The sequence below is a fragment of the Salvia splendens genome, chromosome 9, assembly GCF_004379255.2.
Source record: "Salvia splendens isolate huo1 chromosome 9, SspV2, whole genome shotgun sequence".
NCBI classification, from domain to species: domain Eukaryota; kingdom Viridiplantae; phylum Streptophyta; class Magnoliopsida; order Lamiales; family Lamiaceae; genus Salvia; species Salvia splendens.
In genome coordinates this window covers 7,217,296-7,271,008 of record NC_056040.1, presented here as the reverse complement: position 1 = coordinate 7,271,008, position 53,713 = coordinate 7,217,296, and the positions used below count along the sequence as shown (strand labels likewise).

The window sequence follows — 53,713 nt, the reverse complement described above, 5'->3', positions numbered from 1 at the left end:
TCTAAGTAGAGCATTTTCTATTCGCCACGATATTTTCTATACATTTTTATTTTGTTTGTTGAGTGGAGAAAAATTAAAGTACAACTCATTTTTTTTCATTTTAGTACAATTTGGCATTAGAATACCGAATAAATATAGATTCATCAAGTTTTTAATTTCAATTATTTCAGTATAAATGAATTAAAACTTGCTATTGGTAATGGCGTTTTTCCTTTTCATTTCGTGCAAGTTGTTCTTGGCCAGATTGTCAAAAGTACAGTGTCATGACTTATCAATGGTATTCTTTTGTTGTTTTAAACATCAGCCATAAGACCATCAGAAGTGGGGCGCCACATCAGCATTTTTATCCTCCTCATTCTCCACCTGCAGTGGGGCGCCATAAGGCGCGCCCTATGACGCGCCACATCATCATTTTGTTGTTTTGTTTAATTAATTTAACTGTTTTCAAATAACACGTAACGAGTAAAAAAAATGACTAAATAACAAGCGGCGAAGTTTTAATAATAAAAAAATTACACCATTCAACTAAAAAAAGAAAAAAACTAAGTCGGGCCAATTCCCAACTTTCTACGCAACTCATCGAGTAATGCACGGAGATACTTGGCTTGTTCGGGGTCAGTGCACTTCTTGAGGGCCTTGTGCGTCTGCAACATCGTCCTTGCCATCGACGCTGTAGCTAACGACGCAAACGCGGTGGCCGTCTGCGTCGGGAGCTCATCCGGGTCCGGAACAGGGGTTGCAGCGGTCGACGATGACGTCGCGGTCGCCTTCCCCTTGGCCTTCGCAGCCTTGATGCCGGGAGGACGCCGGGAGGACACCGGTGTGCCGGAACTTCCTTCATCCACGTACGTCCGGTTGAGGTCAACCGGGTTAGTGCCGCTGCCGTTACTCTTGTAGTCACCAGCTTCGGTGACCTTCGTCCTCTTCGGCGCACCAGTGTGCAGAATTCCAGCTTGGAACTTCTGCTTCTCCCTCAAGAGCGCCCAGATGGCCTCGTGCTTGAACTCGCCGAACATCGACCGGTACGACAACATCGCTTTAGAGCGCACGTCGTGCACGCTCTCGCCGCTCCCCTGTGACCGCGACTTCTCGAACTCCGCCGAGTACAAGTTCATTTGCTTCTTGATTTGATCCCAGTGCTTGCGGAGTTGCTCACTCTTGCGCTTGTATGCGGTCGGCGGCTTGACCGAATTGTAGAGGTCCGCGATGCGCTCCCAGTATGCGGTCTGTCTCTGGTTGTTGGCGAATATCGGATCTTCCGATATATCTACCCAACACCGGGCCAAAGTGAGAGTTTCGTCGTCGGTGTAGTTCGTACGGCCGGGGGCGCACTCATCGCAGTCACCGGGAGGCGGCAACTTCTGCGCCCGCTGCCGGTTCCGCTTCGCCTTCCCCTTGGCGGCACCGGTCGCTGCGGGGGCGGGATCGGCCGATGCGGTTGGGCGGTGTGGCAACGGCTCTATATCAGACAACCCATACGATTCCGTACTGAAATCGGTATCGTAATGGGTGTTGTCGCCGAACGAACGATAATCGTCGGGTTCTGTACCCGGCCAATGCGCCTCTCCGCTAAACGTAGGGCTATTGGGGCTTGAATCCATTTCGTAGTAATTATGTAAATGTAAGTTTCGAAGATGAAATCGTGTGAAATGAAATGTTACAAATGAACGCTATTTATAAAAAAACGAAACCGCGTGCCATCGTCCGCGGCCTTCACAATGGGGCGGACAATGTCGCGGACGATGGCCATCGTCCGCGACCATCGTCCGCGACGTCCGCAATGGAGCGGACGATGGCCCGGACGATGGCCATCGTCCGCGGTTTAAGTCGCGCCCGAAGCATAGGCCACGACTACCGTCCGCGGCCTATGCCACACACCCACAGTGGGGGCGGACGATGAATGTCGCGGACGATGCGCGCCATCGGGCGTGCCATCGTCCGCCCATTGCGGATGGCCTAAGTATCCATTGATAGATTTCTCTTGCTCTTTTTCTTTACCGGACTGCAGTGTCACATTTCATTTCATATACGATATACTCCCTCCATCCCCAAATAGTATGAACTATTTCATTTTTTCGTTCGTCCCTAAAGAGTATGAACTTTCTAATTTTTAAAAATTCAAACAACATATTACCCTACACATCATTTTATTTACAACTTATACATTTCACATTAACACTCGTACCATTATAATAATGTGGACCCCACTCTCCACTAACATTATTTCCATTACCCTTCTCTCTCTCTCTCTCTCTCTCTCTCTCTCTCTCTTACTTTTCCCCTTATTTATTAAAACTCATGCCGAACCCAAAGTTCATACTCTTTGGGGATGGATGGAGTATAAAAGATCAAATCTTTTTTCGCAACCCAATAATATGTACATCTAGTGTATTATATTTAAAATACTAAATGTTTCTATAAATGGAAAGTCTCACTTTCATACTTTACTTACTTTTTTCCATACCACTTTTACCTTACCTACTTTTTCTCTCTCTCTCTCTTACTTTACCAAATTTCTCATTAAAATTCGCGCCGTCCACAAATGAGACTATTTTTTGTGGACGGAGGAAGTAATATTTTATTCTCAATGACTGATTCACGCAATTTCCCGCCAAAACAGGCTCAAGTAGCATTTTTGTGAATTTCTCTATAACTCTCATTATATTAATAGAATTATAGATTAATATAGCAATTTTTGAATTCAAAATTGTAGATTTTCCTCCATTTTAATTTATAAATACCCATCTATCCTCACGTACCACTATTTTTTTCAACTCACTTTCCTTTACATTTATTAAAATCCGTGCCGGGTTAAAATGGAACGCATATTTGGGACGAAGGGAATAATAGAAAGTGATTGAAAAAAGTTAGTGACATCCATAAATTAACTTGGTCTATATTTAATACTCCATCCGTCCACAGTAAGAGTCAAATTTTGTCATTTCGGTCCGTCCCACAATAAGAGTCACATTTCATTTTTACTATAAATGGTAAGTAAGTAAGTCACACATTCCACTAACTCATTTCACTCACATTCTATTATATAACCAATATGAAAAAATAGACCACATATTCTACTTACTTTTCTAACCCACTATTTTTTAATCTCTTAAAACTCGTGTCCACACTAAATTTGACTCCTATTGTGGGACAGATGGAGTAAATATAAAAAAGTGAATAAAAAATTAATAGCAGCCTACTTTTATATTATACTAATAAAATGCGAGTGAAAATGAGTTAGTATTATCTAAGGCACACTAAAATTGATAAAAATGAAGTTGGACAATTAATATAGGACGGTCAATGATGGAAAACTATGACACATAGGGGCGGATGGAGTTATAAATTCAATTGTGAGTTAAACAAATTATTGAAATACAAAGTTTATTACCAAAGGTAATAAAAAGTAAATATTCCAATACTAATGGACTAACAACATAATAAATTAGTACTCCATCCGTTCCATGTTAATAGAGTCATTTTACTATTTTTGGAAGTTCCAAGTTAATTGAGTCATTTCTATATTTGGTAAAAAATGACCCTATCTCTTATTTTATTCTTTCTACATCTCTCTTACTTTATTCATCATCCACTTAACACATTATTCTTAAACCCCATGCCGAAAAGAAATGTCTCTATTAATAAGGAACGGGGGGAGTAACAAATACTCCCTCCGTTTTTTAAAAATAGGAGGTTTGAAATAACATGAGTTTTAATGCACAATTTGGTAAAGTAAGAGAGAGGGGGAGGAAAATTGGTAAAGTAAGAGAGATAGAGATCAATTTTTTTTGGTGAAGTAAGAGAGATGGAGAGAAAAAGTAATGGAATTAATGTTAGTGAGTCATGGGGTCCACTTTAAGTTGTTAATTGTAGTGGTATAAGCGGTAAATAAATTGATGTATATGTGTGTAAAGATTTTCTAAAATAGAAAGTTTGAAAGTTGCTATTTTTAAAGAACGAACTAAAATGGAAAAAAATGCTATTTTTAAAAAATGGAGGGAGTAAAGGAATACGACTCAACTGCCTTCGGATAGAGGGAGTATGAACTTTCCAATTTTGGAATAGTTAAACAACACATTATCCATACACATCATTTTATTTACAACTTAAATCATTACACTACACTACTAATGACATGGAGCTCATTCTCCACTAACACTACTTATTACCATTTATCTCTCTTTTATTTTACCAATTATACATTAAAATTCGTACCGAACCATATGTTTATACTTTTCAGGTACAAATGAAATATTTGATAAACACCAATAATTAAAATGAATTATAGAGATAGTGATGTGGAGATTGAGATAGGCTAATGATGGAATGAATAATAAAATGTTGATTTGGCAGGAGGACATGTCCTTTTCATCATGTCGTGTTTTTTTTTTTTGCAATATCGGACGGTTGAAACTCAGCCTAGCGGCGACTATTTTGATAGAATGTCACCTAACTTATTCGTGGATTCGGCGACCCTCGGCAAACTAGGTTTTAGAAGAAATTGATGTGTTTATAGCGAGTGTTGTAATTGTTGGGATGGAAAAGAGTTGCGTTTATTCTTATCATGGTGCGCGAATGATTGAAGATAAGTTTGCAAATTACAAATTAAATATTACATCCTACACATTGGGCATCACATCTGGGCCGCACTACCCCCATCACCTCACGGTTGTCTTCCCTCCATCTCCCACCGCAAATCCAGTCCCTCAAAAGCCAACAATATCGGTGATAAAGAAAATCCAACAATCAACAAAATTCAAATTGGACACACACCATAATTATTCTTGCACCTTCCCTTTCGATCGTTGTCAACGGACACAAACACACACACCACATAAGAAAAATATTGTCAAACTAAGCAAAATACATGGCCAAATATAAGAGAAAATCGACAACAATGCAGAAGGGCTTTGGGTTGACTATGGTGTGTTGCAATGAGAGATACTAGAAGATATGACGTGTATTGTAGGTTGTAGCATGAAGATAAAGATAATCAAACAAAATGGATAAGTAGATAAGCGAGGTTTAATCATGGATTCATGGTCATCAGTGGGGAGATACTTAAGTAGTCGGGTTTGGACGGGCTTCTCCTTAAACGCCGATCAAAACTTTTTGGTATCAACAACCGGCTGAAAATTTAACCAACGCCCTTTAATTTACTTTACAAAGTACTATCAAATATCAACTGTGGCTAAATCACACCAAAGCGGTTTAACTCTTTGTGGGAAATCAAGTTTAGATGTGAATTTTATGCTATATATGTGACCACGTGAATGTCTTCGTGCAATCAATTTCAATCCATCCCTCAAAATCCATATCTCAAAACTAGATCCGGCTCGATTTTGATAATTTAGAGCGTCCACTATAAGGTGGACGCGGCTATAGCCGCGAGCGGGGCGGAAGCGGGGCGGTAGGCGCGGCTATTATAGTGGAGGGGGTGTCCGCCGCGAGGGTGGACGCGGCTGGTGGGGGGGAGGGCGGCGGACGAGGCTTCGCCGCGAGTGAGGCGAGGACGCGGCGGTGGGTGTATAGGCGCGGCTATAGCCGCGGCTATTATAGTGGCGGATATCCGCCGCGGCTATAGCCGCATTTTTTGATTTTTTTTTTCGTTTTTTCATCTATAAATACCACTCCCCCTCTTCCCCCACTCCCATTTTCACAAAATCCATACACCCACTTTCTACAAAAACACTCTCTACAAAATGCATCGAGGAGACGACGAATCACCCGACACTGAGGAATCGGGATATGACAGCAATCCATCTCAGCCGTCGGCCCATCATTCGCCGCCATCGGGTATTGGCGGATATGCTTCTCAGCCGTCGGGATTTGGCAGATATGCGGCTCCGTCACAGCTATACATGCCCACCGGTTCCGGTTCCGGCGGTTAACCGCCGAACCGGAACCGGCGGTTCCGGAACCGGAACCGGAACCGGCGCAATATTCCCGAACCGGAACCGGCGCAATTCGGTTCGCGGTCCGGTTCAGGTTCAAGATATTTCGAACCGGAACCGTCACCGAACCGGCGGTTCGGGACGGTTCGGAACCGGCGGTTAACCGTGGAACCGCCGGTTCCGGCGCTTAAATCGAGGCAGGGGGATGGGGGCCGGTGGTGATCTTCAAAAACGGTCGAAACCGCCGGTTTTTTCGGCGGTTAACCGGCGGTTAACCGGAAAAACCGGCGGTTAACCGCCGGTTTAGTGGCTTTCGAGGCGGCGCGGAGCACGAGGCGACAATGGAGCAGCTTTTGCAGACGGTTCGTTGACCGAACCGGCGGTTTTATTTCGGAAACCGGCGGTTTTGGCCCGGAAACCGGCGGTTTTCCGCCAAAACCGCCGGTTTTGTGAAAATTCAAATTTTTTTTTTTTTAAATTTCAAATTCGAATTCTTCCATTTTCCCCCTCATTTTTTTCTATAAATACCCCCCTCTATCCTCATTTACATTCACCCCACTCTTGTGTTAATAAGAGTTTCTCTCTTCAATCTCTCAATTCTCTCTCTTTGTCTCCAATTTCTCATTTGTGCTATTGTGCTTCCATTTAATTACGCAATTGCTACTCTTATTACGCATTGTTATACACTTATACAGTTATACTTGTTCCCGTAGTTCTATAAGTTGTCTTTCTTTCTCAATTACTAAAACAAAAAAAAATATATTATTCCATATTTCTACATTTCTACATACCATTCCAATATGTCTTCATCCCGAGAAGGTCGTGTTGATAAGGGAAAGGGAAAGGCCAAGAGGCCATCTCGGAGATCCGTTATTGATGAAATTTCTCAAATGAACATGGATGAGTGGCAGGTTAATATTTATTATCTACTAATTTCATTAATTTTGAATTACATTTCATTATTGTTCATAATTTTATTTTGTATTTACAATACAAATATTATTTTGTAGGCTCGAGAAGAGCAAGATGTGGCACATGCTATTGCTCTCTCTCGCTCTCAATACCAAGGCGATACTTATGTTGGTACCGGTAGTGGTGCTCCCGGTCGCGGTGCCTATTCCCAACAAAGTCCAACCCCCGTGAATGTTGATGAAGACGATGATGATGATGATGATGACGACGAGGAGGAGGGGGAGGAGGTAGAAGAGGTTCAAGAAATGCCACCCCCACCACCACCAAGGAGTCGGCGTGGTCGTGGTCGTGGACGTGGACAACCTCCTCAACCTCCTAGACCAGCTGAAAGGTCTTTAACCTCAAACATCTTCGTGAAACATTTCAAGAGGGTACAAGATAGTAACGATCCAAACACTTATAATGTGTATTGCAACTATTGCGAAAACGTATACACATTCCGAAAGGGTGGAGGGTACGGTACATTTACCCGTCACCTGGAGAAAGCGCATCCGGTCGAGTTTGGTATCGCTCCAACCCAAACTCAACTCAACTTTCAACATGGAGTCGGAAGTGGGACGACGGGTTCATCCCAAACATCAGGTATGTGTAGCAATACTCTTTTGAAATATGATCACAAAAATGCTCTTAATGTGATGTCTAGATTTGCCGTTATGAAACATTTTCCATTCAATGCTTTTGATAACGATGCTTTTGAGTCGAGTATGCGGCAAGTATATAATGCCGCTGCAAGAAAATTGAGTCGAACTTCAATGACGCGAGCCGTTGTTCGACAATGCATGGAAAAGAAGGCGCAATTAGGTACGTTTATTATTAACTTAGGGCATAAAGTTTCTATTTGTTCTGATGTGTGGACTGATTGTTTTTGTAAAAATTCGTATATGGGCATCACGGTGCATTTCGTTGATCACAGTTGGACTTTAAACAAACGTTTGATTGCATTTCGGGAATTTCCCGCACCACACACTGCACAAGCAATTGCTCAATTGATCATTCAAGTTTTGAATGAATTTCAATTGATCAATAAAATTTTTTCTATTGGTTTTGACAATGCTAGCGCTAACACTGCTAGCATAGATGATTTAATCAGTGCATGTTCTCCTGTTATTGATGGTAAATATTTCCATGTGCGATGTATTGCCCATATTTTGAATTTGTGTGTTCAAGATGCCATCGATTTGTGGCAAAAGTATGTTGATCCTATTAGAACTGCTGTGAAGTTGATTCATAACAAAGCTCCTATTGGTAGAGCTTGGAAGAGATATTGTCATGGTAAGCAATGCAGGTACACCAACTTTCGTTTGGATGTTTCAACTCGGTGGAACTCGACATATGATATGTTGGAGTCGACTTTGAACCACATTGAGTATTTATGTGATTTTTTTAGAAGTTGTCCTCATGTTCCTTCTGATTTGATTTTGATACCCGCTTGTTGGGACCACAGCATGGATTTATTTCGATTATTCCGCGCTTTCAAAAATGCCACTGTTGAGTTATCCGGTGTTTATTATCCTACTTCTGTGCGCGTTTTGGAGCATTGCATGTATGTGGCAATTGGTTTTAAAACTTGTGTGAAAAATACTCAATTCGTTGAGTTGAAGGCTATTTTGTTTTACATGGTTGAAAAATGGTTAAAATATTTTTCACGTATTCCAAATGTGTTTTTGATTGCAAAATGCTTGGATCCAAAGTGGAAGTTGCATGGTGTTTATAAAATTTTAGACATGTACTATGGTTGTTTGCACGCTTTGGATTTTTCTCAACTCCGCGAAATGGGCTTGACAAGAGGAGAATGCTTCGAACTAAGTATTCCGGATGTTGATGAAATCAAACATAGGTTAGATAGTGCACTTCGTTCTCTCTACGCGGAATATGAAATGCGGTATAACACCGCTCACCAGGTACGTGCTCCTCCTAGTCCTTCTACATTTGATTTTGGTGGAGGGGATTTTTCCAATGTCATGATCGATCCCGACGTAGTATCACAATTGCAAGATCTATACGGTACTACAACCAATAGGACTAGAGCGACTAGTGAATTAGATATATATTTGGAATCGCGCTCTATTTTTCAAGATGCAGGTCCTCCTACTCAACAAATTGACGTCCTTAATTGGTGGGGAACACATGACAAAGAATTTCCGATACTCTCCATCATGGCTAAGGAGATATTCGCCGTTCCCGCTTCCACCGTCGCCGTTGAACAAGCTTTTAGTGTCGGCGGTTGTGTCCTAGACGACAAAAGGAGCAATCTCTCCGCCAAGAACATGGAAGCCACTATGTTACTTGACGATTGGGCAAAGGCGGACATGAGAGCACAAGAGCCGGATTTCGACTTCCGTGTAGAGAGTGATGGTGAAGAATTTTCTTCCGATGGCGATGACGAGGTCAGAAGCGATAGCACTCAACATTAGCAATGAGTCGACGGGGGCGGTGAACGGCGAGCACTGCCGACCAAAAAGGTAAGCAAGGTAAGAGAACTACGTGGGCTTTGATTCCTCAATAAAATTGTGGATACGTAGGCACCTCAACTTAAATTTGAAAAGTTTAACTTCGAAAGTTTAAGTTGAGCTCAAGCCTTTTTCAATTTTTTTTTCCCCCCTATTTCATAGATCATTCAGGATGCGGCTATGTTGTACTTGAAGATCATTAAAATATATTCCCCATTTGATAAATATCAAATGCGGAATATATTTTAATGATCTTCAAGTACAACTTAGCCGCATCCTGAATGATCTATGAAATCTTACCTTGGAATCAACCTTTTTTTCTTGCAAAATGTTGCCCATTTTCTAAGCAAACACATATCAGCACGCTATATACACATTGCTGCATTTCTAATAGGGGCAATTTGATCTTCCAAAGCAATCAATGCATCTCGAACACACATAGTCAGAACATTATTCAAGCATCTAGCATGGAAAAAATCAGAACAAACTATCTATTAGTACTAATTTTTTCCATGCTAGATGCTTGAATAATATTCTGACTATGTGTGTTCGAGATGCATTGATTGCTTTGGAAGATCAAATTGCCCCTATTAGAAATGCAGCAATGTGTATATAGCGTGTTGATATGTGTTTGCTTAGAAAATGGGCAACATTTTGCAAGAAAAAAGGGTTGATCCCAAGGTAAGAGAACTACGTGGGCTTTGATTCCTCAATAAAATTGTGGATACGTAGGCAACTCAACTTAAATTTGAAAAGTTTAACTTTGAAAGTTTAAGTTGATCTCAAGCCCTTTTCAATTTTTCCTTTTTCCCCCCCATTTCATTTTTTTTTAAATTTACCTTCCGAGTCCGACGAGGCGACTAGCCGACGCCCGACGACACTTGTAAATTATATTACATTGTTGTATGTTGTTGTATTGTATACTTATGTATTGTAAATTGTAATGTATCGTTGTCCGTTACAACTCAAAATCAATAAAATTTATTTCATTTTCTCCTTATTCGTCTTATTTGTGCTTGAATTATGCATTGTCTTGTTCCGATTTGTTGTATAAAGCCAAATTTCAAATTTAAAAAAAAAAAAAAAAATAATTGAACCGGCGAAACCGCCGGTTCAAAAACCGGAACCGCCAAAACCGCCGGAAAACCGGCGGTTCCGAACCGGAACCGGAACCGCCCGGTTTTCGAACCGGAACCGGAACCGTGAAATAGCCTCACGGTCCGGTTCCGGTTCCGCTTCCGCCAAAACCGGAACCGGCGGTTCCGAACCGGAACCGCCGGTTTTCGAACCGTGGGCATCTCTGGTCACAGCCTTGGAGTTGGAATCAATCTCCACCACCGTGGGCATCGAGTCCACCCCTTCCTCCATCTCAGTCGTGGAGATCCTCACCAATGCCGCCCGGGAATACAGCAGTGGGAGCGGCTCGCACGAGTTCGAGCAGTCCGACGAGCAAGTCTAAGAGCCAGCCGCGACTCACATTAGGCGACGACGGCCCATGGGACAACAGGCCGCTATCCGCAAAGCCAGAAGGGGGTAGAAGTGCCTCACGCCAAACAGCGGCCGCGTCCGGATCGCGCATCCCCCAGTCTGCCCCAATCCCACAGCCCACGGTGCATCCTCACGAGGTATTGGCCAATAGCATAGACGTAACGTTGATGCAACAACTGCAAGACGTATGCAGGTCATACGCAGGTGAAACTGACCCGTACGTCAGGAACGTCTACAAGAGGCTCATCAATCGGCTTGAGAGTCGACTGGGGTTGGTTGATAATGCACCTGAGGATACCGAGGCCGGCAGCAGCGAGAGAGGAGGAGGAGGAGGAGAAGAAGAAGAAGAGGAAGACGAGGAAGCCGACTCCGACACCGAGTAGACGGTGCCGGAGTTTTGTAGTTGTATTTTATTTTAATTATTCGTTGTATAATTTTATCGGTTTGCAATACAACGAATATTCGAGCCTAATTACCTCGTATTCTAGTTATTTATACTGCGATTATTTAAATTACACTTGATTGAAACTAAAAAATATTTAAAAATGAAAATTGATTATAAAATTTGGGGGCTATTGGAGTTGTCTACTATAGTGGCGGAAATAGAATTTTGGGGCTATGGACAACAAAATTGGGGCTATGGACAAAAACTGGGGTGGGGCTATTGGGCGTGTCCGCCTTATAGTGGACACCCTTAGATCGACTCTAGCCGGACTTATACATGGCATGGGTCAAGTTCGGTAGAATAAATCCCATAACTAATAATCCAATTATTTCATCATTATGTGTTGGAGGAATACGAAAATTGGAGGAGATTTAGGCAAAGTACCTGCGCGGGGTGGGCTGGTATACTGCCGCGTGCCCTCCCTCTATACGTATATTGAATATATATACCTAGAGAGATAAAGAGGCGAGACTCGCGAAGCTGAAAGCGAAAACATTAAAATCCAAAACCAACCGGAATTTTCATGTCCATCTTGCCCTCTCTGAATCACGGTTCAACGTCGTCATCGTCTTCCTCAACATCTCAATCTTCTTCTTCCAATCATGGATTCATTAATCGCCAACAAAACCTCCAATTTTCTGCTTCCCCTCCGCCGCCCTCCCATCTCTCTGGTTTTCATCCTTATCTCTATGCTCTTTCAATATTCGCCTGCTTCTATTTGCTATTGAACCCTAGTTTTTCCTTCTGCCACAGTTAATTAAGGACTTGTTTGATCTGGTCAAATTTTGTTCTAGATTTGATTCGAATTAGCTCGTAAATAAAATATTGGTGCTTATGAATAGGTGTATAAATCTCAGCGGAGTATAAACTGGGCTGTTGAATTCCCTGTTGAGTTAGATATCAAATTTTTTATTGTTTTATTTTTTTAATTCAAGTTTATTGGTGCAGTGCAACTTTTGTAGCTTAATCCCTTATTTTGCTCAGCCTACTTAATGATTCATGAGAAATGTTGCAAGCTTAGTTTGGTAAAACTTTTTTAGCTTTGGGCTTGAGAGATCATATGATTCCAACCGCTTCTATCTGAATGTTGTTTAGTATCCTTGCATGTTTGTAAGTTTTTACCTCACCTCTTTAAGTTATTTCAGGAGGACAAATTTCTCCATCTGCACGCAACCGAGGTGGATCTACCGAAGAGGTACTGAAGTTCTATTGTTTCTGTCACATTAATTTTTCTAGACACAATGAGTTAGTGGTAACTAACTGCACTAATATGGCAATGCAGAACTATTTGGCCACGGAAACTAGTTTGTTTTGTGCATGCCGGTGTTAGCAAGCAATGGATTAATATAATTATGTGCCTATTGATTTAGTATATTCGTATTCATTTAGGTGAAGGTCAGGGAGAGACAGAACCATGGAAAAAGTCCAGTTCAGCAACATGATTGCACAGACTCACCTCCAAAGGATGCTGCTTATTTGCAGGTTGGATCCTCTGAACGGCCAAGCAAACCATCTGGAACTGTTGTTTCATCAAGTGTCAATCAAATTGCTGCATCTTCGACTTCACGGATGAGCTCTGGGCATTCAACTGGAAAAAAAGCACAGGCAGTTAACTACAATCACTTGTTAAATTTCCATTACGATCCTATTACTGTTTCTCGTCCGCAGTACAGGGCACCTCCGCCACGAAGACAATCAAGGAGAAAACCCTACAACAAGGACTTATTTTTTCAAGCAAACTACAAGTTTGTTGTGCTAGATACTGGGAACTATGCAACCGAGTCTATTGACCCGGATAAGATGTTATGTTGGGAGGATATCCTTTGCTTGAAATACTCTACTCCTTTTCCTGCCCAGTGTCCAATATGCTTGGATGATCCCTTATGTCCACAAATAACTTCTTGTGGTCATATCTATTGTTTCCCGTGCATTTTGCAATATTTCTCCATGGGCGAAGATGATCCTAAAGTAGAATGCTGGTGGAAGTGCCCATTGTGCTTCACAATGATTTCAACAAAAGAATTGTATACCATCCGCATCGAGAATGTTAAGCAGTATCGAGAAGGTGATGAAATAGACTTTGTGCTATTAACCCGTAAAAAAGACTCATTCAGTTCGTCAGTTAAAGATAATGAGAACATCGATATTGAAGATGAGATTGTGGATTCTTTCTCAAAGTTCACATTGACTTCTGATGTGGCACTGTCTGTAAGAGAAGCAATGTCTGACCTGGATAGTTGGATAGCTAAAGCTGACTCAGGCCTAGTTGATGACATTGAGAAACTTCCATATGTTTGTGCGGCAATGGAACAGTTGAAGCGAAGAAAGAAATATTGGAATGAGCATTGCACTTCTAACTTTGACAGGGCAAAGTATGGATCTCCTCCAACTGCAGATGCCCATGTCAATAATGGTGCTTCTGGATTTGCTACTCATGTAATCTCTCCAACTAAGAATGATAAGTCAGACAGTTTTGGTAAATCATCTCCAAGTAAGGTGCTTGATGAATTCCATGCACCGGAAGATACGGATATCAATGAATCTGTTGGAGATAAGGATATAGCTTTATCTTCTTCTTTCGATGAAAATAAGATGTATCCACAGGCACCTTCTAATGGCACGAAGAAAAGCACAGAGGGAGATTCATACAATTTCTACCAGGTATTTGATCTATCTGATACTCTTCCTACCCTCCCCCTCCCCCCTAACCCAGACGTGTGCACACACACACAGAGCTGGTAAGTGGACAAAACTTCATATCTGAATATATTAGGGACATCTAGGTGACTAGGTGTCTGGGTTATGTATGGGAAATCAACCATCTCCGGCATTCCATGAACTTCCTTCTTAAGGGATGCCAGAAAATCATTTTGATTTTTATTTCTGCATAGGCTATTGATGGTCAGCATCTTATACTTCATCCATTTAGCATGAAGTGTCTTCTACACCATTATGGTAGCTATGAGAATCTTCCTACCAGGTATACGATTACTGTTTCCTTATAGCTCCTTATACTGTTTAATTTTTTTTTCTTGAAGTCGATGTACAAGCAAGTGAATCAGGATATCAGTTTTTATTGTATAACTTCTTAGTATTTCACAAAGATAATAGGCTTCTATCTTCTCGCATGTATTTCTAAATTTCTAATATGAAGTTAAACTGCTAACTATTGGTAGCAGACTACCAGTGTACTGGATTATTCTCATTCAGTTTACAAAATTTAATTGATAATAGTTATGTTTATATTATCCTTTTCCTATGAGTTTCTTAATGAGATTACTGTAAGATTAAGAGCTATGGACATGTAACCATTCTAGTTTCTTAATGAGACTTACAAACATATTGATGCTCTGTTGACTGCTATCGTCGTCAAGTTTATTTTGATATGGGATTTGGAAATATTGCTGAATGTAAGAGCCACATTCAATGATCATTTTTAAGTGTTATATTTTGACACATCATATGATGACGGCTAAAATTGCAGAATCTCTGGGAAGATCTTACAGCTGGAGACAGTGACACAATCTGAGGCAATGAGGCGCCGCTATCGCTTCTTAAGTCATTTCTCCTTGACAACAACATTTCAGGTGATTACTATTAGATACTATTCACTCTCACAAGGGTAGGTGAGAGACTTTTGCTTGTCATTTTGTTGGTTTTCCACTGTGTCTCATTGCTGACAATCTAGCTAATATTGAATCAATCTGATGCCAATCATGCACTTCTTAACAGCTTTGTGAAATTGATGTGGGTAATATATTGCCTTCCGAGTCCCTTTCTCCTTTTATGGATGAAATAAAGAATAGGGAAAATCAAAGAAAGCGACTTGCTAGGAAGGTATGCCTAAATCCCTCAAATAAAACTATTTTACAGTTTGTCAGAAACTCTGCTTGGTGTTCGTTTGTATATTTGCACCTTTTCTGGTAAGTTGGTTAGAGTACAGAATTTAATATTTGACTTGGGGTGTGGGAGCACACGTATGAATGTGGGCTGGTTCTTTTACTTTGAGAGGATGTTGGCTAAACTTTCCAGACTTACTGATCTGCCTCTTGATATGCAACTTCATTTGCAGTGGTAACTCTTATACCGAAGAAATAATTTTCACTATTTTGCACTAGGGTAGTGCGTACTGCAGATGCTTAAAAAAATACAAACCTCTTTAAGTATTAGTGCAAGAGGTCTTATGTCATAATTTTGAAAGGTTGATTGAGTATGCTTCAGTACTTCATTGACTATACATTGGTCCTTGGGAGAGTATGTTTGGTAGCAAGACATGTCTTTTATGATTATGTTTACATCACATCTGGAATATGTTTTTTTTCTTGGCATCATGATTGCCATGTTTGGGCACTCATACTATGAAAGTTGGTATTTTGTGTATAGGAGTTGAAGGACAAAATCAAAGCTGAAGCTGCAAGCAGTCAGTTTGCACCTGTGTCTTATTATTCGCATGATGCTGCCCCTAGCTTCTCCACAGATGATTTTGAAGGTGATAATTTATTCCCTGGGTGATAAAAATGAGCAAATGACTTGGTATGGAAGTTACATTCTAATTGCTGAGCTGAAGTTCAAAATCCGGACCAACTAATATTCATTAGTTTAACGTAGATGTTTGGTTTACTTTACTGGTTTAAGCTTATAAAGTAAATGGATCCTTGGTTAAGTATTTCAATAATGAGGCTTCTAATTTTTTGATTGGTGAAAGTAGTGCTAAACTGCTAATAATTTACAGAATGAGTGGTAAACTAGATGGTTGTAATTAATTGTATCATATAGACTGATATGTTAATCACCCAAAATTTAAGCTCAAGCATATTTGGTGCTTTGGGTAGCCTTCCCCACCAATTATGCTTGAGCTTAAATTTTGTTAGTTCTCATCATTATGAATTGATGGATGTTTTTCTCCGGCCCTAAGCTTTGGGAAGTCCTCCCGTGATATCATCATCTGGCCCTTCGACTGCTGGGGAAGGGTTAACCTTTTCGAGTGTGGCAAGGCTTGGTTTTGCTGCTGCACATGATTCTCCTGTTCAAATTGCCCCAAAATTTGATCCACCTCATGACTCTGCTGCAATTGGTAATTTACTATGTCCTCGGCATCAGATCATGACCTTTAGTCAATGATTTAGTTTTTAGAGTGCTGATTGTTGTCCAACCATGCAGGGTGGAAAAATAGTGGTGCCTCATTTGCCAATGTAACGTCTAGATCAAAACACGACGAAGCCTCACGTATGGCTAATGCCAATGCGAAAGCAAATGAAGTCGGGAAGAAAGGAAAAAAGGCTAACAGAGTATTATTGTCCACATCGGGTGGACGCCGCTATTGATGATGATGTTGTTCTTGTATAAAGCTTTATGCTTCTTTGACATGGGAAAAGACCGAATGTTTATTTTTAACATATTTGTTGTACTAGGATTATCTCTTTCAGCGATTGTTACCTGACATGGTTAGAATTATTTCTGTCGAATGATATTGTGCTTATGCCTGAGATTATTATATGCTATTACGGCAATTTGGTATATTCTTAAAAAGTGAGATTGTTTTCTGAAAGTTAACCGTTTGATTTGATGTTTTTAGTTACTACTATCAAAGATATTTTAAATCAAATGCGTTTAAAACAACTAATTGGAGTACTTATTTCTTCATATCTTGGCATTTGATTAGCTGGATGGTTGATATCTTCAGAATTTTGAGGCAAGCTACGTTCAATGTTTATTTAGTACTCCATACATGACCCATTACACCATTTTGACAAGAACATAATTCTATTGAGGTTCTGAAAATATAATTTCTTCTTCTTCAAACAAATATTTCAACAAAACATGATAAAATAAATTGACAATCCATAACAAAAACACATTCTCAAAAATAAAGAAGTTACTTCTTGGTATTATTGTTGAAAACATCATCGGAGACGACCTTGAGGAGCTTGCGCTGCTTGGATTTAGCGATCTTCTTGAGCGTATTAGGGTTGGTAATCTTCTGCAACTTGGTTCCCGACTTGAGAATATTCTCCGCCTTCTTCTTCTCCCTCTCCTCGCGCAGCCGCCTCTTCTCCTGCTTATTCTGCCGTATTTCCTCCTTGAGCTCCGTCATCCTCTCTCTGTACGCCTTCTTAATCTCCTTCTCCCTCGCCCGCTGCTCCGCCGTCGTCCCCTTCTTCACCTGGACGGACGACGCGCGCCGCGTCCGCACCTCCTTCCACCTCTTCCCCGACACTTTTCCGGCGATCACTCCGTCGTAGGTCGGCTTGCCGAAGGAAGGCTTGTTCGGATCGGAGGAGGAGGCGACGGCCTGCCGCTTCGAAGGATTGGCGACGGCGGCGTCGATTTCCATGGACGAATCGTTGTCATCGAGGAGGTGTTGCTTCTCGGCTTCTTGCTCGGCTCTCTTGCGCTTGAAGGTCTTGCCGCCGAAGCCCTCGTCGAGCTTCCGGAAATCGATTGTGCACGCCATTGCAATTGCTCTGAATCCAACATCGGTATTTTGTAGGGTTTATGCAGGGGTGTGGGCCGTTGCTGTTAGTATTGAGCCTTGGGCCTCATATTTTATTTACTTTGGTGTGGGCCGTTGATACATTTATTGGGCATTCGGCCTCACACATTTTATTTACTTTCATTCGTAGCTCGAATTATAGAAAATGGAAAAGCATATCAAGAATTTTCGTGAAAATTATAATTTATTTTGAATCAAAACAAAAATAAAATATCCACTAATTTTTCCTGAGAGATGTAAATGAATGAGCCATAAACAATGAATGATACTGGTTTTCACTAGTAAATGAAACGATGTTTGTTCATCTTTATACAGAAGCCGCGCGAGCGCAATCCCCTATGTCACAAATTACAGCGTAGCTCGACCACTTGGGCCGAGCTTAGTTGGGCGACCCTTCAAAATGCAATGAAGGTAGCCAAACTAGGCCATGGGCCATAAGGATCACAAAGATAATTTCCAATCAATTTTGAGCCTTCATCATGATATTTTGAGCTTACTTTCTTACTATTATTGAAAATTCCATGACAGGTCAAATTTATTTTGTTTGTTTAGAGTGAACTATATAAATGCTCCTACATTCTTTTTGATTGCCCACGATAATTGTTTGACCTTTGTTGTTTGGCTTATTGTATATAGTTTATATTAAAGTTATGCAATCACATGCGCGTCAAAAAAAATATGGGCAATCCATATAGCACGAAAATTAAGACAAAATTAGTAAAGTAAGAGAGAAGAGGAGAATGATAGTTAAAGTAGTGTTAGTAGATAGTGAGACCTACATTATTAAATTGATATAACTTTCCAAAAATGAAATGCGCATATTTTTGTGAGACGAACGAAAATAAAAAGTGCACATATTTTTATGGGACGGAGGGAGTATTTGCTATCTGTGATGAAGGGAAAAACAAAACAATCACGCAAAGGATAATCTGTAAAATCTACTTTTACATGAACATAATCGTCGTACAAAATTGCTCACCGTAGCACAAACAGGCACTTAATCTACCCAATCATATGATCTAAAAATGAAGTCGGAATGACAATTCTAACTCGGAGGGTAATCATTTCGACAGGTTCAGGCTGCTGCAGAGACTTCAAACTGAACCATTTTGAGATTTACTCTCTAAAACAAGTTCCGAAAGATCACTCTCAAAGAAGGCTGCGTGAAGAGCTCTTACGCATTGTTCTGCTTCGCTGTCATTTACGATCAACGATATATTGACTTTCGAAGCACCTTGAGAGATCATTTGAACGTTTACACCATTAGCCCGAAGGACATGGAATGCCTGCCCACATTAAGAAATCATTAGCAGCAGTAATAGCCCCTTCAGTGCAAAAGTAGAGCAAGACAAGCTAAGCACTTGATCCTTTGGATTTGAGAGATTTTCGGGGACCAGGGCCCAACAATGGTGAAAGTGTAAAATGTAGCAAAGAGTTCTAATGAACAGTAATAGCAGATGAACAACATATCACCAGAAGATAAGCAAAGCATATAATTCAAAGATAAGTAAAGTTTGTGCGATTTGAATAAAGCAGCGCACCTTTTCAAGTATCAGTGAGGATCTCTGAACATTTCCAATAAGAGAGATGATAGATCTGTGCTGGAGAAGATTTACAACTGCGATTTTTTCTAGTTCTTCCACCACATGGTCTAATTCCTGATCAGAAAATGGGAAGCTGGGTAAGAACTTGTAAAGCCAATTTTAAAACTTTCAAGATAAGATCATAAGAGCTTGAAGCTATTGAAACAGTTCTCGAACACTGTACGTAAAAACTTTCATGAAAAATGGGAAGATAAAGTCAAAAGAAATTTAAGGAAAAGCATACACTCACAAGCTAGGGAAAAGTGAAAATATTAGTACTCCATATAACACCAAAGATTGCCACTTGAAACAAGAAATTGATTCTAACTAGCCCAAAAATGAATATTTAGGTTAACGAAGGTCTTGTATCATACGCTTGCCTGCTGGATAAGTTCTCTACTCCAAAGCTTGGAAGGGTCCAACGTCAAGGAAATACTCACTTCACTAGTGGCAACAACATCAACAGATATGCCTAGATCCTCAAAAATTGCGAAAACCTGAACAAAACAATTTTGAAGTGAAGTACAATAGGAAAGGATAAAACTAATGGTGGTTGCAAGTTGTTCACACAAATATAAGCGTTGCTTACCCTAGCAAGAAAACCAAATTGACCAAGCATTCTTGTGCTCACAATATCCAGCATTGTAACATTCCTTTTCAGGACGATGCTAGTAAGTACAGCCTTGGCATGCATAAGAAAATAAGTGTCCGACATTCTTTCATGGCAAACAAATTGTATCTCAAAACAATTAAGCAACTAACCTTACTCATGTCCCTTGATCTAGTGATAAGGGTTCCAGGAGCTTTTGGATTATAAGAGTTTTTCACTCGCACAGGTATATCACCTTCCCTAGCAGGCCTCATCGACTGTGGATGGAGGACCTTTCAACCAAAAGAAACAGATTGACTTAGTAGAGCAACATCCAAATAATAAAAAGAGACCCTAATCGGCAATCAATATCATCTGTTGTTTGGAATACAAGTTCAATTGTTTGGGACCAGTATAAATGAAAAGCTGCATTAAAAAATTGTTTCACAAATGAAATCCTTTGCAGATGCAAACTAACAATCTTAGGCAACCTACCTGGACATTTAGACAAAACCAGCATGAAAAATTATTTCTAGAGTTCGTTAATGCAACAAGAATGAGCAAGGTATAGTGCAGACAGTAGAAATTTTTTTTGAGAAGTATTAGTGATACCTGAGCACCAAAATAAGCTAGTTCAGCAGCTTCATCAAAAGTTAGATAGGACACAGGTGCAGCGTGGGAATATATATTAGGATCACATGTGAGAACACCATCAACATCTTTCCACACCTAAAAGGATAGGACAGTTAAGTAATGTCAAATGGTTACAATTCCAAGAATAGTATCTTTAAAGTTCTACAGAAGATGCACAAATGTGAATCTCTTTCAATGTAACGGAGAGGGCTGAAGGAAAGCAGCATAAAAGAATACCGAACATAAACAAGAATTGACAATGATTAACCTGGATTTCTCTTAAACCCAATGCTTTCCCGATTGTTGTAGCAGTTAAATCGCTACCACCTCTCCCTAGTGTGGTCACTGCACAACTTCTCCAACCCTACAATATGGCCAAACACCCTCATGATTCACTGATAAATGTACCAGGAAACCACATAACAAATACAACATCGATAGGATCATTAGGGAACAGGGAACCACCTTCCCAAGGAAGCCAGTAACAATAGGAATAGCAGGATCACTAATCCAATCCCCATGCAATCTCTTTGCCACAGCTGGATAGGTTGCTTCCAAAATATCCGCGTTCGTGAAATCATCAGTGGTTATAAAACCAATATCAAAGGCATCATACTGCAAAAAGATGCAAAATGTTGCAGTTATACAACAATGTGGTTTGCTGGCAGCGACTTTACTACTATATAGCAAGCAGCACCAGAGAAACCATAATCAATCATTAGCAAAAACGACATTTAAAAATATAATCAAATCTCACTGCTTAAGCTATATAGAATTTTCACATGATGCAAGGTAAACTCTTGGATGTTATAGCTCAAGTTTGATAGAAACAGAATTACACAAAAGCATGTACAGCTCGAACATGTACTTCTCTTTGCCCAAAATTTGAGAGGAAATGAATTCAAAAAGACAACAGCTTACTCATCTTATGAGATTGGAAACGAATTTTTCACCCCCTAAAAGAATTTGTTGGCCATGGAATAAAGCAATACTCCCATTCAAACGTGTGTTGTTTTAATCACTTTATAAAAACAGGCTGGAAAGTGAAAACAATTCATTATCTTAGAAATTCTATAAATAGGTTATGCCATTTTCCCAAGAAAGACAAGTTTTATGGTATCAAAGCATGGAAAACCAAGTAATCCGAATGTTTTAATAGGATGGGGTTCATTCATCTAGTGCCCATGTACAATTGGCGAAATAATACGGGAAATGGAAGTATTTTGGTAAACTAATACGAGGAAAAATATAATAAATGGAAAAACCCTAGCTCCAATTGTACCATCTTCATTGCTTTGAATGGACAAGCTTTCAGGAAAAAAAGAATAAGAAACTTATTATGGCAATACAAACATTTGACACAGAATCGCTGTAGTAATTTATGTTTCTTCAGGGCTCAAGAAAGCATCATTATTCATTAATCATAGGAAATTCTTCTATATTTCAGATATGTAGCAGATAATTGTACTTTTATAATGATTAATTATGAAATGATATGAAGAAATTCAAGAAAACATACTTGTCGGGATTTTACACCTATTTTATTCAAATAGGCAGCAAAAAGCCTTGTAGACATGCATTCCCCAAAAGAAACCAGGTAGTCTTTTGTTCTTAGGGTCATCTCTTTCATCATAGCAATTCCATTCAGAAGTTGTTCCAACTCAAACAGGTGTTCTGCAGAATTGTTTTGAATAAAAATGCAATAGTAAATGGATTAAATTGTCAATTAACAAGAACTAATGGTGTCAATACATAAGCAGAAGATGGCAACCTTATCCAGAGTGATTTCTCAAATGATGGATTAAATAAACAGCAAAGGATGCAGTAATCATCTAGAGTTATCATCATAACATAAATGCAGATGCAAGATGGATGTCAATGGCATGCAATCAAGACAGAAAATCTGATAGTCACTGGTCCTACATATAACTCTTCCAGCAAACAACTTTTTATCAACTAACATTATGTTGACTCTCATGCATAAAATAAAATCCATTGGTGGACAGCTCTTAAAGGAAGTGACGTGTCACTCACTAGATATAATTGTGCTGTCTACTCCTAGCTCATCCGCGGTCCTGATGGCACAACAAAGTACAACTCTTTTGAGTAAAATATTCCCCATGAAAAAACATTAGGATGGAAAATTTGCACACATAAAGCTGAAAAACCTCAAATGTAAATCTTTGATGAAAGTCAATTCTTCAAGATCAGACACATTCGAAACGCCACAAGTGACGGACTTCTCTCCAGCCTGTAACACAAGCACCACGATCAGAAACCAAGTTATGAAGGATGAATTAATTAGACACAAAAATAAAACACAGCTCAACAAATACCGATAAGAGCTTGTTAGTTGTTTTCCCCATAGCAGAGAGAACAATGACAGGTCTCTCTTCTGGAAAGCTGAGAATGAGCTCAGCCACTTCCCGCATTCTCTCCGCTGAGGCGACAGACGAACCACCAAACTTCATCACGCAGGTTAGCTCATTTTCATTCGAAGTTAGGTCAGAATCGTGGTTCTGAGTATCAGTCCTTTCAAGCATATCAATCTTCCCACCCTCACATCTCATTCTCAGAGACAAACAGTGACTAGAAACCGAAGGCAGCCATGGCGGCAAGGAAACCGCGAAATGAAGATACCTAGGAAACTGCATACACTGATATCCGGAAGCATATTTGCTCTTGGAGAAAAACTGGTTGGGAGTTTTGACGCCAGATAAATGCAATGTTGTCGCCATGCCAAATTAAATCCTCCGAATTAAATCCTACCTATTAATGGCGGAGAGAAGTGTTGAATTTAAAGTAGATCTTTCCGGAAGCAGAAAGAGGTGAACTACTAATGTCTAGCTATTTCCACCACCGCAGCCCGAGAACAGGTATCAGAGAGAAAACCTAGAAAGAGAAGACAGATAAAACGAAAGATTGCATTCAATAATATAGCAATCTGCAAAAAAATGTTGGAAAGAAGAATCAAATGGCAGCAATGTATGATTTGAAGACTGAGTTGGATAATAGTTTGAGCTGAAATTGAATTGATAGATTTGGAAAATAAACCTGGAATGCGGATGGTGGCGGCGGAGGGGCAGGGAACGATGCAGACCACCAACTCTACAGAGCTGCGATACGTTTTTCTAATGAATAATAATTGAGTCTTTGTTTTTTTGTTTAGAATATGCGAGGAAGGTGTGGTGGTCGAGCACTTCGATTAAATTAATTTGATTTGATTTGATTTGATTTGGAGTTTGGAGCACTACAATCTTGACTTTAATTGATGCACTTTTGTAATAGTAAAAAAGTAGATTAATGTTGCCAAAAAATAGGAATATATACTGTATATTGGCTTAAAAGATGAGAGTATTTTTTTTAATTGATTTATTTTTAGTGGAATTTTTTTTCCACAATTTTAGTCACTCTTGCTGTGGACACACACTTTTGTATATGGGTTTCATAATAAAATATTAGTGAAGCGTGTTAGTGGAACGCGAAACCTATTTACTATTTATAGTAAAAAAATGAAATGAGATTGTTATTGTGGGGAACCAAAACTCTTATTTTTGTTATTTCTTACCTTTATTCTCCATGGTTCATTGTAGAGATGTCAATAGGGTAGTAGTTGTTATTTTAAACCAATCGATTTGCCCGACTATTAATTCGGTTACACATTAATCTGGAAAACAATAAGGTTTTCTATAGATATAGATACCAGTTTTAAAAATCATGGAAAAATAAAAATTCAGAGTAGGTGGATTTAGAATCAATAATTAGTGTATTGGTGTAATGTTACTGAAATTAGCTCAGCTTATGGTACTAACTTATTCATCATATTGATGTTAAGCACATGAATAAACTTAATAAAAAGGCAATGTTTTAAAAATCGGACCGGCAAGCGAACCGGCGACGTTACTGGTTCACGGTTCAACCGGTCGAACCACCGGTCTAACCGTTTTAGTGTTGCAAATATATATAAAAATATATTAAATTTAGTAAATGATTTACAATTAATAATATATCACAAAACATTTACCCTTATAGATAATTAGTGATGTATAAATATAAATAATATTAAAATTTAGTAAATATATTCATATATATATATATATATATTTAATATTAGTTAGTCTAGATAAAAAAATTAATATTTCATGTATTAAAATAGATAATGTTTATATTAATTTTAAAAAATTTATTCCGTAAAATAATATATAATTAAATACGAATAAGTACTTATTAATTAGTTTAGATAAGATTATTCATTAATGTCAATAGCTAGGGTATATAAATTAAGTATATAATATAAAAAATTTATTTATAGTAAATAATGAATCTTATATAGTACTAATAATAATATAGGTGGTAAGTAGAGCATCATTGAAATATAAAGGATGATAATTATATATATTATAATTAACAATTATGTTAAAGAATAATAAAATTAAAATGAATTATTAGTTTTTGTAGATAAAATTAATGGTTAATGTATAAAAATACTTAATGTTCAAATTGTTCAATGAGCTCATGTGGTGGAGTGGTAGAGGTCTTTTTAACTAGAAGAGAGGTCATGAGTCCAACCTCTACCAACAACAAATTTTAAAAAATTTTGAAAAAAAAATAATATAAAACCAGTTTCCGGTTCACAGTCCAACCGGTCCGACCGGCCGGTTCTACCGGTTCATGGCGGTTCAATGCAGTGGTGGTTTAAAGGGGTGAACCGGACCGGACTACCTACCGGTTCGCTTCGTGGCAGTTCAATGCAGTGGTGGTTTAAAGGGGTGAACCGGACCGGACTACCTACCGGTTCGCGGTCCGACCGGTCGAACCGGCCGGTCCGGTCCGGTTTTTAAAACATTGAAAAAAGGGAATGAACTGTTAAAGTAATATCTGTAAAACTGCAGAGTCACCTATATAACTATATTGAAATTCGGATACAACAAAGAGTGGAATAATTTCTTCACTAGGAGATACGAATACAAGTACAACAAAGGGTTACTACAATATACTCCAGTCTAGTAAGCTTAGGTTTCACCAACATTGTCCACATTTACTCGTGACTATACTTGTACTACAAGGGTAGTAAAGAGCTTATTCATACAATTATATCATTGTAGTCTACAATAGGTCTGAGTTTCACCAGATCTGCACCAGCAAACTGATACTGATATAAGGTGCAAACCAAAGACATCAAATAAGCACGCTTTGCTTTGTACACTCAGAAACAGCAGCGGCAACACTGTCTCCATATGCAGCAGCAACAAAGCGCAGATAAGCTGAAAATCACAAACACGTTTAATTACTTTGACGTGGTGCCAAATATAACGAACAACACTCCATGAGATAACTAGCCAAATATAAATCGAACATATGAAAGAAAAAACCGTTCATGTTTTTGAAGTGGATGAGTTAAAATTTTTTATGAGTAAGCTTATGAGACTTTACTTATTTAAAAATTGTAGAATTCACTTCAAGGGTGTAGCCCAAGATTAGTTATCTAGTGTTTCAAGAACTAGCTCGAAATGCAATCCAAGTTCCTAGCTATCTCATCTCATCTCATCTCATCTCATCTCATCTCATCTCATCTCATCTCATCTCAAGTCAAGATTGACACGCCATATGTGTTTGCTCGAAAAACCAGCCTTGACAGTGAACCTTTACCGAGTTGAAAAGCATTAACATTCGTTACCTCCAACCATCAAAGAGTATAGCCAAAGTCAATTGTCAGATGGTATTTACGTTTGGATGTAATGCAGATGGGAGATCATTCCCCCTGCCTGGCCAACCACCAAATCGGGAACATGAGCATAGCCACTACTTTAGAAAGATGTAATCTTTAGAAAAAGAAGCATAGACTGCAAACATCACGCAATACTTTTGCAGCTTGCAACTAGACCAGCTTTGAACAAAGTCGCATCAAATGTTCTCTAACTGTAATGTTCATTGAGCAGAGCTCATCTGTTTTAAGTTCAAGTTTTTGGATATGCACTTAGCAGAACCAACTAAATAACGATGTAAACCTAATCGAAAGGTGTCGAATATGCATCATGGACCGACCTAAAGAAGTTTCTTAGAGCACATCTGTGTCCCGGATTTCGATGCTTAATAGATCAAATTCACACATAATGAGCAACTACAAAACCCCTCTTTTATCTCAGATACAACAAAAGAGAAGATATTCTAATTCATATAAAACCTTACAAAGCCTAATTTGCAGTAAATGCGGAAAAAGTAGTGAACATACCAGCCTTGAAGGAAGGAACAGCAGCCAGAATCAGAGTGATGATGATCATCGTGATGGTGGTGAGAAGGCGGAGGCGGATGGGGAGCGTGGCCAGGATTGAAGTATCCTTGGTAAGGTCCTGGCCCAGGGGGCGGCGGAGACGGATGGTGTGGGGGCCCGTGCCCTAATCAAACATGTGTATGAAACATTAAGCCAATTTACAGGAAAAAACACAGTAAAATGTGAAATTGAATATGATGAGTTGAAGTGAGGATGAAAACCTGGTGGAGGATGGTGCGGTGCGTCGTGATGATGTGGAGGCGGATGGTGTGGGGGGGCGTGCCCTAATCAAACATGAATCCGATTACTAGTAAACTGATAAATTGAATATGATTTGAAATGAAAAATGGACGGATGAGAGAGAATGGAAGGAAACCTGGTGGAGGATGGTGTGGTCCCTGCGGCACGCTGTGATAAGTCATTTTGGAATTTCCGATCACTGCGATTTGAGAGCGAAATTGATGATCAAAAGAGGTTAAGATTTCAGGTTTTATCTTTCAGATTGCAGTTGAATATTCTCACTGTCATTATAGTCTATAGACATGGTGATGGTGGAGTTCTCACTGTATACGACTCTTAACTGTGTCGGCCGGCCCATATAAGGACGCCACGTGGACTGTGTTGATATGTAAAAAAACTAAACTACCGTAGACCAAAATTATTACTAGTGTTTGATTGACCTTCACCTTATAAGTTATTTACATATAAGCTTTTAAATCGCTTACAAATGGAACAAATAAATTCAACAACTTATAAGCTTTTCAAAATAAAAAGTCTTCACTTCCAATTTATTTTATCTTATTATAAACAACCATCCATTTTCCAACTTCTTCTCTCTTTAACAAAATATGTATCTCTTAGAAGCTCAATTTTTCAAACACTTAAAACTTGCAAAATGTTAAAACATTGCATCTTACTTTCCTAACAAAATAAAGCATACCCTTCAAAGTTGTATGGCAATTCAAGATTCTTTAAATAAAATGAAAATATAACAGCCTTAAACAAACCCACACCACCGTAAGAAACCAACCCCCACAACCCAAAGAAATGGAAAAATTAAAATGGGAGAAATAAAGTAGAGAAAGCAAACCAGCAGGGAGTAAACGTTATTTTGACCGAATTGAATGTTAGCTAGAGCAAAACAAGAAGAGTATATACAAACTTTCACCCAGTAAAATATCGCAGGATCCTAAATCCATAAAACTGCGACTTGTTGAAGGGCTGGTGCAAGTTACTTCAGCCGCCACCTGCATCCACTAAAATTTTAGCTTTGGATTCAGATGGTATTTATCTCACAAGAGATCAATCCTTTTTCTTTCCCCTAATATATCTTAACATTATATACCAATAGCTACAATGTTGACGTCAAAAGCAGTACCAAGCAAAATTCACATCACTACAGCTTTCAGAACTCCACCCCCCCTTCTTCCATACATGGCAAGGAGGAAACAAATAGATTGGGAGTGACACAATCCCAAATGTGTAATCGACAAGTGAAACTCGACATTCCATTATACTGATCGAGCCAATAAAATAATAGAAGACCTAACCGCCAAAATCATTCACTTAGCCTCCTATCCGTCCAGAGTTTGGAGACTTCATGTTTGATAATGATATAGGTGTTAATGGGGGAGAAGGTAATTTTTCCGTCCTCTGGACAATTTGAGAGGGTTCCAGTGCCTTGCCTGGATGAAATGCCGTTGCTCTCTGACTACTAGAGGGTATAGAAAAACTTCTGGAGACAGTTAGTTGCGGGAGAGGGAGTGGGGACCCTTCTTTTGATGAAACGTATCGATTCCTATTCGTAGGAGATATTTCTCGATTTCTACTGACTAAAGGAGCTGAGTGTCCGATAGCCCCGGCAGATTGCATGGCCTTGGAGCCAAAGTACTCAGGGGGTCTAGGGAGCTCATGAAGCTCACTTATTTTGGGAGAAGATACTGGTGGAGGCGGAGCATTCTGAGACACATTCAACACTGGTGGCTGAAGGCCAGAAACAGAACCATGTAACCCTGAAACTTCTGTAGAGCTGATAGGTCCACTGGTGGGTACAAGTGACTGCTTGTTATATGATTTGCTCACTATCGGACCAGAAAAGGCTTGCCTTTGTATCTTTTGGTTATCAGACCCACTTCGTGTGTCCAACTGCGGGACAGAAGGGGGTAGAGGGAGAAAATGCTTCTTGTTGCTGTTATCGTCAGCAGGCACCTGAGATTTTGGAAGATTGCGTGCAGATATGTGGCCCTCTACAATTTTCTTCTGCTTCTCAATGTCCAGTGGAGATGAATGATATAGATTTTTTGAGCTCCCACCGAGGCTTTTGGTACTAGATAGGGATGGAGAGCTATTCATTGAACCCTTTGCATCATCAGGAGTGGGAAGCACATGTCTACTATATTTCTGTGCAGAATTCCTCATTTCTCTCATTCTTTCGCCAGGGTCAAACTTCTCAGCATATAATGGAGCAGAATGACTATTAACTGCTCTACGTTGTTCACTAAAGAATACATCCCCTTGGTTTCTGCCAAAGCTTAGCTGCATCTCAAGATTTTTCACCTGTGATGTTTGGGAACTTGATACACCCATCTGATCTAGCTGCACAATCAGTGTAACAGGATAACTCAGCTACAGTGCAAAACTGCAACATAATACGTTATACTAACACAAACTTAAGGGCAGACGAGAAAGAACAGAAATGTCCAGGCCACAGATAATTGAAATCAAACTCACAAATAACACGAACTCTTATTATAAGTGCATAAAGCATGACTAATGTGCATATATAGAAAATCATGATCCACTTGCATTTTAAAGATACCATTATCATCCTACATAAAATACAAGGAGATGGGTAATTACATAATTTTTGTCCATATAACAATTTATGATAATCTTCACCAATTTTGGGCCCAAGAAAATCATAATCCACTTATATTGCATTTTTAGAGATTCCATTAACATCCTACATAAAATACAAGAAGGAATAACTAATCCCAGGGAGTAATTACAGAATTTTTGTTCCTTACAATAGATTAAATTAGAGGATATATTTATAATAACTTTTTTTATTGCTTTAAATTCACAGTCCAAAATGCCTTAGCGCCCAGCTTTTTATGCACAATATATAGCATAGGATAACGAAAGCTCATATTTGAACAACACATTTTAACAATAGAACTGACACTTTCTATTTTAGTCGAGTAATTTTTACTGAAGTTGTATAGTCAAAGATCAATCGAAAAGCTCACCTCCATTGAACTCCTTGATGTGGTAGTATTTTCAATCTCTTTCTTGTTCAGGGTATAGTCAAAACTTAGTTCTCCATCATCATTAGTCTGAAAACTGTCTCCATCGTTCAATTCAATTAACTCATAGTCAATGTGCTGCTTTTCTGCAACATTCTTTATATGTGGCTCTACAGCTTCGAGAGATTGTAGTCCTTTCCGGAAAAAGTTTAACTGGTTTCAGAAAACCAAAAACAAACATGAACAATTCAGAAGGAAAAAACACACGTAGAAGAGTTAATGATAACAATAAAAATATAAAGAACCTGTGCCGCATGGTGACGAGCTGCCTGTGTCAATAGACTCCGGGACTGCCCTTGCTTCAGTGATTCTACACGAAAAATGCACAGCCTTGCAACCTCGTCATATTCTTCACGAACTGCCTTCAATTGCTCTGAGGTAAAAGTTTCCCCCTTTGCATGTCTTGATTTTCTTTTTTCTCTAAATTGTCCCAACATGTACTCGAATATTTCTCTGTAATTCATTTATGCAAGCATAAATAAGAATCAACCATGGCGAAGAATATATGGGAAAAAGATGCATCGAATAAGCAAAAACCTTTTCTCATCACACTGCAATTTCATCTCCTGCAGCAATAAAGAATAGTTAACTACCTGGAATCGAATCAAATATTGAATAGGTAGAAAACTGTTTCACAAGCCATGCTAAAACACCAGGACCTTGCATGATTTAAAGTCATGAAAATACCGGAACTAAAAACTAGTTTGATTATAACAGAACCTTCTACACAAGGACAGATGGTCAGGTTAATAGGTTATCACCACCACAATCCACACCTTCCCTTTTTTGCTGGGTATAATTATATGGGAGGTGGGTTGGCATTGCAGGATTAGAGTCATTACCCACATATGGTGGCACATAAATTAGGGCATACCAGCCAAAAAAACACATAAAACAATTTTCTCTGGATGACAAATAGAATAACATAGTTTACAGTATTTAGCAGCAGTAGCCAAGTTCAGTACCAAAACATTGCTTTCATATGTACTAATAAAGTTTGTTAGAAATGCTCAATCTTATGAAATATTTACAATAAAAAAGAAAAAATTGACTAGAACAGTAAGGTAAAGCTCATAAAACAGAGAACTTTAGACAAAAACAGTAGAATATACATCAGATTTCAATCAGAGCCAAGAAAATAAATTGGTAAAAATTGATTTAGTCATACTTACTAAACTTGCATTAAACTTTGAAAACCTACATTCACGTTTCTTTTTCAGTTACAGGGTAAGTGTTGTCTGTGACAACAAATATTAATATCATTACTGATCCAAGGGAGATCATTTGTGGCTGAAAAAGCAAGCTTATGTCTAATCTGGACAGGTTACTACTTACTAGTAAGATCATGTACACCTTCCTTCAAGATAAGATCAAGTAACCCTTTATTTTCATCATATGTATAACATTGGGATAACTTAAACCTTCAAAAGGTCATTCTATAACTAAGAGACTTAGGGATAAAATTACAACAATTCACAAATATAAGAATGAAAATGAAAAGTATAGTGCTTAAACCTCCACTTTACGTAGTTCACTCAGGAGAGATTCTGATGGATGCGTTATTGTCATGATAATATGTGACCGCTGAAATGAGAAATTGGTATGTTAAAAATAATCCTCTAGTTTAGATGTAATACAAGAGATCGATAACAACAAATACTAACATAGCTATCAACAAGTTTCTGAAGTTCAAGCTGCACTTTCCCCAACAATGATATTGCACCTCCTGCAAAACCACAGAAAATCATCTAGCAATATATTTTGCAACATCCAATTATATCAACACTAAAAGCAAAAGGAAAAATGCTTCAATAAGAAATTAGAAAAAGAAACAAATTTAAGAGTCAAAGAAGATGAGAGAACTAAGAACCAATTATCAAGAACAAACACCATTTCATATTTTTGTCATACCACAGGGGATAGAGGTATGGTCAACTATGACAAATATATATGCACTGGTTGATAAAACAAAAAAGGGAGTATTACAATTATGAGAAATCATAAGCATCGAAGATCAAGATGTGTTTGAATTGAGAGAATTGTATCCAAACATGAGTAATCAACTCAATTTGTTTGCAATTATGAAACGTAAAATTGCAAAATTAACTCTAGAAAAATTAAGACTACATACGTACAAGCTACATGAGTAAGTCACTTATGCATCCAACGTTTTTTACACCATTCAGCTTATCTTAGACTTTATCTATTCAGTAAATAACATTATATACTAATATATATCATATATTTTTGTTTAATGTATCCATTCACCTTTTTCAAGCAAAGCCACTATAACAAAGAGCTAAATATTTCCAGTGAACTGATGGTTTGTGTATGGCTTGATATTTATTGTAGAGATTAGTAAAACAACATATTACCAACATCACTCATTAATTCAACGAAAAACAAAGAAATGCCAATAAGTTGAAGCCACTTGCTCACTCACCTCTATCTCCATCGTCATGCATTGCAGTTTTTTCCAATAGACAATTCCCCATCTCGATCAACGACTCTGAGAACTCTGCAAGGATAATATGTTTATTGTCTCATGTAAGAAAGTATTATAAAGGGAAAATTATTTATAGATGTTTGTTCAACTAACATAATGTAAGTATATGGTAGATCCTAGCTAGAGGAACAAAGTATGAATGATTATACTAAATGCAACCTTGCATGATGCATGTTTAAACTTTTAATAAACTGTAGTAGGACCTTTGAGAACTCAAAACCAAAAAAATGAAAACTAGCAAGCAAGATAACACAATCCAGAGCCCACATAAACCACTAGCAGTATAGCAATATTCAGCGTTTCCGCTCCCAAAAAAAGATGTGAACTAACTAGCAAACAAACATAAGGAAATGTACTACCATAAGCACTATTTGCTGAAGCAGCTGCAGCAGAAAGTAAGCCATCATAGCATGCTCTCATGTCTTTCATATCCTGCAAATGAAAACACAGCAAATACAGTCTACTTAGCTCCAAGCACGTACAGGATTCCCCAGAAACGGTGACAAACTACTCCAATTGTGAAAAAATAAAAAAGCAGTAGCACCAAGAACTTTTAAAGCACGAGCACAAAACATTTCTTCACAAACTTGCTGCTTCACTCATAGCAACTAGTAATAAGAAATTGACACCCGCAGAATCCAATCTTAAGTTGAGTTATCAAAAATCAAGCCAAGCAAAAATATCCTAAAACACGGAATTAAGTTCCCTTCATTTCATCTAACATCCCACCAACTATAACCCTTGATATCAGAACTAAAGACTTAGGAATTGTTCGACAAACCACACAACTGATTGGACTAAGGCGTCAGCATTGGCTTCAAAAGCAATGCACATGATTATGCGCCGAATTTGACCTAGGATCTGAATTCCGAGGCGGTGTAAAGAGTGAGTTGAGGACTCTAATTGATGCACTACAACTAGAGCCAAATTAAAGCAAACGATATTCCACCGAGAGCGGAAAAACGAAAGGGGGCAATTAGATTGGAACCTTTGCTGCTTGAGCTAAGCCATCTACATGCACCGAAATATGGTGATCCCAATCTTCCTCTGGCTCGCCCTTATTCAGCCCCAATCTTCTCAGCTTCCCCAGAGGCGATTTCATCTCCGGCAGACACAGCAGCAATAATTTTACCCTGAAATCTAATTTACAACTAAGACTAACCAGAATTTTTCTACAATAACATCAATCAATCAAGCAGACACACATACGGTGGGGAGAAAGGAAAAGGGGAAAACAGTGTGTGTATTTTAGAGAGAGAGAGAGAGAAAGAGAGAGAGAGAGGGCAGAAAAATTCTAACGTTATGGGCCGAAATTGTGAAGGCAGGCAGCACTTCTGCCGCTGTAACATACAGACTTAATAATTATAATAAAAATAATAAAATAACAATAGCGACTGACAGACGGCTCTTCCTCAATGTCCTTTTTGGTAATTTCAGGTGAGTCGGGATATAAATATCTTTTCACTTCGCCTTATATTTTCGGGTGTGAACTCCACTTACGTCGCAATTTATTCATCCATTGATTATTATCGATTTGATATCGAATTTTAAAAAAATATAAATAGTTATGGAACTCTTCTGAATTCTGATTGGTAATTAAGTGTGTTTTAATTTTATTTTTAACTGCGTAGGAGAAGTGTTTGGTTTCGTGCGATTAAAATTACGTATGTATTACAGTATTACTTGTATTAAAGGAGGAAAGAGGGGTCTACCCCGTCCACATTTGGTGATTACATTTTTGACTAGTTTGCCCTCGTACAAGATGGTCAAACTTGTGGACTCATTAATCATCTCTTTGATCTCACTTCTACTATTGATGGGAATTTAATTATACTTGCATGGGAGTTTAATCGTAGCAGCATTAATAATGTTCTATTTAGACTTTTCAAAATCAAATAAAAATTATTTTAAGTATGTTAGCCTGAATTTTCAGCATTCCATGGTGAAGTTTTAATTTTAGTCTAATAGACTAATACAGTACTCTAGTCCGAATTTGGAAAAAATGTTTGATTATAGTAACTGGTAACAATTGGGTGGTAAACATGAATCAAAGTTGCTTGAGATAGAGAGAGACAATTTGTACGCTAGCTGAATGCAATACAATTTCAAGAATAAGAAGACACTCTTACGCATACACATTAAAACATTACACTCAACATTTTCACGCCATAACCATACCAAAACATTAAACATTAGAAACATGATTTGTCCCAATAATGTCATAATTCTGTCGACAGCGTCGTGCCACCGCCACTCCCACTCCCAACAGCCATTCTAGAAGCCAAAGCAAGGATCTCAGGGGATCTCTCCCAGTTTCCTGCCTTCCTTCCCCAACTCGAATGCATTCCACCCCGACCTCCATCACCCTCCTTTACTGTACTTATCTCAGGCGACATTTCACCTAATCCACTACTCTTGTAGTTTAAGCCGCCATTGTCGCTAAATTGGCCTTCGTGTTGATCTAAAACCGATCCAATATCCCCCCACACTCCCTTTCTTCCCATCTCAATGTCGTCCACAGCTTTCCCCATGTTAGGACTATTAAAACCGCCAGTCACAGATCGCACTGGCAAGGCAACTTCTCTGGGCACCTTGGCTCTAAAATTATTCCTCGATGGAGGTATGGAATTACATAATGTCTCTTTGAAGTTCACAAGTAATCCTTTGTTATAGGGATTGGCACGGCGGTCATATCTATATCTAAAATTCTCGTAAGTAGTCTGCAAAAGAAGAAGCATAGAAGGGCAAAAGGAAAGTAATTAAAGCCTGCTCGAAAATAGCAAGTTTTGAGCAAAATATACAGTCCCTCCTCACATGATTTGTGCAAATCAGATAGAGATGGAATGTCATAAGACCACCAACAAACCAAACCGCAATAAATGTGTAGATAATAAGAGCCATGGAGGCAGGGGTTTTGATCATTGCTCGCCATATAGATATCTCATAATGATTCATGATCCTTTTGATGTAAACCCAGCAGAAACCGAAAACATACACACAAAGTAGGGTGGTAGTAAAGACAAACATGAAGAAGAACCGGTAGTTTCTCTGCAAAAAAAAAAAGATTGTAAAATTCAGAATATATACGTGCTGGAGTTGTCCAAGTTACTGTGATGGGATATGAACATTGTTAACTTCACACAAAGCTTAGCATAATGAAAGAACTACTTGCACGAACTTTCTAGCTTAGTGTTCTTAGTTCAGCAGATACAGGTAAATTATCGCATAAAGAAAATTTTGATGCAATTCAGGAGCCAAACTCAAGTTGGATATGAACAAATCGGGTAAGACTTGTCCAAAACAAAAATGAAAGCAGAACCCATACATAAATAATGTTAAAAAAGGATATTCATAGATAAGATTCATAGTAGTCTCCATAAGGATAAACTATTGATTTATGACCATCATCAAAAAACATATTGCAAATCATTAAGTGAAGTCAAGTTGGTTATGCCCCCAAGCATTTCAAAAAGGCAAAAGTATTTGTGTTTTAAGTAGTGTGCATATCTTACCAGTCCTATGCACTGTCCAACCCAAGGGCAGTGGTGGTCAAATCGTTCGACACAATTATTGCATATTGAACAGTGGGAGCAACGGGGAGGTCTATACAGCATGCATGTGTCGCAATACTTAATTTTCACCGTCATGCCATTTACTTCTACTTCTTTAACACGAGGCAAGCGTAGTTGTGGGGTTTGAGTGCCTCCAGTGTTATCATCACAAGCTTCAGGCTCGGGCGGATGGGCATTTCTAGGAATTATACCTGGATCTCTTCCAGAGGTTAGCAGGAGGAGCATTAAATCCTGAAAATCAAACAGAGTGTTGAGACTTTGGCATAAAAAGCTTAATAGAAGAAGTAAATCACCATGATAAATCATCAACCAATATTAATCCAATTAGAACATTTCCTACGTTGTAGTTCTACATAAGTATTAAAAACATTCTATCCGGGTGGTTTTCAAACTATTTTTATACTTTATACTATAGTATTCCAGCAGTATGATTCCAATAAATAGTATAATTGTAATGGATGGAGTCCTACTCACAGTGACCTGATTGAATTGGGAGAAGCCATATGTATTATTGCATAGACAATCTATTGGAGAACCGGGTAATGAATTAACAGTATGAAATTTTCATACCAGCAGAGTATTCACTGTTCATGTAAAACAGTGCAAAAGAAATGTACTCCATTATATACCACTTCCTATATTAGGACACTAGCTAGATGTAATCAAGAGGAAGAACTACTAATGTGGCTAATGCATTATCTGATATTTTCTAATACGTCGATTATCAAAGTTAAACTGCAGTGGTTTTAAAGAACTTGGGAACAAAGTACAAATATACACAGTATCGGCTAACGGTATCAAACTTTACTGTTCACAAGCGCTCATCTGAACCGAATGCGTTTTGGCCAACAACAAAAAACAATGTTTGTGTACCCAAATAAGGAATTAACTTTGACCATGTCGATCCTATATAAGAAATAATCCTAATGATACATATTTTCTAAGATAGAAAATCTCAGAGATGGTAGCAATCTTTGCAGGCTTATTTACTTGGGGTGGGTGAAAGAGAGAGAGAGGGCATACACATGATGTCAAAACAATGGCGATTGCCATAATATATCCTCCCCAGTTAGCATAAGAATCATTCATCAGCTTGTGAGCGACAAATACACAAAAAACAGAGACGGGAGCTACGATAAGGAATATAGTGAGAGCCAGTGATCTTACATCCGGCCCAAAAATAAGCCTTCCTTGAAGGAAGAATTTCTGTAACAAAAAAAAAGTGATAATTAAGCCTTCAACAAAGACAAAGTATCGCTGCAGAATAAAAAAAGTCACAAGGTATCATATCACACAGTCATGAGTCATAGTCATCAACTGTATATGTTCATGTTTTAGCAAGTTAATTAAGTTCCAGAACTGAAAGTTAAGTGCGAATAAAATCACAAATGACGGGGCTAAAGAGAATGAAGTTGCAAAGATAATATATATGGCATCTGATTCTCAAATTTCTAGTAAATGGCCTTACACTGTGAGCTACAAAATGCTTGATGGAGCTTAAACCCTGAAAGCAAAACTACCATAACATCTAAATAAAAGTTCACAAATCCAAAAACACGATTACTGATCAATACAACCAAGCCATTTCACATCTTAGACTTGCTGCAGTTAGATAATATAGCAGCATATCAATTCATCTATGAGCTAGAGCAGTTAACACCTAAATCAAACTCTCCCTAATTGCCAATCCCCTCATTATCACTATAGCTACTAGGTCTACTATATCTTCCTCAAAAAACCACAGAAATTATCCTAAATAACCAAACAAACACCATATTAATCAGCAAAAGCTGCTCAATTTAACAATCCCTTCATCCCTATTTTATAGCTTCCTCTTCTCCCCAATGGCACAGAAATCACTCAGAGCTCAAATCAGCATAAACAAAGTAGATTAAAGCGAACAATCCCATAACAAACGAAAAAAATTTCATGAAAAAGAAAATAATTAAAACTCACATTACTGCCTTTCCAAGCCTGATATATCCGGACCTCGTCCGACCCGGTTTCGGATCCGCCTACCTTGTCGGACCCCTTTGGGGGAGGAACCACATACATTTTGTAGCGCAGTTTCCTGCCTTGTTTTCAAAATTCCCACTCTCAAGTTGAAATATTTAGCATAAATCCTAGCCCCCAAAACAAAATTGTCAACAATAATTATCACCAGAAACAGTTGTGAACACTAAACTGAGCAGCAATCCCAGCAAAGTCGGAGTCCCGGCGAGACTGGAAAGGCCGTGTTTGGGGAAATGGGAATTGATATTTCCTGTTTCTTTACTCCACTTGGAGTGTTTTGCCGCTTTTCCCTTTTCTTTTCCTCGGCCCTTTTTGCGTGTGCAAAGCTTTACAGGAACCCGAGCTGACGTGGCGCTTGCTGATTGGGAGAGTGGGGCCCATGGGAACTAGTGTATTATCATTTCTACCAAAGTCCATCGCTATTCTCACAAAAAATAATCGAAAAAGGTCGTTTGCACTTGATTTGATGTTTGAGGAATGAATTTCTTGATTTATAGAGCATCAAAATCATTGCATCCAAGTTAGAGAGTTTATATCTACTCCTAACACTGACTTTGGATGGAATTTTTAAATTTTGTTTGAAATTTAAGTGTTTTTCCCTTTCAACTACCATCTGTAATACTACATTGTTTACTTTATTTATCATAATTCTTGCCCTTAATGAAGATTACTACTACTAGTAATAAATATAGATCGTTTCCTCTCATACTGTATAAGTGAGCTGTGAGCAAGAGAGAAGGAAGGAAAAATATACGGTGGGAGACAAAATGGAAGGTTGAGTAAGTAAATTCTTTTAACCAAAATAATTGGAGATAAAAAAAATTGTTGTCACTTTTGAGATGGATGAAAAAAATTAGTACTGCTTCCTCTATTTTAAAGTAAATACTATACTTATATATGCGTTTATTCTGAATTATTAAAAAGGCTACATATAGATTTTTTTTATATATGATTTCATAAATGATACTACTACTAAAAAGATTGAGAAATTATGTTTTTAAGATATAGAATATCATGACTACTAAAGCTTTCATGGTAGTAGAGTTATTTTGTCATTTTAGAAGGTTTACTCTCTTTCTTTATTCTCTCACTTAACACAAATACCTTCTTCATTTCTTACTATATTCTTGTTTTATTTATCTCACTTAACACAAATTTTATTAAATCATGTGCTAAAAAAATGTCTCCATTACCATGGACAGTAGTACAAAAAAAAAATCTCATATAATCAAGAGATTGACCAAAAATTAGGAACTGATCTAATTCCTTAATTGTAGCTTACCATATGTGACGCGCCTACTAAAGGCCATGCAAACTTGTTTCATGAATCAATTCAATACATAGAAACATAAATATCGATCATTTTATTATGGCATCAGAGTAGGAAAACATCAGGCTCAGAAAAAATTCATCATAGCCTTCCCAATTACCAATCTCGACCAAAAAGCATAGATCAAACAAGTAAACCAAATTCTTACAAAAAAGATGTCGGATGATACAAAACCAAATAATGAGTCCTCGAGCAGATTGAGGACACACAAAATGTCACCGTGACATTCAAACTTAACGGGAAGAATTACCAGTTATGGTCACGGGTCGTAAAAATTGAAATTGGGAGTAGGGGGTCTACTCACATATCACATGAAATCTAGCCACACCGAAACCGGGAAGCAAGGGAAAAGACAGATTTGATAGTCTTCCCTTGGATCGTAGATGATATCGAAACCGACATTATAGGTCATACACGAGGTACGAATCTCATGAACAACGACCATAACAGGTAGTTCCTCCCTTTAAGTTTGAATGTCACTATGACATTTTTGCTTTGTCTTCAATCCGTTTGAGGACTCAGTATTTGTTTTTGTACTCTGTGACATCTTTTCTTTAGGAATTTGGTTTTCATAGTTTGATTTGTGCTTTTGGCCGAGAATTGGTATATGGGTAGGCTACAAAGAATTTTTTCTAAGCCTAATATTTTTCACGCTCTGATACCATGGTAAAAGGATTGAGAAATATGTTTCTCTATATTTAATTGAGAAATACTCCATGTTTCTGTATATTGAATTGATTCATGAAGCTGGTTTACACGGCCTTTAATAGGCGAGATATGGATCAAATATTAGTTAGCTACAATCAAGGAGTACATAGTAGCTTAGATCAATTCTTAATTAATGTCTGGTCAATCTCTTAATTGTAGGTGATTTCTTGTCAACAATAACTAAAAGACCGTTACAAAAATATGGAAGGAGTACTGTCGAACCTTTTTATACCATCTATTATAATCGTATAGTACATATTGACAATTGATTAGATATATATACACATTTATTATGATACACTCATTAATCATTTCTTTGATCTCACATTAATTTAACTTTTCTCCTACTGTTGATGGGAATTTAATTATACTTGCATGGGAGTTTAACCGTAGCATCAAATAATAATGTTCTATTTAGACTTTTCAAAATCAATTATTTTAATTATGTTAGCCTAAATTTATACGTAATTTCGGAAGTTTTTAGTTATAGTCCGAATATGGAAAAATTGTTTGCTTATAACTGGTAAAGGTCTAGTTTTTTGGCATTTTTTTTGTTGTTATAAGATAAAATTTGTTTGAATGATGTGATGCACATGAACTTTTAATGGTCATGTCAATACGAAAATTCTGATAATCGGTGATAAATAATTGTGGAGTTATGACCATTGTCGTTTTTTCCTTTTTTTTCGGTAGAATTATCAGCATTACTCAACCAAATTATTTTTTTTTCTCTCTCTTTCCGTTAAATTATCAGCATTATTCAACCAAAGTATTGAGTATTACTTTAAAATATTAACTATTGGGTAAACATAAATCAAAGCTGCGTGAGAGAGAAGGAGAGAGAGACGATTTGTAAGCTAGCTTAATGCAATACAATTTCAAGAATAAGAAGACACTCTTACAATATAGCATAAACATTCTTTCCTACAGAATGTACCTCCTCAGAAAGCCAAGTTGATTACACCAGCAAACAAACACGACTACACCTTAACACATTACACTCAACATTTTCACACCATAACCATACCAAAACATTAGAAAAATGATTTTTCCCAATAATGTCATAGTTTGGGCTCTGTCGACAGCGTCGTGCCACCACCACTCCCACTCCCACTCCCAACAGTCCGGTTCGACTCTGCCATTCTAGAAGCCAAAGCAAGGATCTCAGGGGATCTCTCCCAGTTTCCACCCTTCCTTCCCCAACTCGAATGCATTCCACCCCGACCTCCATCACCCTCCTTTACTGTACTTATCTCAGGCGACATTTCACCCAATCCACCACTTTTGTAGTTTAAGCCGTCATTGTCGCTAAATTGCCCTTCATGCTGATCTAAAACCGATCCAATATCCCCCCATACTCCCTTCCTTCCCATCTCAATGTCGTCCACAGCTTTCCCCATGTTAGGACTACTAAAACCACCAGTCACAGATAGAACCGGTAAGGCAGCTTCTCTGGGCACCTTGGCTCTAAATTTATTCCTTGATGGAGGAATGGAACCACATAATGTCTCTTTAAAGTTCAGCAGTAATCCTTTGTTATAGGGATTGGCACGGCGATCATATCTATATCTAAAATTCTCATAAGTAGTCTGCAAAAGAAGAAGCATAGAAGGGCAAAGAGAAAGTAATTAAAGCCTGCTAGAAAATAGCAAGTTTTGAGCAAAATGTACAGGCCCCCCTCACCTGATTTGTGCAAATCAAATAAAGATGGAATGTCGTAAGACCACCAACAAACCAAACCGCAATAAATGTGTAGATAATAAGAGCCATGGAGGCAGGGGTTTTGATCATTGCTCGCCATATAGATATCTCGTAATGATTCATGATCCTTTTGATGTAAACCCAGCAGAAACCGAAAACATATACACAAAGTAGGGTGGTAGTGAAGACAAACGTGAAAAAGAACCGGTAGTTTCTCTGCAAAAAAAAAAAGATTGTAAAATTCAGAATATATACGCGCTGGAGATGTCAAAGTCGAACCAATTTGTTACTGTGATGGGATATGAATATTGTTAATTTCACACAGTGCTTAGCATAATGAAAGAATTAGGCCAATGTCAGTGTTCTTAATTCAGCAGATACAGGTTAATTATTGCATAATTTTTTTTGATGCAATACGGGAGCCAAATTCAAGTTGGATATGAACAAATCGAGTAAGACTTGTGTAAAACAAAAATGAAAGCAGAACCCATACATAAATAATGTTAAAAAAAGGATACTCATAGAGATGATTCATAGTAGTCTCCATAAGGATAAACTATTGATTTATGACCATCATCAAAAAACATATTGCAAATCATTAAGTGAAGTCAAGTTGGTTAGGCCCCCAAGCAATTCAAAAGGCAAAAGTATTTGTGTTTAAGTGGTGTGCATATCTTACCAGTCCTATGCACTGTCCAACCCAAGGGCAGTGGTGGTCAAATCGTTCGACACAATTATTGCATATTGAACAGTGGGAGCAACGGGGAGGCCTATACAGCATGCATGTGTCGCAATACTTAATTTTCACCGTCATGCCATTTACTTCTACTTCTTTAACACGAGGCAAGCGTAGTTGTGGGGTTTGAGTGCCTCCAGTGTTATCATCACAAGCTTCAGGCTCGGGCGGATGGGCATTTCTAGGAATTATACCTGGATCTCTTCCAGAGGTTAGCAGGAGGAGCATTAAATCCTGAAAATTAAACAGAGTGTTGAGACTTTTGGCATAAAAAGCTTAATTGAAGAAGTAAATCACCATGATAAATCATCAACCAATATTAATCCAATTAGAACGTTTCATACGTTGTAGTTCTACATGAGTATTAAAAATTCTATCCAGGTGGTTTTCAGACTATTTTATACAGTACTTTATACTATAGTATTCCAGTAATATGATTCCAATAAATAGTAGAATTGTTATGGACGGAGTCCTACTCACAGCGACCTGGTTGAATTGGGAGAAGCCGTAGGTATTATTGCAGGCCAATCGATTGGAGAACCGGGTACTCAATTAACATTACGAACTTTTCATACCGGCGGAGTATTCACTGTTCATGTAACACAGTGCAAAAGAAATGTACTCCATTAAATACCACTTCCTATATTAGGAAATAGCTAGATGTGAAAAAGCAGTTTGCCAAATTCAAAGTGCAATCAAGAAGAAGACCTACAAATGTGGCTAACTCAATATTTGATTATCAGAGTTAAACCGCAGCGGTTTTTAAGAACGTGGGAAGAAAGAAAGAATACGCAACAATATCATCTAACAGTATCAAACCCTACTGTTCACAAGTGCTTTGGATCGAATGTCTTCAGACCAACAACAAAAACAATGTTTCTGTGCCCAGATAAGGAATTAACTTTGTCCATGGATCATCCAATATAGTAGTAAGAAATAATCCTAATGGCTAATGATACATATTTTCTTCGATAAAAAATCTCAGAGATGGTGGTGATAATGGAAAATTACTTCCATTATTCTTCCATCATGATTATATAAATTCAAAATACCAAGATGGTAGCCATCTGTGCAGGCATAATTACTGGGGGATGGGTGAGAGAGAGAGAGAGAGGGCATACACATGATGTCAAAACAATGGCGACTGACATAATATATCCTCCCCAGTTATCATAAGAATCATTCATCAGCTTGTGAGCGACAAATATACAAAAAACAGAGACGGGAGCTACGATCAGGAATATAGTGAGAGCCAGTGATCTTACATCCGGCCCAAAAATAAACCTTCCTTGAAGGAAGAATTTCTGCAACAAAAAAAAGTGATAATTAAGCATTCAACAATAACAAAGCATCAGTTCAGAATAAAAAGTCACAAGGCATGGTATCACACAGTCATGAGTCATAATCATCAACTATATATGTTTATGTTTTAGCAAGTTAATTAAGTTCCAGAACTGAAATGTAAGGTGCAAAGAAAATCACAAATGACGGGTGGAATGAAGTTGCCAAGATAATATATATGGCATCTGATTCTCAAATTTCTAGTAAATGGCCTTACTGTGAACTACAAAATGCTGAATGGAGCTTAAATCCTGAAAGCAAAACTACCATAACATCTAAATGAAAGTTCACAAATCCGAAAACACGATTACTGATCTATACAACCAAGTCATTTCACATCTTAGACCTGCTGCAATTAGAAAATATAGCAGCATATCAATTCATCTGTGAGCCAGAGCAGTTAACTCTCCCTAACTGCTAATCCCCTTATTATCAATATAGCTACTAGATCTAGTATATCTTCTTCAAGAAAACACAAAAATTATCCTAAATAAACAAACAAACACCATATTAATCAGCAAAAACTGCTCAATTTAACAATCCCTTTGATGGGGTACGAACTAAACAAGCCCAACAGCAGTGACGGCCCATCAGCCCAAAGCCCAAGGAAGAGTATGAGTTCGGCATTACCAAAGAGTTCGGAGGAGTTCGGCATTACCAAAGAGTTCGGCCTCAGCCTACAGCTCGGTAAAAGCCAACCAATCAAGCTCTGCTCTCAGGTCGGCATCAAGCTCTACTCTCAGATCGGCAACCAAAGCAGTTCGGTCTCAGTATTCGACCGAACAAGGAGTTAGTGGACCCATGCAGGATTTCCACAACTTCCAACACACCCACTACCACGTGGCGTCAACTCAGGCCACGATCTTAGGCCATGACCTACACGACCTCCACGACCTAGAGTGATGATGTAAGCCACGATCTTAGTTCAATGTATAAATAGAACTTAGATCTGATAGAAAATAGTTAGAATCTCTCTAGAGAAATAATCATATAGCAAGTCTGTGTTGTAAGCTGTAATTCGCAGATCAAGCAATACAAACCTGCCCCCATTTCTCCCCGTGGACGTAGATTTACCTCAGTAAATCGAACCACGTAAAATTCTCTGTGTCGTAATTTATTTTTACGAGCATTTATCATCATCAAAAATTCGCGGAATCATCACTGGCGCCGTCTGTGGGAAGCAGAGAACAAAATTTGTGATAAAGCGAATTTTTGATCCATTTTTTCCACCCAAAAAATGCATACCAGATCGCAGAGTACCCGTATTCCTGCCCGTGAGAACCAGGAGGAAGCCAATCCATCCCATAGGTCGGGAAAACAGCCTAGGGATAAATCCACCACCAGTTCTCATGGTGGAGGAACAAGCCGCTCCAAAAGCCGTCACACCGAGTCTTCCCAGCAGCCCGATTTGAACGAGGCTGTCAAGCTGTTTTTGGCGGAAAAGCAGGAGGAATTCTTAACCTTCCTGCAAAAAAGCCAAAAGCAGCCGGGGACAAAAACGGCGGATTCTCCCTCTCCCTCCATACGAGACAGTCACTACCGCAGTAGTGTCATGTCTTCCAGAAGAAAGAATCCTCGGTACCGGAATCACAGGAGAACTCCATCTCCTCCATACCGAAGAAATGTCGGGTTCGCCATGTACGGAGCATTGAGGACTCCGTTCTCGGACGATATTACCCGAACTCCCCTTCCACAGAACTACCGAACTCCGTCGATAACCTATGACGGACTCGTGGATCCTCATGACTTCCTGGGACGCTATCAGTATAATATGGCGAACCAAGGTCTCAATGAGGTCCATATGTGCAAGCTGTTCCCCGAGCTGCTCATCGGGAACGCCAGAAGGTGGTTCGACAGCCTTCCTCAAGGCAGCATTAGATCCTACCGAGATCTGATGGATGCTTTCCACAGGAGGTTCTTTCAGAAAGCGGAAGCCCGAAATACTTCGGCTCAGCTGCTTTCTATACGTCAAGGTCGCGACGAAAAGATCAGCGACTTCCTGACGAGATTCCATAAGGAATGCCTACAGGTAGATAATCTCAATGATCTACTTGTCATTTCGGCATTCCAAAATGGAATCCTGCCCGGAGCTCTCTACAGAAAGCTCGTGGAGTGCGGTCCGCAAACAGCTCAAGAGATGTGGGACCTTGCGGACAAGTTTTCTCGTGCCGATGAGGCAGACCGTCGAAAACGGTCTTTAGACAGCTCATCTAGAGAAGACAAAAAGAAGCCCGGTCATAGCGATCAGAGGCATCCTCGCCGAACACCTTCTCCACTAAAGGAGAGATAGCGGTCATCCGAGGTGATCGAAAAAGAGCAAGTGTGTTCGCAGATTGCGCTTAAAAGTGCCGAGCAATCAGTTCAGCACCATCAAGCATAGCAATCACAGCAGCCGGAATCAGAGGCCGGCGAAATGACCGAAGTCACACCGGAGCCGAACTCGATGGTGTACGGCACTGAAGCCGTGATTCCGGTTGAGATCGGCATATCCAGTCCCCGAACTCAATTTCTCCTCAGAAATGAATGGTGACGGACTAAGAGCCGAACTACATCTGGCCGAAGAAAGAAGAGAATTGGCCTGCATAAAAGCAGCCAAGTACAAGGAGCAAGTAGCCCGGTATTATAACCAAAGGGTGAAAAAGCTGCAATTTCAAGTGGGAGATCTCATCTTGAGAAACAACGAAGTAAGCCGAGCAGAAAAGCTGGGCGAACTCGAACCCACATGGGAAGTTCCATATCGGGTGTCAGAAGTCCTCGGCAAAGGGTCTTACAAATTGACTCACGTGTCAAGAGCACAAGTACCCCGAACATGGTACGTTTCCAACCTCAAAAAGTTCCATTTGTAAGAGACAGTCCGGTCAATGTGCTTTCTTTGGTTTGCTTGGTTTTTGTTCGTCTCTATGTGCTTTTTATTTGTCTATATGCCTTGTCTGTCTATGTGCGTGTCGTCTCTTACAAATGTTACTGAGGTATCTTGTTCTTCGAAGGCTGATCCCCTTCTTAGAACATATACAAGCTAAACGATTGTGAGTCAAAGCTTCTACAGAAGATACAAGACCACAATTCAGCTTAAACAAGCGGTTCGTCCGAAACGAGCTGCAACAAGCCCACGATTGTGTGTCAAAGCTTCTAAAGAGGATACAAGACCACAATTCAGCTTAAACAAGCAGTTCGTCCGAAACGAGCTGCAACAAGCCAACGATTGTGCGTCAAAGCTTCTAAAGAGGATACAAGACCACAATTCAGCTTAAACAAGCAGTTCGTCCGAAACGAGCTGCAACAAGCCAACGATTGTGCGTCAAAGCTTCTAAAGAGGATACAAGACCACAATTCAGCTTAAACAAGCAGTTCGTCTGAAACGAGCTGCAACAAGCCCACGATTGTGTGTCAAAGCTTCTAAAGAGGATACAAGACCACAATTCTGCTTAAGAATCAAGCACTTCGTCTGAAACGAACTGCAACAAAAGTCCGATTCTCGCGATAAAACTTGCCTGAATTAGGACAAGGGAAAGTCCAATCCACGCGATAAAACTCGCCGAATTAGGACGACCAAGTTCGGTCAAAGCAGTTTACCTCATAAGACCGAGGACGACCATGTCTAGTCAAAGAGGTTTACTGCATAAGACCACTTCGGTTAACTGGGAAAGTCCGATCCACGCGATAAAACTCGCCGAATTAGGACAAGGGAAAGTTCGATCCCGGCGACAAAAATCGCCAAATTAGAACACAGACCAAAGACGAGTCCGGTCAAAGATGTTTATTTCATCAGACCAAAGACGAGTCCGGTCAAAGATGTTTATTTCATCAGACCAAAGACGAGTCCGGTCAAAGATGTTTATTTCATCAGACCAAAGACGAGTCCGGTCAAAGATGTTTATTTCATCAGACCAAAGACGAGTCCGGTCAAAGATGTTTATTTCATCAGACCAAAGACGAGTCCGGTCAAAGATGTTTATTTCATCAGACCAAAGACAAGTCCGGTCAAAGAAGTTTACTTCATAAGACCGAGGACAAGTACGATGAAATTTTTTCGCTAAGCTGTAAATACACAGTGTTAGAAGCGAAAACAAAAACAAAATTTCATTTTCAAATCTTGTTCGGCACACAACTCCGCTACCCTACAAAATGGCGTTACGCTATTACAAAGGACTATTCTACTGTCCAGGGTTGCTGAAGTTAAGCCACCTATCTGCAAAATCCTCTGGAAGCCGATTTCGGTTGTTCCGAGCAGATGAAGAATAAGCAGGTCGACGAGATGCTATCCTCGACCCAACGCCTCTTCCCCGAGCTCGAGAAGTCCTAACACCTCGGCGATGAAGAGTCTCTGCAATAAGCATCTGCTGATCTTGCTCGCTCATAGTCACAACTCCTCGGCGAATTTCAGTCCGTCCCTGTCTTGACGATTCCGGTTGCTCCTGAGCCCGTTCTCGTCTTGACGTTTCCGGCTGTTCCGGAGTTCGTTGTTGGCTGGGAGTAGGATTTTGAACAAGGGAACCAGAGGTTTGATCTGGAGTGCGAGCATCTGTTGGCGCGATATGCCGAAGGAATCTTTCTATGGAGGGGCGCCGAGAAAGAACAATGTTGTACCGAGAAGCCCAGCGCCGCAATGATGTCACGACTTGTTGGCAAGCCGAGCTCTCCAGCGCATTGTTCCTCCGGAGTACATTATATTCCTCCCACAGTTCGTCAACTCGACTCTGAGCATCTGATATGGTCATTCCCCCGCGCACACGGATGTAATCCTCGTACGCAGTCCTCTCAGCAATGGTCGTATTCAGCTCGGCCTCCAGATCATTCTTATCGGACTCTAAGTCCTTATTATCGGCCTCCAGCTTCACTAAACGAGCCAGAAGCTCGTCATTCTTCGTCTGATCGGCTATAGCTCTTTTCTCAGCTTCGTCTAAAGCCGAAGAGTACAGCCGTTTCCAGTGAAGTATCTCCAGCTCCTTGAGAGTTAAGAATACAAAGCAGCTACGTCAGTTCGGCATTTCAGCTTACCGAGCAGGTAGTAAACCACAACAAGAGTAAGAGAGTACGAAAGGCTAAACGAAGACACAAGAGCAGAAAGAAGAATTTTTTCATTCATAAGAAAAAAAATTTTTCTATACAAGGAGGGCTTCAAGGCCATTTTACATAAAGGAAGAAACTAAACTAAGAGAAGGGAGACGAAATCATACTTCGCTAGCTTCGTCTCCGCCTTCTCGGTGAGGTTCAGCTTCCTTCTCCTTATCTGCTTCAGCTTCAGCCTCTGCCTCCTTGCTCTCCCCAGCCTGCTCGGCGCCACCGTAGCCGATCTGCTGCGCCTCCTGATCGGCTTCCTTCTCCGGATGCCCGGCTCGCTCGACTTCGGCCTCCCGCTCCAGCGGCTCGGCCTCACCCTCTCCGTTGTAAGTCGAAGCGGGTGAAACGGGTCCCACGGAGGCAAAGATAGCCTCCAGGTTCTCGTCCCGATCAGCTCGACAACTCCGGACTCGGTCTGCAGAAAGCAGGACCGAAGATGAAGCGAGCTCCTCAAGGAGCGGCAGATTCTGAAGCCGAGCTGCTATCTCTCGGCTGTACAGAGGCAGTACGACATCGGCCCCCTGCTCGCCCTTATCGGCAATTAGCCTTACCAGACTACCGACAAAAGCCGAGAACTGGCTACTCAAAAAGAGTTTCTCCGTGTAAACACGGAGAGCCTCCCCCTGGGCAACCACGGCGGCAGCATCACTCCGTTTCGTCTGCTCTCGCTGGATGACGAGCTGGTTTTTGGCAAACTGAGCTTCATCCTGGGCCGAAATCCTAGCAGCTCTGGCTTTCTCAAAGTTTGCCTCGGCCTGCTCGGCCCGGTGACAAGCAGCCGCCAATTTCCTCTGCATCTCAGCATAGTCGTTGGACGCTTTGGAGAGTTCGACGGCGACGAGCTTGGAGAGCATATCGTTCCTCTGAAAATGGACAAGGAAAAAAGTCAACAGAGGGCACCAAAAATACAGGACAGAAGCCAAGCCAAAGAATCAAGAAGACAATTCACCTCGGCGAAGTCCGTGGGCCATAAAAATGGCTCACAGATATGCTCCGAAGGAGGCGCCAAGACCACATCTTTCTCTGGCGCTCTCGGGGGCTTCTGGGTCCTCCCCTTCCTACTTGCCGAAGTCGACTCCGGCTTCTTTGGACCCGAAGAGGTCTTTTGCCTCTTCGGATTCTTCTCGGCATCAGGCGCCGAGCTGGTAGCCTTCTCTTTCTCCGGCTCCTCAAGCTCGGAGGACTTTCGGATAGCCTTATTCAGCATGAACACTGCCAAAAAGCAAGAAAACAAGGTTAGTTTTCTTCGTTAAAGCAGTAGAGCATAAAGATAAAGAGAAATCCTCACCCTCGGCCTCTTCGTCCGAAGACGAGATATTGAACACGAGGTCGCCCTTGACGAGCTCAGTTTCCGAATACTGTTTCCTAATCATAGGAATCTTATTGAGCTCGCCCTCGAGCTCGGCCAACGGTTCTAACCGAGGATGGGGAATCACGGACTTCGGCCTTCTCCAAGGAAAGCCCGGAGCCGAAGTCCTATTATAAAAAAAGAAACGGTTTTGCCATTTCGGCCACTTGGTTCGGCAGAAGGCCCTAAAAGGCTGTAAGGGGATCAAGTAGAACCAAGATCCCTTCCTTTTAAACTGGAAAAAATTAAGGATTGCCCTCAGAGACAGATCCTTATCTAGCCTACGCAGTTCGGCAGCAAAAGCCGATAAGTGCCTCCAAGAGTTCGGAGTCACCTGACCTAAAGGGAGTTGAAAAAAATCAAGAAGCTCTACAAAAGGTGGGGGAAGAGGAAAACGAAGCCCGCATTCTAAGCAGGCTTCGTAAACGGTGGCATAACCCTCCGGCGGGTCGTTAGCCCTATGATCATCGTCGGGAACCACCGCCTTCCCCCCAGGTAAAAAATATTTCTCGTGAAGGGATATCACAGTATCCTTACTCAAGATACTGTGAAAATACTCTACGGTCTTCTCCCCGGATTCTTTCCGGCTAGAAGACCCCTTATCCCCTTTCCTACCGCTACCCGACACCGAAGAAGAAGAAGAAGACATTTTTCTTACTTTTTGAAAGTGAAGAAAGTCTGAAGAAGCTCTTGAAAGCGGAAGAAAATTTCTCGAGAAAGAGAGAGTATAGAAGACGCAACAGCAAAGGTGTTCAAATGAGGAAGAAAGAGCATATTTATCAGATTCGGCGAAGATTTCAAAATCGTCGCACCGTTTCGAATCCCACCTTTTCAGGATTCAACGGCCGGATTTTACTGTCGCATTTAATGCAGTCACATGCAAGGCACGTCCCCTGACGTCAGCCTCCCCCGTACCTTTATCCAGAATGCCGAAGTGACTCGCTTCGCCGAAGTGATTCACTTCGTCTTTCGGGGGGGGGGTAGTGATGGGGTACGAACTAAACAAGCCCAACAGCAGTGACGGCCCATCAGCCCAAAGCCCAAGGAAGAGTATGAGTTCGGCATTACCAAAGAGTTCGGAGGAGTTCGGCATTACCAAAGAGTTCGGCCTCAGCCTACAGCTCGGTAAAAGCCAACCAATCAAGCTCTGCTCTCAGGTCGGCATCAAGCTCTACTCTCAGATCGGCAACCAAAGCAGTTCGGTCTCAGTATTCGACCGAACAAGGAGTTAGTGGACCCATGCAGGATTTCCACAACTTCCAACACACCCACTACCACGTGGCGTCAACTCAGGCCACGATCTTAGGCCATGACCTACACGACCTCCACGACCTAGAGTGATGATGTAAGCCACGATCTTAGTTCAATGTATAAATAGAACTTAGATCTGATAGAAAAGAGTTAGAATCTCTCTAGAGAAATAATCATATAGCAAGTCTGTGTTGTAAGCTGTAATTCGCAGATCAAGCAATACAAACCTGCCCCCATTTCTCCCCGTGGACGTAGATTTACCTCAGTAAATCGAACCACGTAAAATTCTCTGTGTCGTAATTTATTTTTACGAGCATTTATCATCATCAAAAATTCGCGGAATCATCACCCTTCATCCCTATTTTATAGCTTCCTCTTCTCCCCATTGGCACAAAAATCACTCAGAGCTCAAATCAGCATAAACAAAGTAGATTAAAGCGAACAATCCCATAACAAACAAAAAATTATTCACGAAAAAGAAAATAATTAAAACTCACATTACTGCCTTTCCAAGCCTGATAAATCCGGACCTCGTCCGACCCGGTTTCGGATCCGCCTACCTTGTCGGACCCCTTTGGGGGAGGAACCACATACATTTTGTAGCGCAGTTTCCTGCCTTGTTTTTGAAATTCCCACTCTCAAGTTCAAATATTTAACCAGCAAAGTCGGAGTCCCGGCGAGAATGGAAAGGCCGTGTTTGGGGAAATGGGAATTGAAATTTCCTGTTTCTTTACTCCACTCGGAGTGTTTTGCTGGGTGTGCAAAGCTTTACAGGAACACCGAGCTGACGCGGCGCTTGCTGATTGGGTCAAGTGGGGCCCCATGGGAAATAGCGTTGAATCATTAAGTCCCAAATCCACATCGTCATTCTCACAAAAAATAATCCCAAAAAGAGGAAAAAGTCGTTTGCACTTGATTTGATTAAATGTTTTTGAATTTGAGGAATAAATTTCATGATTTATAGAGCATCGAATTCATTGCATTCAAAGTAGAGACTTTATATCTACTTCCAACATTGACTTAGGATGGATTTTTAAAATTTTGTTTGAATTTAAGTGTTTTTCCCTTTGAACTACCATCTGTAATACCTACTATCATTACTTTAGGATAGATGTTTACTTTATTTACCATAACTCGCTCTTAATGATGATTACTTATACTAGTAATAAATATAGACGGACGTAGAAAAAAAATTGCCATATGGCTGAAGTATATGTATATATACATTTTTTCTCATTCTGGTTAAGAGTTCAATATTGAATTTTGAAAATTAAAAAAAAAATTGCAGTAGAGTAAAAGGAAAAAAAAAGAATTTGGATAAGGGCTTAAGCCCTACCCTTTATTCCTCTCATATGTAAGTGAGCAAGAGAGAATGAAGGACAAATATACGGCGGGAGACAAATTGGAAGGTTAAGTAAATAGTAGTACTCCGTAAATTCTTTAAGCCAAAAAAATTGGAGAAAAAAATTGTATAGTACTCCGTAAATTCTTTAAGCCAAAAAAATTGGAGAAAAAAATTGTAGTCAATTTTGAGATAGATGAAAAATATTACTACATCCTCTGCTTTAAAAAAATAAATACCATAAACTTATATATGCGTTTATTATGATGATTAAAAAGGTTACATATGAATTTTTATTTTATATGATTTCATAATTAATAGAGTGAACAACGCAAATGGTCCATAAATTATGCGTTTCGCACGCAAGCGGTCCCTGAACTTTAAAAATATCATGAGTAGTCCATGAACTAAAGTGTAATCACATTCATGGTACTTTTTCACCACTGGCGGATCCAGTGTAGGACAAGGGGTACAACTGTACCCCCAAAACTTGATATGTTAAGTATATATTGTAATGTTATTTCAAATGAAGCTAAGTAGTCCAGTGGTAGAGTGTTGCTCGTTCTCTTCAACAACAACCAGGGTTTAAATCTTGGCTATTGCATAATATTTTGGTTTTCTTGCATTTTATTTATTGTCCTTCTTGCATTTCATTTTCTGGTATTTTATTTAGATGGTAGT

The 53,713-nt window shown here is 39.5% G+C and overlaps 6 protein-coding genes and 1 non-coding gene across 9 annotated transcripts; 1 reads left to right on the top strand and 6 right to left on the bottom strand.

The window, feature by feature from the left end:
• The first annotated feature begins 11,696 nt into the window (after window positions 1-11,696).
• Window positions 11,697-16,802, top strand: LOC121748009 (RING finger protein 10-like). The gene is made up of 9 exons (XM_042142210.1): window positions 11,697-11,920; window positions 12,395-12,444; window positions 12,639-13,910; window positions 14,141-14,229; window positions 14,734-14,836; window positions 14,982-15,086; window positions 15,633-15,738; window positions 16,165-16,323; window positions 16,410-16,802. The coding sequence occupies exons 1-9, from the start codon at window positions 11,773-11,775 to the stop codon at window positions 16,571-16,573; spliced, it is 2,196 nt and encodes a 731-aa protein (XP_041998144.1). The 5' UTR covers window positions 11,697-11,772; the 3' UTR covers window positions 16,574-16,802.
• A 191-nt stretch (window positions 16,803-16,993) lies between these two features.
• LOC121746719 (coiled-coil domain-containing protein 86-like) lies at window positions 16,994-17,725 on the bottom strand. Its single transcript, XM_042140637.1, has one exon. The coding sequence runs from the start codon at window positions 17,701-17,703 to the stop codon at window positions 17,125-17,127; it is 579 nt and encodes a 192-aa protein (XP_041996571.1). The 5' UTR covers window positions 17,704-17,725; the 3' UTR covers window positions 16,994-17,124.
• Window positions 17,726-18,053: 328 nt separating this feature from the next.
• Window positions 18,054-18,210, bottom strand: LOC121749897. The gene has a single exon (XR_006039706.1). It is a non-coding gene; the product is annotated as a U1 spliceosomal RNA (small nuclear RNA).
• A 425-nt stretch (window positions 18,211-18,635) lies between these two features.
• On the bottom strand, window positions 18,636-23,759 carry LOC121749021 (aspartokinase 2, chloroplastic-like). Its single transcript, XM_042143632.1, has 13 exons — window positions 23,602-23,759; window positions 22,884-23,439; window positions 22,716-22,798; window positions 22,582-22,622; window positions 22,067-22,221; window positions 21,013-21,162; window positions 20,816-20,911; window positions 20,527-20,643; window positions 20,088-20,207; window positions 19,915-20,007; window positions 19,700-19,822; window positions 19,284-19,400; window positions 18,636-19,028 (listed from the first exon to the last, which is right to left on the bottom strand). Exons 2-13 carry the CDS (start codon window positions 23,283-23,285, stop codon window positions 18,837-18,839), a joined length of 1,689 nt encoding a protein of 562 aa, XP_041999566.1. The 5' UTR covers window positions 23,286-23,439; window positions 23,602-23,759; the 3' UTR covers window positions 18,636-18,836.
• Window positions 23,760-25,470: 1,711 nt separating this feature from the next.
• LOC121747905 (uncharacterized protein At2g33490-like) lies at window positions 25,471-33,959 on the bottom strand. 2 transcript variants are annotated; one of them, XM_042142055.1, is made up of 12 exons: window positions 33,618-33,959; window positions 32,989-33,061; window positions 32,567-32,641; window positions 31,788-31,849; window positions 31,639-31,707; window positions 30,661-30,689; window positions 30,369-30,576; window positions 30,067-30,276; window positions 27,195-29,413; window positions 27,040-27,102; window positions 26,780-26,942; window positions 25,471-25,811 (listed from the first exon to the last, which is right to left on the bottom strand). In XM_042142055.1, the coding sequence occupies exons 1-9, from the start codon at window positions 33,729-33,731 to the stop codon at window positions 28,385-28,387; spliced, it is 1,869 nt and encodes a 622-aa protein (XP_041997989.1). In that variant the 5' UTR covers window positions 33,732-33,959; the 3' UTR covers window positions 25,471-25,811; window positions 26,780-26,942; window positions 27,040-27,102; window positions 27,195-28,384. The 2 variants fall into 2 exon arrangements, with proteins under 2 accessions (XP_041997989.1, XP_041997990.1); XM_042142056.1 differs by lacking the exon at window positions 27,040-27,102.
• A 759-nt stretch (window positions 33,960-34,718) lies between these two features.
• On the bottom strand, window positions 34,719-38,521 carry LOC121746485 (probable protein S-acyltransferase 7). Of its 2 annotated transcripts, none has more exons than XM_042140340.1 (5): window positions 38,158-38,521; window positions 37,369-37,407; window positions 36,142-36,432; window positions 35,444-35,677; window positions 34,719-35,349 (listed from the first exon to the last, which is right to left on the bottom strand). In XM_042140340.1, the coding sequence occupies exons 1-5, from the start codon at window positions 38,254-38,256 to the stop codon at window positions 34,849-34,851; spliced, it is 1,164 nt and encodes a 387-aa protein (XP_041996274.1). In that variant the 5' UTR covers window positions 38,257-38,521; the 3' UTR covers window positions 34,719-34,848. The 2 variants fall into 2 exon arrangements, with proteins under 2 accessions (XP_041996274.1, XP_041996273.1); XM_042140339.1 differs by having other exon boundaries at window positions 37,225-37,407; window positions 38,158-38,520.
• Window positions 38,522-41,093: 2,572 nt separating this feature from the next.
• On the bottom strand, window positions 41,094-52,557 carry LOC121747229 (probable protein S-acyltransferase 7). The gene is made up of 5 exons (XM_042141231.1): window positions 52,188-52,557; window positions 43,811-43,993; window positions 42,633-42,923; window positions 41,936-42,169; window positions 41,094-41,841 (listed from the first exon to the last, which is right to left on the bottom strand). Exons 1-5 carry the CDS (start codon window positions 52,284-52,286, stop codon window positions 41,314-41,316), a joined length of 1,335 nt encoding a protein of 444 aa, XP_041997165.1. The 5' UTR covers window positions 52,287-52,557; the 3' UTR covers window positions 41,094-41,313.
• Window positions 52,558-53,713: the final 1,156 nt, after the last annotated feature.

What these genes read in the sequence shown, in the direction of transcription:
- LOC121746719 (XM_042140637.1), bottom strand. Translation starts at nt 17,703, where the DNA reads ATGGCGTGCACAATCGATTTCCGGAAGCTCGACGAGGGCTTCGGCGGC.
- LOC121747905 (XM_042142055.1), bottom strand. Translation starts at nt 33,731, where the DNA reads ATGAAATCGCCTCTGGGGAAGCTGAGAAGATTGGGGCTGAATAAGGGC. An exon ending in GTGAACTACGTAAAGTGGAG is followed by an intron (nt 30,690 to 31,638) that starts GTTTAAGCACTA and finishes TTATTGCTGCAG; the next exon opens with GAGATGAAATTGCAGTGTGA. An exon ending in CATCAAGGAGTTCAATGGAG is followed by an intron (nt 29,414 to 30,066) that starts GTGAGCTTTTCG and finishes CTGATTGTGCAG; the next exon opens with CTAGATCAGATGGGTGTATC.
- LOC121749021 (XM_042143632.1), bottom strand. Translation starts at nt 23,285, where the DNA reads ATGGCGACAACATTGCATTTATCTGGCGTCAAAACTCCCAACCAGTTT. An exon ending in ATCAAAGATTTACATTTGAG is followed by an intron (nt 22,623 to 22,715) that starts GTTTTTCAGCTT and finishes TTGTGCCATCAG; the next exon opens with GACCGCGGATGAGCTAGGAG. An exon ending in AACTTATCCAGCAGGCAAGC is followed by an intron (nt 19,401 to 19,699) that starts GTATGATACAAG and finishes TTTTCTGATCAG; the next exon opens with GAATTAGACCATGTGGTGGA.
- LOC121746485 (XM_042140339.1), bottom strand. Translation starts at nt 38,256, where the DNA reads ATGTATGTGGTTCCTCCCCCAAAGGGGTCCGACAAGGTAGGCGGATCC. An exon ending in AGGCTTGGAAAGGCAGTAAT is followed by an intron (nt 37,408 to 38,157) that starts GTGAGTTTTAAT and finishes TTTTTGTTACAG; the next exon opens with AAATTCTTCCTTCAAGGAAG. An exon ending in ATCTGATTTGCACAAATCAT is followed by an intron (nt 35,350 to 35,443) that starts GTGAGGAGGGAC and finishes CTTCTTTTGCAG; the next exon opens with ACTACTTACGAGAATTTTAG.
- LOC121747229 (XM_042141231.1), bottom strand. Translation starts at nt 52,286, where the DNA reads ATGTATGTGGTTCCTCCCCCAAAGGGGTCCGACAAGGTAGGCGGATCC. An exon ending in TTGGACAGTGCATAGGACTG is followed by an intron (nt 42,170 to 42,632) that starts GTAAGATATGCA and finishes TTTTTTTTGCAG; the next exon opens with AGAAACTACCGGTTCTTTTT. An exon ending in ATTTGATTTGCACAAATCAG is followed by an intron (nt 41,842 to 41,935) that starts GTGAGGGGGGCC and finishes CTTCTTTTGCAG; the next exon opens with ACTACTTATGAGAATTTTAG.
- LOC121748009 (XM_042142210.1), top strand. Translation starts at nt 11,773, where the DNA reads ATGTCCATCTTGCCCTCTCTGAATCACGGTTCAACGTCGTCATCGTCT. An exon ending in GAGGTGGATCTACCGAAGAG is followed by an intron (nt 12,445 to 12,638) that starts GTACTGAAGTTC and finishes GTATTCATTTAG; the next exon opens with GTGAAGGTCAGGGAGAGACA. An exon ending in GAAAGCGACTTGCTAGGAAG is followed by an intron (nt 15,087 to 15,632) that starts GTATGCCTAAAT and finishes TTTTGTGTATAG; the next exon opens with GAGTTGAAGGACAAAATCAA.